Genomic DNA, 72,089 nt, shown 5'->3' on the forward strand with positions numbered 1-72,089 from the left:
GTACTACAATAGTGGGCTCAAATGGCAATTTTGTCTCATGCAAGAGCCTGGCTATATGCATGCTCCAAGGCTCCGCACCACGCCCCACCCCTACACAAAGACTGCCACGCGAGCATTCGCAACTGCCATGTTCACGTTGCGCTTGGCTCTTCGCCTCTTCGAGAAGGCGAACAATGATGTTACTACTAATTCTACAGTAGTATCGAATCCACGGTTGCATGTCCGTCCACCGCATGCGGGAGGGATAGCCACCGCGCGCATGGGCGAGGGAGAAGGCGTGTAGTAGTAAAATCAAGCTTCTCCCCGTTGTACGAGTTGACGCGACACATCATAGCACTGGCCCCACATGATTGCCTCTAAACTTGGCTGAAAGACCCACAGTGTACAATACTCCGAGCCTGTTTAGTTCATGACTAACTTTGCCACAACTAACCTTAGGCAAAGTGTGGCTAACAAAATGGCCATTTGGCCAAAAATTGAGCCTATGACTCGTGGGCCATATAACTAGAAAAGTGTGGCAAGCCACAAGTGTGGAAATAAACCAAACACATGCCTAAGGTGTTGTGACATGACTAAGGTTAGGCGTGGCAACCTTAGGCTGAGAACCAAACAGCCCCTCCATTTGCTGCAACCTCTAACATTTACCCCACCACAAATTAAAATATATATTCCTGTCTTGACCAGATGAGTGTGCAAACTAGAATCACCAGGATGACAGGTAGGGCGACAAGATTATTTTAATCAAAAAAACATGGAGCCGACCCCGACGATTTTAAGCTTACATGCACGGTACACGCTATCCTAGACTACTCTACCCATGAAACTGCCACACGAGCGTCCGGGCTGCGCTTGGCTCTTCGCCTCTTCGGGAAGTCGAACAATGATGGAGTACTACTGCAGTGGAGGAGTAGTACAGCATGCTTCTGGCCATCTGACACCGGTTGAACTGCTGCATGTCCACCGCGTGCGGGAGGGAGAGCGTGTAGTGAACGAAAGCTTCTCCTAGTCCTGCCAGCCACCACGCTCATGGGCGAGGGAGGGATGCAATTTCATTGACTTACTGCTCCTGCCTTTGTGTCTATGACAGGTGGGCCCAACAGTTCAGTGGGCCCAACAGGTCGGTGGCCCATCTGCCGTGCAGCCAAAGGCAGGTGCTTTTAAGGCGAGAGGGTGTTGTAGTAATCAAACTTCTCGGTCTTGTACGAGTTGACGTGACACATCAAATCACTGCATTCGATATATTTCAATAATTTGCGTTTACCGATGCATTAGTTACTCCCTCTGTTCCTAAATATAAGTCTTTTTAGACATTTCAAATGGACTACAACATACGGATGTATGTAGACATATTTTAGAGTGTAGATTCACTCATTTTGCTTCGTATGTAGTCACTTGTTGGAATCTCTAAAAAAGACTTATATTTGGAAATGGAGGGAGTGAAACGCATGCATGCATGCATGCCATGACTTTCCTTTTGATACTTGCATGTGTTGATTTGATGCACCTTGCCAAATTTTGACTATAAATTTAACTAACCAAATGTTCATGCATGTCACAAAAAAATTACGGGGATGTTTGGATTGTGTCTATGTTTGTCTTATGTTGCCACATTATTTTTGCCACACTTGCCTAACTTGAGTTGCTCAAATTGTTAGACCCACTTTGGCTTGCCTAAGGGAATCTTGCCACACTTTTTGTCTCTATGACATGTGGGGTTCACTGCTAATAAAAAAATTCTTGTCTTAGGTGTGGCTAGAACCAAACACCCACCTAACTTGGTCAAATTTGCCTAAGGTGAGGTGTGGCAAAGTGTGGCAATATGTGGCTGGAAACCAAACAGCCCCTACATCATTGAAAACTACGTTCAAATACGAATCAAATGATATAATTTTTGTTAACATGCACTAACATTTTGTCAGTTAAATCTTTGGTCAAAATTTAGCACCAATTACAAAGGGGCCCAATAAATATTGTACTCTCACATTTTGTTTTGAGGATACTCCCACATACTCCATCCGTTCCCAAATATAAGTCCTTTTAGAGATTCTAACAAGTGACTACATAGGGAGCAAAATGAACGAATCCATACTTTAAAATATGTCTACATACATCTGTATGTTGTAGTCCATTTTAAATGTCTAAAAAGACTTATATTTAGGAACGGAGGGAGTAGAAAATATAAATAATAATGCATGTTGGGGCACCCCACGTTTCCAATAATTTTAGTCGTGGGCTTGTTCATAATTTTTACGAGGGGGTGGTTGTTCATTTAATGGAGGGTCTTGTACCAGACTTGAACGATACAAAGCGCGATCTGGCACACTGTAACACCACTTGGAATAAGCGGGTAGCTATCTCAAAAAACAATCAACAACTAAAAAACGGCGACCTGGCACGTACACAATTTTAAACAATTGTTTTGATGGACTGAAAAAGGAAAACTACCCCACTACGTATATATAGGCCGGAGCTTCCGCGCTTGCTTTCTAGGGTTTCTCTATTCACACACTCTCATCCTCTCCAGATCTAAACAAGATAGCGGTGGAACACTGTCTTTCTCCCTTCAAAAAACATTGTATTTCTATCCTCACCACTAGTTACAGATCCGGCTGTATCCCCCTCCGCCGGTGAAGGGGAGGAGGGGCAGCATTTAGGCCGTCGTCGACAGCGAGGGAGGAGACCCACTGCCGGCCGCACCGTTATCTCTGGCCGAGCGCCGGCGCGGGAGGTCCTCCGATCCCTTCGTCATTGCCCTAGTGTGGGCGGATCCGGCCTCCCGCCGCCCACCTATCCACATCCCGACGACCTTCAGGTATATCTTCCTTCGAAACCGCCATAGCTCTACTTCCCTAGGTCGCTACGTCGCTGCATGTGCATCATTTTCTGCCTCTCAGCTCCTCTCGGCCGGATGGTCCAACGTCACCTATTTTTTTCTTCTATTGTTAGTGGTAAAGCTACTTCATGGAGTCGAATCTTGTACTTGTTTCAAACAAGAAATAAAGTGGGGGTGGGGGAATTTAGTATGTGCATCGGACTTGGTACAAACAGGAAGGATAGGGGGTGAAAGTAGTACAGACTGGTCATCCAACCGGTCTCTTGGTCGAAAAGGGAAATCTAGGGGAAACGTTGTACACAGGGGTATGACCAGGACTAGATTTGCTATCCACACATAAGATGGCTGCATGCATCATTATGATGCAGAGGCTGGGGGCACGCCTCCATTTCCAAAAAAACATAGGGGTAGGTGGCTAGAGTGAACAAAAATGGGACCAACCCAGATATGTTTCTTGGATGTTTGTTTCTCGGGGCAACAAACTCTAAATCACCGCTTTATGCCCCGGTTTAGGTACATGGTGCTGGACTGCTGGTGTACCCACTGTCCCATGTCCTTATACCAAATATTTAGTTGTTATTAATCTAATGCCCCTGGTAAAATGAATCCATGCCACTGTTATAAGGTTTGACAAGTTTAGTCAAATGTTTTTGCCTGTAATTGTTTGAGACTTTGATTGTTTCCTCTGTAGCTATTTGTGCAAACAAGGATATCCATTTCACCTGGTTGTTGTTGTGACCTTTTGGTGCACTGCACAAAACACTTCTTAAAAGAAGTGACTTTTGTGATGTTTAACTGGAATGTCAAAATGGAACAGTTGGTTCATTTCGATGGAACTGCACAAAGGGAGATCTGTGTTCCAATCCTCATCATCCATATTGGCACCATAACCTTCATTTAGATAAGAATGATATTTAATGCATGTGTTCATCTCTATTTTGCGACTGCCATGAGAAAATAAAGCTATTGTTTATTAGTACACTTGTACTCCCTCACTGACAAAACCAATTCTAAAATAGAAGGCCAATCATGTACTTGGTTTCACCAACTAGTGAGGAGAAAGAGAGACAGAGCATGAAGAGGAAGAAGAAGAATAAACAGTGCCAAGGTGATATTGCTGAAGCCGAGGCCTCAGTTTTCACCTTCCACTTCTGCGTATTGTCCAAGATGAATTTGATGCTACTGTTAGAGTAATATGCTAATGTCTTTCTATCCTTTCTCACTAAGCTAATGAAGTTTTCACCTTGTTCCTACTTGTGCAAACAGGGATCATGTTGTGCCAATCATACATTTTAGTGGAACTACACAAGACAATACAATGAACTGTATCCCAGCCAGTGCTTTAACTCTACTGGAAGTTCTTGATAATCTTCCGATATAATCTCAGCACTAGTAAACAAGAGTCATTTCAACCATACATTTGAAGGGCACAAAAATATATACTATTGAGTAATTCCAGTGAGTGCTTTATCATCTCTTCTGAGACTACATGAATAACCTTCTTTGCTCAGGTTGGTACCGGCCTATGGCCTTCATCCATATTAGTTTGATGTCATCTCTATTTGTATCGTGCTACTGTCATGAGAAACTCCTTTATCTTTGCATGTTAAAGTTTTGCAACCTATGATACATGGCAATGCTTTGAGTGTTGAGCTAATTGGCACTGATTAAATAAACAAATACCTCTCTTTAGGCAAGACTACTATGTTGCTAACTTTACCCATTAAGATAATGAGGGTGCTTCTATTTGTTAGTGTATGTTTCATCAACTAGCCCCACTATTATAGTAATCTCACTCTCTTAATATATGTGCCAACAAGGATGCTCGGTTTTAGTGGAACTGCACAAAAACTTTGGGTGCTTCATTGCCTCGACAGCTTCCTTCCTTTCCTGTCAGTCGCTAATCTCGGCTTGCATTCTTCCTTTGATGTCAGTCGCTTGGCTTTCTCGGCTTGTAGTCAAAGGAAATATTAATTGATATGCTACCTCACATAGGTTGGTACTGGTCTTTATCATGATTATTGTGCTTGTCATATGTATTGGTAATTTGGTATTGTGCTACTATTTGCCGATTTCATAAAGGATTAACTTGGAGCCTGAACTCGCAGGCAAATCATTACATTGGGTGATTTCAGTAGAACTGCACAAAAAGATCAGATGGACATGTACTTATGTTGCTGCTATGTACTCCAAAGTTCACTCAGACAAGCATCGATGTTGATAAGAAGAAGTGCCTGTATTCATTCGAGTATCAACTGGCATCAACCAGTTGTCAAACTCCAAGTATTAGGAGAGTGAACGCCAAAAATATTACTTGGCGCATAGCCCAGAAAAACGTAGTCCAGTCTTTGGTCCCAACTTGTGCCTTTTGGTTATCGGCACATATGATAGCGAACTATATGGTATGGAGTCTAAAGATTCCAGACAAGTTGGTTGATGCGTATATTCATCTGGCACTTAATCAGTCTGCATGCCAGGGATGCTCCATTTCAGTTGAACTACACAAAAAAATTTGGTGGTTCATTTTCTCAACCACCTCCTTTCTTGTCTGCAATGTAGAATTTTGGCAAGCTACAGGACCAAGATGAGCCAGTAAACTAGTTGGATGAAAGTACTGGCCAAGTTGCTCAAACCTCCCTCGGCACGAGGCCACTATTTGAGGATAAACCTACAAGCAAAGTTCAGATTGTCTGTGCTGCCTCTTATGTACTCAAAAGTTTACTCGTACAAGCATTAATTAGCAAGAAGTACCTCCGACTGAACACCATTTACCAGTTTGTACCCTAGGTAATTAAAGTTCGTCCATGGATGATATTTGCTGTGATCTCAATCATTTGGATGCATAAACATACTGAACATGTGTATATATGAATCTTTTTGTGAATTATCTATGAATATTGTCGTGTGATCTATCAATCATTTGGATGCATAGACATGCTGAACTTGTGTATATATGAATCTTTTGAGTTGTTTATTGTGAATGTTGGCTATGAATATGAACGTGTCCTGTGAACCTGAGTTTGATACGAATGTTTACCTTTTCTGTTGTACTTGTGTATGAACTTGTTAGTATGCCTATTGTGGGATTTGTGACGTGTGGGTGTCAATGGCACACCTTCTTCCTGAGAAGAATTGCACCTACTTTGTTAGGGTAGTAACGACGCATCAGCTCTTTTTAATCATTTTTCTCTATCTTCCCCCCTCCCTCGCTCAACCCCTGCCGTAATGTTTTTGGCCTCAAAACAAACATAGTATTGCATTGTTTTTGGGGCTTGATGAAAAATCGAGTGCTGGTTTCTGTAGGTTGGCCCGCCCAGCAAATGGGCTGTTGGTCCACAACAGACTGGGAGGCTAAAAATACAAGTTGTATGGTGCAGAAGCAAGTAAAAAATGCCATCGAGAGTCATCCACTAAAGGAAAAAAATCGCTCCTGATGTGCTTCTTCAGTCGCGCCGCTGACCCCCTCTTTAATCCAGTTCGCTCGGGGATCTAGCTGGTATCATTTTTTTCCAGAGGGCGAACAAGTATCAGCTAAGCCTAGGTTTTGTTTCTTAACATGCGTAGCCCACGACATACGGAGACAGTGGTTTGAACTTATTTTTTGAGGTCCATACCGGCCTATGGGCTTTTTCTTAAAGATCGGCAGCCCAATGTATTTTTCTTAGTAAAACGCAGATCTCTGTTCTATTTATCTATATATAAGAATAATAATGCTTTCTCCAATTTATGTTTTCCCTTCTAACCACATTATATATATTTATATTATTACTATTCCCGTATATTTTATATAGACTTACATACATTATAAAAACATCCCACGTGTTATTAACTTATAAAAGTAAATGTTTAACAGAAGTTGGGAAGGAAAATCATTTTTGTTTTTGACGCACAGGTAAGGAAAATCTTGGTGATTGCGTACAAAAGCTTGCGAAGATTTTAAGGAACAATGTAATAATAACGCGCTCATTTTTATTTTGAGCAATAACTCGCTAATTTGTTAATTTTATATATATATAATGTGTCGCTCTGGTTTATTTTTTGATATTAATTGCTCCTTCTAACCTAACATTATATATAGAACGGGCCCAGCTAATTCGTATATTTCAAGAAAGTGCCAATGGGTTGTGATTTCTTAGAAAATGTAAATGGGCCGCATTGACGCGAAATTATTTGTTCACCCAGCCCAGCAAATGGACAAAACATGGGTTAAATATATGCCACATTTTTGCAGGTTGACATGTGGGCCAACAGGTCGAAGCCTATGCAGGATGTTATCAACTTGGTCAACAAATGATTATGACATCCACAGCCATTGGATTTATATCCAACGGTCGGCATGCACTTTCAATCTCGCTGGGACCGTCTGGTCTGGCCTCCGGCAGCTAGTGGCTCTGCTTAGCACGCATCGCTGCGAAGCGCTACCCCACCGCTGGCTAGGCTATCCGTCCACCCCTCCACACCTCCTGTTATTCTCCACCGACTATAGCCCCACGCCGCACCAGAACCAGTAATAACCCTTCTCCTCGTCTCAATCTGCGACTCCACTGCCGCGTCTTCCCATCTCTGGGTCGTTCCCGCCCAGGGCCTCGCCGTCGTCCACCGCCACTCTGAACTCGGTGCGGCGTGGTCAACAAACAAGAGTCATCGGAAGAGGACTGTACATGGAGAGCCTAACGGCTAGAACCCACGAGGTCCATGGTTGCACGCAAGGAAAGTTCCTCCTTATTAAGTTGGAAAAAATCCTCCCCTGATAGCTGGGACCCATCGGCTGTATCTTCGCATGAAATGAATTGCCTCCTTGTTATGCGAAAAAATTATTCCTCCCGTTGACAGCTGGGACCCGTCAAATTTGGTGGCTGACTTGTGGGCCTACTAAGTGGACGTGTACGCAGGGCTTTGTCAACTTAATCAACAAATGATTCTAGCAGTTGGACCGTTGGATGTTAATCCAACAGCCGTGCTCCTTCTTCAACATCTATTCTTGCTCCTATCTCCCGTGTGCGGCACCGTGGTAGTGCTGTCGCGCACCCGAACAAGTCAAGTTTCCCACTCCTCTCCATCTGCGACTCCACTGCCGTGTCTTCCCCATCTCCGGGTCATTCCAGTCTGGGGCCTCGCCGTCATCCACCGTCCTTGGTGCGCTCAGCACGGTGTGGTCAACGTGGTCAACAACCGAGAGTCATCAGAAGATGACTGTACGTGAGAGGCTGACAGTGGGGACGCACCACGCCCATGGACGCATGCATGCAACTGCATCCTTTTTACCCTAAAAAATAATGTTTTCTCCCCCTGACTACTGGGACCCACCAGCTACATTTTCGCACGCAAGGAAGTGCCTAACAGTCGGGACCCACCTGGTCGAAGCGTACGTAGCGTTGTCATTCTGGTCGCGAACATGTATGTACATACAATCGGTCTGTCTGTTGGCTGCAGCGATGAACCATGGCCGTACAAGGAAGGGCACGTGTCATAGTAGAGGCGCGCACGTGTCGTGGTAGAGGCGCGCACGTGTCGTGGTAGAGGCGCGCACGTGTCGTAGTAGAGGCGCGCACGTGTCGTAGTAGAGGCGCGCACGTAGCATGTACACGTACGTACAGCGGCCAGGGTGCAAGGAAGTAAATACGCCACGTACGTACATACGGGCGGGGTCTTGAACACCTACTCGTGCATACGTATGGCCAAGGCTTCTGTACATGGCTGTGTCTAGGTCGGAACGGAGAAACTGCGTCGTCGTCGTGTTCATGGGGAGGCAATGGAATGTGTCATGTTCATTGGGAGGCAATGGAACGTGTGCTGTTCATCGGGAGCCAACCAGCTTGGACGGAACAGGCGATGGAAACGAGGCCTGGCGTACCGTAGAATGGAGGAAACGGCCTTGTGTTCGACCTGCCACGATGGAAACGTGATCCTGTTCATCGGGAGGGGTCTGGCGTACCGCAAAACAGAGGAAACGGACCTCCTACGGTCGAAACAGGGTCCTGTTGATCGGGAGGGGTGTGGCGTACCACAAAAGGGAGGAAACAGACTTCTGTTGGAGCGCTACGGTCGAAACAGGGGTACTGTTCATCGGGAAGGGTGTGGCGTACCGCAAAATGGGGCTCCACGGGATACTATTCATCTCCACCGCCGACTGCCTCCACGGGCTACTGTTCATCCACCGTCGACCTCCTCCAGCCTCCACCTGCGACTGTTCATCCACGGGCTCCTGTTCATCCAGCCTCCACCATGCGCTCCTCCACTGGCTACTGTTCAACCAGCCCTCTCCACGGGGGTCCTGTTCAACCACCCCTCCACGGGCTAATGTTCATCCAGCCCTCCACCGGCTATTGTTCAACCAGCTCTCCACCGACTACTGTTCAACCAGCCCTCCACGGGGTCCTGTTCATCCACCGGCTTGATCGATCGGGGTACTGTTCATCCAGCGGCAACGGCCTCTACTACCACGGGTTCTAGTTCATCCAACCCCCCACCGGGAACTGTTCATCCAAACCCCCTCAACAACACTCAATGTTCATCCAGGGAACGAGGCAGCAGTGTTCGATCAGCTTCAGTTAGAAGCAGTAGCGAAGGAATCACTCGGGTTCAGTTAACAGCAAGGGATCGATCGATCGCTCGGGTTCTGTAACGCGTAGCCTGCAGTGCAGTCGGTCGGGTTCAGTTAGAGCCCAACGCCTCGCTCGGGTTTAGTTAGAGCGCAACACCTCGCACACACGTGCGTACGTACGAGAGAAACGCACATCGCTCGACCACCGAGCACCCACCGTAACCGGGAACTCCCCCGATATTTTCCTCGCCCTTACTTCTACCACGGTTTTCTTTGTCATGGACGGCCAAAAGAATGTCATGCAGCTGTGTCTCCGGCCCGCCCAGGACGAAAAAACCCCATTTTCTATCATGGTTTTTTGTCATAGAAGTAGGAGCCCACCACATATATGATGATACCGGGTTTTGTCACAATTATCGTCATAGAAGTGTCATAAGTATGATAGAAAAAATTCGTTCGGCCCAAAATGTCACGGATGTGTCTTTTTTGTAGTGTAGTGTGTTGGAAATATGCCCTAGAGGCAATAATAAAATGATTATTGTTATATTTCCTTGTTCATGATAATTGTCTATTATTCATGCTATAATTGTGTTATCCGGAAATCATAATACATGTGTGAATACATAGACCATAACATGTCCCTAGTGAGCCTCTAGTTAACTAGCTCCTTGATCAATAGATACTCATGGGTTCCTGACTATGGACATTGGATGTCATTGATAACGGGATCACATCATTAGGAGAATGATGTGATGGACAAGACCCAATCCTAAGCATAGCACAAGTTCGTGTAGTTCGTTTGCTAGAGCTTTTCCAATGTCAAGTATCATTTCCTTAGACCATGAGATCGTGTAACTCTCGGATGTCGTAGGAGTGCTTTGGGTGTACCAAACGTCACAACGTAACTGGGTGACTATAAAGGTATACTACAGGTATCCCCGAAAGTATCTGTTGGGTTGACACGGATCGAGACTGGGATTTGTCACTCTGTATGACGGAGAGGTATCTCTGGGCCCACTCGGTAATGCATCATCATAATGAGCTCAATGTGACCAAGTGTTTGGTCACGAGATCATGCATTACGGTACGAGTAAAGTGACTTGCCGAGAACGAGATTGAACGAGGTATTGGGATAGCGACGATCGAATGCCGGGCAAGTAACGTACCGATTGACAAAGGGAATTGTATACGGGACTACTTGAATCCTCGACATCGTGGTTCATCCGATGAGATCATCGAGGAGCATGTGGGAGCCAACATGGGTATCCAGATCCCGATGTTGGTTATTGACCGAAGAGTCGTCTCGGTCATGTCTGCCTATCTCCCGAACCCGTAGGGTCTACACACTTAAGGTTCGGTGACGCTAGGGTTGTAGAGATATTAGTATGCAGTAACCCGAAAGTTGTTCGGAGTCCCGGATGAGATCCCGGACGTCACCAGGAGTTTCGGAATGGTCCGTAGGTGAAGATTTATATATAGGAAGTCCAGTTTCGGCCATCGGGAAGGTTTCGGGGGTAATCGGTATTATACCGGGACCACCAGAAGGGTCCCAGGGGTCCACCGGGTGGGGCCACCTATCCTGGAGGGCCCCATGGGCTGAAGTGGGAGGGGAACTAGCCCCTGGTGGGCTGGTGCGCCCCCCATGGGCCTCCCCCTGTGCCTAGGGTTGGAAACCCTAGGGGTGGGGGGTGCCCCACCTGACTTGGGGGGCAAGTCCCCCCCTTGGCCGCCGCCCCCCCTTGGAGATGGGATCTCCTAGGGCCAACGCCCCCCTAGGGGCCCTATATATAGTGGGGGGGGAGGGAGGGCCGCCGCACCCAAGTCCCTGGCTCATTGATCAATGGGAGGGAGGGCCCTCTCGTTGGAGCTTGGCGAAGCCCTGCCGAGATCACCGCTGCCTCCACCACCACGCCGTCGTCCTGCTGGATCTCCATCAACCTCTCCTTCTCTTGCTGGATCAAGAAGGAGATGACGTCTTCCCCAACCGTACATGTGTTGAACGCGGAGGTGTCGTCCGTTCGGCGCTTGGTCATCGGTGATTTGGAACACGACGAGTACGACTCCATCAACCCCGTTCTCTTGAACGCTTCCGCTCACGATCTACAAGGGTATGTAGATGCACTCCCCTCTCCCTCGTTGCTAGATGACTCCATAGATTGATCTTGGTGATGCGTAGAAAATTTTAAAATTCTTCTACGTTCCCCAACAGTGGCATCATGAGCTGGGTCTATGCGTAGTTTCTATGCACGAGTAGAACACAAGTTGTTGTGGGCGTCGATTTTGTCAATTTGCTTGCCGTTACTAGTCTTATCTTGATTCGGCAGCATCGTGGGATGAAGCATCCTGGACCGACCTTACACGTACGCTTACGTGAGACTGGTTCCACTGACTGACATGCACTAGTTGCATAAGGTGGCTAGCGGGTGTCTGTCTCTCCCACTTTAGTCGGATCGGATTCGATGAAAAGGGTCCTTATGAAGGGTAAATAGAAATTGGCATATCACGTTGTGGTTTTGGCGTAGGTAAGAAACGTTCTTGCTAGAAACCTATAGTAGCCACGTAAAATTTTTGCAACAACAATTAGAGGACGTCTAACTTGTTTTTGCAGCATGTGCCGTGTGATGTGATATGGCCAAAAGGATGTGATGAATGATATATGTGATGTATGAGATTGATCATGTTCTTGTAATAGGAATCACGACTTGCATGTCGATGAGTATGACAACCGGCAGGAGCCATAGGAGTTGTCTTAATTTATTTATGACCTGCGTGTCAACTTATACGTCATGTAATTACTTTACTTTATCGCTAACTGTTAGCCATAGTACTAGAAGTAATAGCTGACGAGACAACTTCATGAAGACACGATGATGGAGATCATGATGATGGAGATCATGATGATGGAGATCATGGTGTCATGCCGGTGACGACGATGGTCATGGCGCCCCGAAGATGGAGATCAAAAGGAGCAAAATGATATTGGCCATATCATGTCACTATTTGATTGCATGTGATGTTTATCATGTTTTACATCTTATTTGCTTAGAACGACAGTAGCATAAATAAGATGATCCCTCGCAATAATTTCAAGAAAGTGTTCCCCCTAATTGTGCACCGTTGCTAAGGTCCGTTGTTCCGAAGCACCACATGATGATCGGGTGTGATAGGTTCTAACGTTCGCATACAACTGGTGTAAGCCATATTTACACACGCAATATACTTAGGTTGACTTGACGAGCCTAGCATGTATAGACATGGCCTCGGAACACGGAAGACCGAAAGGTCGAACATGAGTCGTATGGAAGATACGATCAACATGGAGATGTTCACCAATGATGACTAGTTCGTCTCATGTGATGATCGGACACGGTCTAGTTGAGTCGGATCATGTATCACTTAAATGACTAGAGGGATGTCTAATCTGAGTGGGAGTTCATAAAAAAAAATTGATTAGATGAACTTAATTATCATGAACTTAGTCTAAAAACCTTTGCAAAATGTTTTGTAGATCAAATGGCCAACGCTCATGTCAACCTCAGCTTCAACGCGTTCCTAGAGAAAACCAAGATGAAAGATGATGGCAGCAACTATACGGACCGGGTCCGGAACCTAAGGATCATCCTCATAGCTGCCAGGAAAGCATATGTCCTAGAAGCACCGCTAGGTGAAGCACCCATCCCAGAGAACCAAGACGTTATGAACGCTTGGCAGTCACGTGCTGATGATTACTCCCTTGTTCAGTGCGGCATGCTTTACAGCTTAGAACCGGGGCTCCAAAAGCGTTTTGAGCAACACATAGCATATGAGATGTTCGAAGAGCTGAAAATGGTTTCCAAGCTCATGTCCGGGTCGAGAGATATGAAGTCTCCGACAAGTTCTACAGTTGTAAGATGGAGGAAAATAGTTCTGTCAGTGAGCACATACTCAAAATGTCTGGGTTGCACAACCGCTTGTCCCAGCTGGACATTAACCTCCCGGACGAGGCAGTCATTGACAGAATTCTTCAGTCGCTCCCACCTAGCTAAAAGAGCTTTGTGATGAACTACAATATGCAGGGGATGGTGAAAACTATTCCTGAAGTATTTTCAATGCGGAAATCAGCGGAGGTGGAAATCAAAAAGGAACATCAAGTGTTGATGGTCAATAAAACCACTAGTTTCAAGAAAGGCAAGGGTAAGAAGAACTTCAAGAAGGACGGCAAGGGAGTTGCCGCGGCCGGTAAATCAGTTGCCGGGAAGAAGCCAAAGAATGGACCCAAACCTGAGACTGAGTGCTTTTATTGCAAGGGAAAGGGACACTAGAAGCGGAACTGCCCCAAATACTTAGCGGACAAGAAGGCCGGCAACACTAAAGGTATATGTGATATACATGTAATTGATGTGTACCTTACCAGTACTCGTAGTAGCTCCTGGGTATTTGATACCGGTGCGGTTGCTCATATTTGTAACTCAAAACAAGAGCTGCGGAATAAGCGGAGACTGGCGAAGGACGAGGTGACGATGCGCGTCGGGAATGGTTCCAAGGTCGATGTGATCGCCGTCGGCACGCTACCTCTACATTTACCTACGGGATTAGTTTTAAACCTCAATAATTGTTATTTAGTGCCAGCTTTGAGCATGAACATTGTATCTGGATCTCGTTTAATATGAGATGGCTACTCATTTAAATCCGAGAATAATGGTTGTTCTATTTATATGAGATATGTGTTTTATGGTCATGCCCCGCTGGTCAATGGTTTATTCTTAATGAATCTCGAACGTGATGTTACACATATTCATAGTGTGAATACCAAAAGATGCAAGATTGATAATGATAGTCCCACATATCTGTGGCACTGCCGCCTTGGTCACATCGGTGTCAAACGCATGAAGAAGCTCCATACAAATGGACTTTTGGAGTCTCTTGATTTCGAATCATTTGACACGTGCGAACCATGCCTCATGGGTAAAATAACCAAGACTCTGTTCTCCGGAACAATGGAGCGAGCAACCAACTTGTTGGAAATTATACATACTGATGTGTGCGGTCCAATGAGCGTTGAGGCTCGCGGTGGCTATCGTTATGTTCTCACTCTTACTGATGACTTAAGTAGATATGGGTATGTCTATTTGATGAAACACAAGTCTGAGACCTTTGAAAAGTTCAAGGAATTTCAGAATGAGGTAGAGAATCAACGTGACCGAAAGATAAAATTCTTACGATCAGATCGTGGGGGAGAATATTTAAGTCACGAATTTGGTACGCACTTAAGGAAATGTGGAATCGTTTCACAACTCACGCCGCCTGGAACACCTCGGCGTAACGGTGTGTCCGAACGTCGTAATCGCACTCTATTGGATATGGTGCGATCTATGATGTCACTCACTGATTTACCGCTATCATTTTGGGGATACACTCTAGAGACAGCTACATTCACTTTAAATAGGGCACCGTCTAAATCCGTTGAGACGACACCGTATGAATTATGGTTTGGGAATAAACCTAAGCTATCGTTTCTAAAAGTTTGGGGATGTGATGCTTATGTCAAGAAACTTAACCTGAAAAGCTCGAACCCAAGTCGGAAAAATGCGTCTTCATAGGATACCCTAAGGAAACCATTGGGTATACCTTCTACCTCAGATCCGAAGGCAAGATCTTTGTTGCCAAGAACGGGTCCTTTCTGGAGAAAGAGTTTCTCTCGAGAGAAGTAAGTGGGAGGAAAGTAGAACTCGATGAAGTACTGCCTCTTGAACCGGAAAGTAGAGTAGCTCAGGAAGATGTTCCTGTGGTGCCTGCACTGACTAGAGAGGAAGTTAATGATAATGATCAAGGTACTTCGGATCAAGTTGCTACTGAACTTCGAAGGTCCACAAGGACACGTTCCACACCAGAATGGTATGGCAACCCTGTCCTGGAAATCATGTTGTTAGACAATGGTGAACCTTCAAACTATGAAGAAGCAATGGCGGGCCCAGATTCCAACAAATGGCTTGAAGCCATGCAATCCGAGACAGGATCCATGTATGAAAACAAAGTATGGACTTTGACAGACTTGCCCGATGATCGGCGAGCAATAGAGAATAAATGGATCTTTAAGAAGAAGACGGACGCGGATGGTAATGTTACCATCTATAAGGCTCGACTTGTCGCTAAGGGTTATCGACAAGTTCAAGGGGTTGACTACGATGAGACCTTCTCACCCGTAGCGAAGCTCAAGTCCACCCGAATCATGTTAGCAATTGCCGCATACTATGATTATGAGATATGGCAAATGGAAGTCAAAACGGCATTCCTTAACGACTTTCTTAAGGAAGAATTGTATATGATGCAGCCGGAAGGTTTTGTCGATCCTAAGAATGCTAACAAGGTATGCAAGCTCCAGCGCTCCATCTATGGGCTGGTGCAAGCATCTCAGAGTTGGAACATTCGCTTTAATGAAATGATCAAAGCGTTTGGGTTTATGCAGACTTATGGAGAAGCCTGCGTTTACAAGAAAGTGAGTCGGAGCTCTGTAGCATTTCTCATATTATATGTGGATGACATACTTTTGATGGGAAATGATATAGAACTTTTGGACAGTATTAAGGCCTACTTGAATAAGTGTTTTTCAATGAAGGACCTTGGAGAAGCTGCTTACATATTAGGCATCAAGATCTATAGAGATAGATCGAGACGCCTCATAGGTCTTTCACAAAGCACATACCTTGATAAGATATTGAAGAAGTTCAATATGGATCAGTCCAAGAAGGGGTTCTTGTCTGTGTTGCAAGGTGTGAAATTGAGCTCAGCTCAATGTCCGACCACGGCAGAAGATAGAGAAAAGATGAGTGTCGTCCCCTATGCCTCAGCCATAGGGTCTATCATGTATGCCATGCTGTGTACCAGACCTGATGTAAACCTTGCCGTGAGTTTGGTGGGAAGGTACCAAAGTAATCCCGGCATGGAACACTGGACAGCGGTCAAGAACATCCTGAAGTACCTGAAAAGGACTAAGGATTTGTTTCTCGTATATGGAGGTGACGAGGAGCTCGTCGCAAAGGTTATGTCAACGCTAGCTTCGACACAGATCTGGATGACTCTAAGTCACAAACCGGATACATGTATATTTTGAATGGTGGGGCAGTAAGCTGGTGCAGTTGCAAGCAAAGCGTCGTGGCGGGATCTACATGTGAAGCGGAGTACATGGCAGCCTCGGAGACAGCGCATGAAGCAATCTGGATGAAGGAGTTCATCACCGACCTAGGAGTCATACCCAATGCGTCGGGGCCGATCACTCTCTTCTGTGACAACACTGGAGCTATTGCCCTTGCCAAGGAGCCCAGGTTTCACAAGAAGACCAGGCACATCAAGCGTCGCTTCAACTCCATTCGTGAAAATGTTCAAGATGGAGACATAGATATTTGCAAAGTACATACGGATTTGAATGGCGTAGATCCGTTGACTAAACCTCTTCCGCGAGCAAAACATGATCAACACCAGAACTCTATGGGTGTTCGATTCATCACAATGTAACTAGATTATTGACTCTAGTGCAAGTGGGAGACTATTGGAAATATGCCCTAGAGGCAACAATAAAATGATTATTGTTATATTTCCTTGTTCATGATAATTTTCTATTATTCATGCTATAATTGTGTTATCCAGAAATCATGCAGCTATGTCTCCGGCCCGCCCAGGACGAAAAAACCCATTTTCTATCATGGTTTTTTGTCATAGAAGTAGGAGCCCACCACATATATGATGATACCGAGTTTTGTCACAATTATCGTCATAGAAGTGTCATAAGTATGACAGAAAAAATTCGTTCGGCCCAAAATGTCACGGATGTGTCTTTTTTTGTAGTGTAGTGTGTTGGAAATATGCCCTAGAGGCAATAATAAAATGATTATTGTTATATTTCCTTGTTCATGATAATTGTCTATTATTCATGCTATAATTGTGTTATCCGGAAATCATAATACATGTGTGAATACATAAACCATAACATGTCCCTAGTGAGCCTCTAGTTAACTAGCTCGTTGATCAATAGATAGTCATGGTTTCCTGACTATGGACATTGGATGTCATTGATAACGGGATCACATCATTAGGAGAATGATGTGATGGACAAGACCCAATCCTAAGCATAGCACAAGATCGTGTAGCTCGTTTGCTAGAGCTTTTCCAATGTCAAGTATCATTTCCTTAGACCATGAGATTGTGTAACTCCTGGATGCCGTAGGAGTGCTTTGGGTGTACCAAACGTCACAACGTAACTGGGTGACTATAAAGGTATACTACAGGTATCCCCGAAAGTATCTGTTGGGTTGACACGGATCGAGATTGGGATTTGTCACTCCGTATGACGGAGAGGTATCTCTGGGCCCACTCGGTAATGAATCATCATAATGAGCTCAATGTGACCAAGTGTTTAGTCACGGGATCATGCATTACGGTACAAGTAAAGTTACTTGCCGGGAACGAGATTGAACGAGGTATTGGGATACCGACGATCGAATCTCGGGCAAGTAACGTACTGATTGACAAAGGGAATTGTATACGAGATTACTTGAATCCTCGACATCGTGGTTCCTCTGATGAGATCATCGAGGAGCATGTGGGAGCCAACATGGGTATCCAGATCCCGCTGTTGGTTATTGACCGGAGAGTCTTCTCGGTCATGTCTGCATGTCTCCCGAACCCGTAGGGTCTACACACTTAAGGTTCGGTGACACTAGGGTTGTAGAGATATTAGTATGCGGTAACCCGAAAGTTGTTCGGAGTCCCGGATGAGATCCCGAGCGTCACGAGTAGTTCCGGAATGGTTCAGAGGTGAAGATTTATATATAGGAAGTCCAGTTTCGGCCATCGGGAAGGTTTCGGGGGTAATCGGTATTGTACCGGGACCACCGGAAGGGTCCCGGGGGTCCACCGGGTGGGGCCACCTATCTCGGAGGGCCCCATGGGCTGAAGTGGGAGGGGAACCAGCCCCTGGTGGGCTGGTTCGCCCCCCATGGGCCTCCCCCTGCGCCTAGGGTTGGAAACCCTAGGGGTGGGGGCGCCCCACCTGACTTGGGGGGCAAGTCCCCCCCTTGGCCGCCGCCCCCCCTTGGAGATGGGATCTCCTAGGGCCGGCGCCCCCCCTAGGGGCCCTATATATAGTGGGGGGAGGGAGAGCAGCCGCACCCAAGTCCCTGGCGCCTCCCTCACCCCTCGTAACACCTCTCCCTCTCGTAGGAGCTTGGCGAAGCCCTGCCGAGATCACCGCTGCTTCCACCACCACGCCGTTGTGCTGCTGGATCTCCATCAACCTCTCCTTCCCTTGCTGGATCAAGAAGGAGGAGACGTCTTCCCCAATAGTACGTGTGTTCAACGCGGAGGTGCCGTCCGTTCGGCGCTTAGTCATCGGTGATTTGGATCACGACGAGTACGACTCCATCAACCCCGTTCTCTTGAACGCTTCCGCTCACGAGCTACAAGGGTATGTAGATGCACTCCCCTCTCCCTCGTTGCTAGATGACTCCATAGATTGATCTTGGTGATGCGTAGAAAATTTTAAAATTCTGCTACGTTCCCCAACATAGTGACCTAGGGTCATTTTGGACAAATCAGGTCGGGTTGCCTCCTAGCTATAAATAGCCCACCCCCTACACCATAAATTGGTGGCTACTCAGAGTTAGTGCACGGCTTTTGTTGTTTGAGAGCAACCCACCTCCGAAGCTTTTGAAAGAGAGAGATCCTTGCGAGGACAAAGCCCAAAACACCCAGAGCCAAAGAGTGTTAGGCATCACTGAAGTCTTTCTGTCTGCGTGACCTGAAGACTTGTTGTTATGCCCTCGATGCGGCTATATCTCCTACATGTCGAAGCATGACTTAGAGGCATAACCGCATTGAAAGCAATGTCGCAAGTGAGGTAATCTTCGCAAACAACCCATGTAATATAAATAAAGGGGAAAAGATACATAGTTGGCTTACACTCGCCACGTCACACAAATACATAAATATCATTACATTCATCCAATACACTCATGGTCCGACTATGGTACCAAAATAAAGATCAACCCCCAAATGCGACAAAGTCCCCGATCGCCCCAACTGGGCACCACTACTGATCATCTGGGAAAGACACATAGTAACGACGAGAGTCTTCATCGAACTCCCACTTGAGCTCAAGCGCATCATCTGGAGCGGTATCATCGGTCCCTGCATCTGGTTTTGGAAGTAAGCTGTGAGTCACGGGGACTCAGCAATCTCACACCCTCGCGATCAAGACTATTTAAGCTTATTGGTAAGGCAAGGTATGATGTGGAGCTGCAGCAGGCGACTAGCATATATGGTGGCTAGCCTATTTGCAAAAGAGAGCGAGAAGAGAAGCCAAAAGCACGGTCGAACAACGATGATCAAGAAGTGATCCTAGAACAACCTACGTCAAGCATTACTCCAACACCGTGTTCACTTCGCGGACTCCGCCGAGAAGAGACCATCACGGTTACACACGTGGTTGGTGCATTTTAATTAAGTTAAGTTTCATGTTATCTACAACCGGACGTTAACAAATTCCATCTGCCCATAACCACGGGCACGGCTTTCGAAAGCTCAAATCCCTGCAGGGGAGTCCCAACTTATCACATCACAAGCTCTCACGGTCAACGAAGGATATTCCTTCTCCCTAGACATTCCGATCAGACTCAGCATCCTGGTTACAAGACATCCTCAACAATGGTAAAACAAGTCCAGCAACACCGCCCGAATGTGCCGACAAATCCCGATAGGAGCTGCACATATCTCGTTCTCAGGGCACACTCAGATGAGACATCCTACGAGTAAAACCAACCCTCAAGTTGCCCCGAGGTGGCCCCGCAGTCTACTCGGTCGGACCAACACTCAGAGGAGCACTGGCCCAGGGGGGTTTAAATAAAGATGACCCATCGGCTCCGGAAACCCAAGGGAAAAACAGGCTAGGTGGCAAATGGTAAAACCAGGGTTGGGCATTGCCAGAGGATTTTTATTCAAGGCGAACTGTCAAGGGGTTCCCATTATAACCCAACCGTGTAAGGAACGCAAAATCTGGGAACATAACACTGATATGACGGAAACTAGGGCGGCAAGAGTGGAACAAAACACCAGGCATAAGGCCGAGTCTTCCACCCTTTACCAAGTATATAGGTGCATTAAGATAAACAAGATAATATTGTGATATCCCAACAATAAACATGTTCCAACAAGGAACGATCTCCAATCTTCACCTGCAACTAGCAACGCTATAAGAGGGGCTGAGCAAAGCGGTAACATAGCCAAACAACGGTTGCTAGGACATGGTGGGTTAGAGGTTTGACATGGCAATATTGGAGGCATGAAAGCAAGTGGTAGGTATCGTAGCATAGGCATAGCAAAAGAGCGAGCATCTAGCAAGCAAAGATAGAAGTGATTTCGAGGGTATGGTCATCTTGCCTGCAAAGTACTCAGAGTTGCCTTGATCCTCGTAAGCAAACTCAACGGGCTCCTCGTTCACGAACTCGTCTCCCGGCTCTACCCAAACAAGAACAACAAGCAAAAGGAGGACAATCAACCACGTGCAATGCTCAAGCAATATGATGCAAACATGGTATGATATGCGGGATGCGGTATGTGATGCATATGCATGATTTGCAAAGGAATGAGTGAACCTGGCATTAACATGGAAATCCAATAGTGCCACTGGAAAGGTGAGTTGATTTCTGTTCAAATCGATATAAAGATCACCAGAATCGGATGCACGGTTTGGAAATGGCAAGCAAAACAAATATGGCACCGGTCTGCGATAAACAGCAAGTAGCCATCTAAATGCATCGAGATAAATATGTTACAGCACTCAAACATGACAAGAAAATACATGGAACGAATCCACTCATGAAGCTTGACAAAAGATGAACACTGAGCTACAGCTAAATCATCAATTAACAGGTTCAAACAAGCATGGAAAAAGTGCAAATGATAGCAGGTTTCAGACTTAGTGAAATTAACACAAGTCTGGAATTTATCATCAGGAAGCAATCTTTAGAGCATGAATACTACAAGCTACAGGAACTTAACATGGCAAATCAAGGCATGGAATGAAGCTACTCAAAGCACTTAACAAAAGTACCTTAGTGACCATGAGCCAAAAGGGATCATAAAATACAATTACAAGCATGTGAACATAGCAAAAACATAAACAGATTCAGACTTGGTGAAAAACTGGAGCATGCAAAACAGATTTGCAAGTAGGTATGTTTACGAGCTTGATGCACTCACTACAGAGCATTGCATGAAAATATAATCATACACCCATCAAGAAGACATGGCATAGAAGCTATACATGACAAGAACAACAACATAGCATGCATGGATCAATAGCAACATCCTCGGCAAAATCGCTAAACATGTCAACAATCTGCCAGGATAATTTTATAGAAAAAGTAGAGCTCGATTGACTCAAGCTAGGGTGCTCCATAATTGCAAACAAAGACATGGATGGATAGAACACTACAATTGTAACAAAACATTCTTACTGATCATCCTCAAAAGAGGCACAGATCACTAGGAAACAACATGAACATGTTGGCATAAAAGTAAAAACAGGACAAGGACTTAGTGAAATTCTAAGTCCCAGAAATCAACATTAACGATTACGCTACTTTACATGCTTGTGCTAGTCACCAAAAAATCACATAAATACATGGCATACACCCTTTTAAAGATGGCATGGCATATAACAAAACACATGTAGAGCTCAGGATCATAGCATGCACACATTAATCATGGCAAAAATGACAAACGGCTATTTGCTGAAACAGATCTGCAACTTTCCTCACATAGCCCTCTTCCAACAGAATTTCGGGCATCAAGATGAGCTCAAATGAAAATGATGCAATGAGATGAAATGATGTACTCGTCGAGACGAACATTTTGATATGCTACATGCACGAATCGGAGCTACGGATGCAGAGTTATGGCATGGCAAAGATTGCAAAATAACTAGGGTTTCGGGGATAAAAGTCAACCGTCTACTTCTCAGATCTGGATCCGGCGGGTCACTGTAGCAGCACGAAGTCGAAGGTCGCCGGAAAACGTGCCCGCGGCGGCCGGAATCTCGCCGAAATCCGCAGAGGAGGAGGGAGAGGAAGCCAGGGCGGCGCAGCGCTCGGCGAGAGGCGGCGGGCGGTGCTCCGGTGGCGAGGCGCTGCCGGGCAAGGCGGCGGGGTCGGCGCCGGCGACAAGCTGGCTGGCGGTGGAGGCGGCCGGCGTGCGGGGCGAAGACGGCGGCGCGGCGAGGTGAAGACGGGCGGCGCCGGGTCGAAGGCAGCTCGGGCGGCGCCTGTGGATGGGCTCGCGGGGGCCGGCCACGGGCCGAGCGGGCCCGCGCGGGATCGGCAGCGAAGTGGGTCTGCCTCTGGACAGGTGGCGGATCGCGAGTGGGTGGCGGCGGTGCGTCCGGCCGGATCGGACATGTCCGGCCACGCAGTGGAGCTGGGAGCTAGGTTAGGGGTGGAGGAGACTTGGGATTTTCGTGAGGGGAACTATTTATAGAGATAGGAGGACCTAGGAAGCTCCAAATGAGGTGCGGTTTGCGGACACGCAATCGTGATCGAGCGCTCTAGATGATGGAGGGGTTTATGGTGGGTTTTGGGCCAAATTGTAAGGGTGTTGGGCTGCAACACACACGAGGCCTTTTCGGTCCCTCGGTTAACCGTTGGAGTATCAAACGAAGTCCAAATGGCACAAAACTTGACAGGCGGTCTACCGGTAGTAAACCAAGGCCGCATGGCAAGTCTCGGTCCAATCCGGAAATGTTTAACACCCGCACACGAAAAGAGGTAGAAAGGACCACCGGAGGACATAGGAGCGCCGGAATGCAAAACGGACAACGGGGAAAATGCTCGGGTGCATGAGACGAACACGTATGCAAATGCAATGCACATGATGACATGATATGAGATGCATGACAAAGACAAAACACATGGAGGCAAAAACCCGACAACGAGGAAATAAAATAACTTAGGTCGGAAACGGCAAGAGTTGGGATACAGATAAGGTAAATTACATCCGGGGTGTTACAACACTCCACCACTACGAAAGGATCTCGTCCCGAGATCTAGGACTGGAAAAACTCCAGGTACTCATAACGGAGGTGATCCTCGCGTTCCCAGGTGGCTTCACGGTCGGAATGGTGTGACCACTTGACTTTGAGGAATTTGATTGACTTGTTGTGAGTCTTGCGCTCAGTTTCTTCAAGAATAGCAACTGGGTGGTCACGATAAGAAAGGTCTTCTTGGAGATCAATGTCTTCGAAGTTGATGGTGTGGCCAGGGGTCTTGAAGCACTTGCGGAGTTGAGAGACATGAAGCACGTCGTGCACATTTGCAAAGTTGGAGGGAAGATCAAGTTGATAGGCGAGATCGCCTCTCTTGCTGCGATCTTGAAAGGACCCACGTATCTAGGGGCAAGCTTCCCTTTGATACCGAAGCGACGAGTACCTTTCATTGGAGAGACGCGCAGGTAAACATGGTCTCCGATCTCGAAAGCCAAATCACGATGCTTACTATCATAGTAGCTCTTCTGGCGCGATTGCGCTGCTTTGAGGTTATCACGAATGACTTTGCACATCTCTTCTGCCTCTGTGATCAAGTCATTTCCAAGAAGTTGACGTTCACCAGTCTCTGCCCAGTTAAGAGGAGTACGGCACTTCCTGCCATAGAGAATTTCAAATGGGGCCTTGCCCGAACTCGCTTGGAAGCTGTTGTTGTAGGAAAACTCGGCATATGGAAGACAATCTTCCCACTTCATACCGAAGGAGATAATGCAAGCTCTGAGCATATCTTCAAGAATCTGATTGACACGCTCGACTTGGCCACTAGTTTGAGGATGAAAAGCTGTGCTGAAACGGATGTTGGTGCCCATGGCCTTCTGAAAAGAATCCCAAAACTTCAAGGTGAAGATGCTGCCACGATCTGAAGAAATCAACTGTGGAATGTCGTGCAGAGAGACAATCCGAGAGGTATAAAGCTCTGCCAATTGAGCTGCTGTGATGGATTCTTTGATAGGAAGAAAGTGAGCCACTTTAGTGAGTTTGTCGATGACAATGAATATAGCATCATTGCCACGCTTAGACTTTGGAAATCCCGTCACAAAGTCCATCTCAATGTGGTCAAACTTCCATTCTGGAATGGCAAGAGGTTGGAGGAGACCAGCTGGTCACTGGTGTTCTGCCTTCACTCTTCTGCAGACATCACATTCATTCACGAACTGAGCAATCTCACCTTCATTCGAGTCCACCAATACGACTGCTTGAGGTCATGGTACATCTTTGTACTTCCAGGGTGGATAGAGAGGAGTGAATTGTGAGCCTTGTTCATAATGACTTTACGAAGGTCACCTTTAGGCACAACAATGCGATCCTCGAAGAAGAGAGTATCCTTGTCATCAAGGCGATAGCACTTGTACTTGGGTTGACTCTTGGCAATACCAATCTTCACCTTTTTCACCATAGCATCCAGAAGTTGAGCCTCGCGAATCTGATCTTCCAAAGTAGGAGAGACTTGAAGGTTGGTGAGGAAACCTTGAGGAACAAGTTGCAGATTGAGTTTGCGGAAAGCTTCACAAAGCTCGGGTTGCTAAGGCTTGAGAATCAAACTGTTGCAGTAAGTCTTCCTGCTCAATGCGTCAGCAATTACATTGGCCTTGCCTGGAGTATATTCGATGCTCGGATTATACTCTTGAATCATTTCGACCCAACGAGTCTGCCTGAGGTTGAGATTAGGCTGAGTGAAGATGTACTTGAGACTCTTGTGGTCAGTGAAGATGTCCACTTTTCTTCCCAATAAGAGATGTCTCCAAGTCAAAAGAGCATGCACAACTGCCGCCAACTCGAGGTCATGAGTGGGGTAGTTCTTTTCATTGGACTTCAACTAGCGAGAGGTATAGGCCACAACTTTCTTCTCTTGCATCAACACTGCACCAAGACCTTGAAGGGAAGCATCACAGAAGACCTTGAACGGTTTGGATTCATCAGGATGAGTCAGAACTGGAGCAGTGACTAATTTCTCTTTCAGGGTGTTGAAAGCGATGTCACATTCAGGAGACCAAACGTACTTGACGTGCTTCTGGAGAAGGTTGGAAAGAGGCTTCACGATCTTTGAGAAGTTCTCAACGAACCTTCGACAATAGCTTGCGAGACCAAGGAAACTGCAGAGTTGCTTCACGTTCTGAGGTGGTTCCCAATTCACAATTGCAGACACCTTCTCAGGATTCACCGCTATGCCCTTGGCAGAGATGATATGCCCAAGATAGAGAACCTCATCGAGCCAAAACTCGCACTTTGAAAACTTGGCATAGAACTGATGTTCTCTGAGCTTATCGAGCACCAAACGCAAGTGCTTGGCATGATCTTCCTTTTTCTTGGAAAAGACCAAAATGTCATCGAGGTAGACCAAGACAAAGTCATTTGTGTAGGGGTTGAAGATGAAATTCATCATGCGAGAGAAAGTCGGAGGAGCGTTGACGAGGCCAAAAGACATGACAGTGTATTCATATGAACCATAGCTTGTTCTGAATGCTGTCTTGGGGATATCTTGCTCACAAATTCAAATCTGGTGATAGCCCATACGGAGATCAAGCTTGGAGAATACTTGAGCACCTTTGAGTTGTTCAAACAGCTCGTTGATGTTGGGAAGTGGGTACTTGTTCTTTACGGTCTTCTTGTTCCATGGACGGTAGTCAACACAAATTTGGTCCGTTCCATCCTTCTTCTTCACAAAAGAACTCCACAACCCCACAGAGAAGAACTAGGTCGGATGAGACCCATTCGCTCTTGAATATCGAGTTGCTTCTTCAGCTCCTTCAACTCTTCAGGTCCAAGCTTGTAAGGACGTTTGCAAACAGGTTCCGTGCCAGGATCAAGATCGATGACGAATTCAACTGGCCGGTGCAGAGGCATTCCTGGAAGCTCTTCTGGAAAGACGTCTTGATATTCGCAAACGACTGGAATTTGAGAGATGGCATCCAGTTCACCCTTCTCATTGAGAGAAAACAGTTGGATGGTATCGTCACGAGCGGCAAAGACAATTACACCCTCAGATGAATGAGTCAATTGAATCTGCCTGGTAGCACAATCAAGTTGAGCCCTGTGCTTAGAAAGCCAATCCATTCCAAGAATAAGATCGATATCCGAGTCGCCCAGAACATTAGGAGAAGACAAGAACTTATAGTCACCCAAAGTGATTGAAACATCTGGAACGCATACTCGAGAAGTCATTTGACGGGCCGGAGAGACAATAGCCAAAGGTTTCGGTAACACTTGAGTAACAAAATCATGCTTGGATGCAAAAGGTCTCGAGATGAAACAATGTGATGCACTAGTGTCAAAAATAACTCTTGCAGGAATATCGTTAACAGGAAGGTTACCCATGATGACATCTGACGAGTCCTCTGCCTGAGCTGCATTCACCATGTTGACCTTGGCGTACTTGGGGTTATGCTTGACCACTGCGGTACTTGCCGATCTCACGGGAGGGGGAGGAGGAAGACGCCTCTGATTGAAGCATTTGTTGGCATAGTGACCCTTCTGTTGGCACTTGTTGCACGTGACCTCTGAAAGCGGACGGTGATACGGAGCACTTGATCTTGGAGCTTGAGACGAAGTCTTGTTCTGAAAGCCAGGGTTAGGTGGGTGGGAAGATCCATTGCCACCTTTGCTCTTCTGCTGATAAGGCTGACGGAACGGAGGAGGAGGCAGCCAATACTTTTGTTGCTTAGCCACTTGAGTTGAGGAAGAAGGAGTAGCATCTCTGACTCGCTTCTTGGAAGCATCGCACTTCAGTTGGGCAGCCTCTTGCTTCATTGCCATGTTGTAGAACTCATCGTACTTCTTTGGCTCAAAAAGGACGAGAGCTAGCTGGAGTTCTTCTCTGAGACCACCCCTGAACTGGTATATCATGCTCTTCTTGTCAGGGACGTCTTGCTTAGCGAAACGGGCGAGCTTCTGGAACATGATGTTGTACTGGTAAACAGACATAGTGCCTTGCTTCAGGTTGCGGAATTCCTCACGCTTGCTCTCAACCACACTCTAAGGAATATGATGAGCTTTGAAGTCTTGACGGAATTCATCCCAGGTAATCACATGGCCTCCTCTGGAATATTTGTACTGCTGAAACCATTCTGCAGCTTGGTCTTTGAGTTGGAAGGAGGCAAACTTGACAAAGTCCTCAGGCCTGACGTTGCTGCACTCAAAATGCTTGCATATGTCCACGAGCCAATCATCAGCGTCTGTTGCCTCAACACAATTGCTGAAGGTCTTTGGCTGGTTAGCAAGGAACTGGTTGAGTGTAGCGAACTGATTTTGATTGTTGCCATGGCCCTGGTTGCGCTCTTGCAGAATTTGCATGATCAGCTGCGTGTTTGCATTGGTAGCGGCCATCACAGCTTTCCATGCCTCCGGAGGTGGAGGTGGCGGTGGCGGATCAGGATTCGGAGTCGTGCGCGTTGGAGGAGCCATCCTGAAGAGGGTGACATCCATTAGCATCTTGACAGACAAATATTTAAGCTGAATCAAACGGGTTGAAATTGCAACATATAGACTTCACATCCGAACAAAATGAACGAATGCATTCCAATTGAAATGGTCACATTTCCATAAATTGAGAAGCCACTTAGAAAGAGGTAGAAGAATAAACCAACAAGGTATGGACAAGAACGAATACTTGGTGAGGATTGCCCAATCCCAAACCAAATATTCGCGGAAGAAGAACTAGAGCTACAAGAATTCCCACCTATGAAACTCCCGAACCTTTCCGGTTATGCAATCGGGTGTTGGGGATACAGGGGAAGCATAATATCTCACCCAAATCTAGCAAATCCTACATCCAGCTGTATCCATCCTTCAACACATAACCAAGAAACCTTCGGAAATCATTAACCTCAACCTTCGAAAAGCATCCGTTATACAAGTTATGGCAATACTCCCGAACTCCCGCCCCAGTACTGGGTGGCGTCGAGGTTATCTCACCAACAACTGCATAAAAGAGATTTTCGATGTCGGTGAAACTCAGGTATTCCAGAATCTCATCGATAAAATTGTGACGACAACACCTCGAAGCTCAACTCCCCGGGACACTGCCACAACCCCTAAATGTCAGGAGGCACCAAGAACAATGTTCTCGTCACAAAACCATCGGAACGATTCCAAGATACCCACGTGATCCTAAAAAAATTTAGTGAAACTTGAGAAGAGAAGAGTCAAAACTCTACGTCAGGATGCCTCACTAGAGCGATGAAGGGACTGAGGAGTAAAAATAATTCCTAACTCTCCGATATATATAATTCCTAAATGACTCAAAACATTTTTCTAGACTCAACAACGCCAACTATTCGATCAAGCAGGGGGCTCCTAAGGTCGGGGAAGACTCTGATTACCAACTTGTTACGCCCTCGATGCGGCTATATCTCCTACGTGTCAAAGCACGACTTAGAGGCATAACCGCATTGAAAGCAATGTTGCAAGTGAGGTAATCTTCACAAACAACCCATGTAATATAAATAAAGGGGAAAAGATACATAGTTGGCTTACACTCGCCACATCACACAAATACATAAATAGCATTACATTCATCCAATACACTCATGGTCCGACTATGGTACCAAAATAAAGATCAACCCCCAAATGCGACAAAGTCCCCGATCGCCCCAACTGGGCACCACTACTGATCATCTGGGAAAGACACATAGTAACGACGACAGTCTTCATCGAACTCCCACTTGAGCTCAAGCGCATCGTCTGGAGCGGTATCATCGGTCCCTACATCTAGTTTTGGAAGTAAACTATGAGTCACAGGGACTCGGCAATCTCACACCCTCGCGATCAAGACTATTTAAGCTTATAGGTAAGGCAAGGTAAGATGTGGAGCTGCAGCAGGCGACTAGCATATATGGTGGCTAGCCTATTCGCAAAAGAGAGCGAGAAGAGAAGGCAAAAGCATGGTCGAACAACTATGATCAAGAAGTGATCCCAGAACAACCTACGTCAAGCATTACTACAACACCGTGTTCACTTCCCGGACTCCGCCGAGAAGAGACCATCACGGTTACACACGCGGTTGGTGCATTTTAATTAAGTTAAGTTTCAAGTTATCTACAACCGGACATTAACAAATTCCCATCTGCCCATAACCGCGGGCACGGCTTTCGAAAGTTCAAATCCCTACAGGGGAGTCCCAACTTAGCCCATCACAAGCTCTCACAGTCAACGACTTCTCCCAAGACATTCCGATCAGACTCGGCATCCCGGTTACAAGACATCCTCGACAATGGTAAAACAAGTCCAGCAACACTGCCCGAATGTGCCGACAAATCCCGATAGGAGCTGCACATATCTCGTTCTCAGGGCACACTTAGATGATACATCCTACGAGTAAAACCAACCCTCAAGTTGCCCCGAGGTGGCCCCGCAGTCTACTCGGTCGGACGAACACTCAGAGGAGCACTGGCCCAGGGGGGTTTAAATAAAGATGACCCTTGGGCTCCGGAAACCCAAGGGAAAAGAGGCTAGGTGGAAAATGGTAAAACCAAGGTTGGGCATTGCTGGAGGAGTTTTATTCAAGGCGAACTATCAAGGGGTTCCCATCATAACCCCACTGTGTCAGGAACGCAAAATCCGGGAACATAACACCGATATGACGGAAACTAGGGCGGCAAGAGTGGAACAAAACACCAGGCATAAGCCCGAGCCTTCCACCCTTTACCAAGTATATAGGTGCATTAAGATAAACAAGATAATATTGTGATATCCCAACAATAAACATGTTCCAACAAGGAACGATCTCCAATCTTCACCTGCAACTAGCAACGCTATAAGAGGGGCTGAGCAAAGCGGTAACATAGCCAAACAACGGTTTGCTAGGACATGGTGGGTTAGAGGTTTGACATGGCAATATTGGAGGCATGAAAGCAAGTGGTAGGTATCGTAGCATAGGCATAGCAAAAGAGCGAGCATCTAGCAAGCAAAAATAGAAGTGATTTCGAGGGTATGGTCATCTTGCCTGCAAAGTACTCAAAGTTGCCTTGATCCTCGTAAGCGAACTCAACGGGCTCCTCGTTCACGAACTCATCTCCCGGGTCTACCCAAACAAGAACAACAAGCAAAAGGAGCACAATCAACCACGTGCAATGCTCAAGCAATATGATGCAAACATGGTATGATATGCGGGATGCGGTATGTGATGCATATGCATTATTTGCAAAGGAATGATTGAACCTGGCCTTAACTTGGAAATTCAATAGTGCCACTGGAAAGGTGAGTTGATTTCGGTTGAAATCGATATAAAGATCACCGGAATCGGATGCATGGTTTGGAAATGGCAAGCAAAACAAATATGGCACCGGTTTGCGATAAACAGCAAGTAGCCATCTAAATGCATCGAGATAAATATGCTACAACACTCAAACATGATAACAAAATACATGGAAGGGATCCACTCATGAATCATGACAACATATGAACACTAAGTTATGGCTAAATCATCAATTAACAGGTCCAAACAAGCATGGCAAAAGTGCAAAAGATAGCAGGTTTCAGACTTAGTGAAATTAACACAAGTCTGGAATTTATCATCAGGAAGCAATCTTTAGAGTATGAAAACTACAAGCTACAGGAACTTAACATGGCGAATCAAGGCATGGCATGAAGCTACTCAAAGCAATTAACAAAAGTACCTTAGTGATCATGAGCCAAAAGGAATCAGAAAATACAATTGCAAGCATGTGAACATAGCAAAAACATAAACAGATTCAGACTTGTGAAAAACTGGAGCATGCAAGACAGATTAGCAAGTAGGCATGTTTATGAGCTCGATGCACTCACTACAGAGCAATGCATGACAAGCTAAGCATACACCCATCAAGAAGATATGGCATAGAAGCTATACGTGGGAATAACAACATAGCATGCACGGATCAATAGCAACATCCTCGGCAAAATCGCTAAACATGTCAACAATCTGCCAGGATCATTTTATAGCAAAAGTAGAGCTCGATTGACTCAAGCTAGTGTGCTCCATAATTCCAAACAAAGACATGGATGGATAGATCACCACAATGTTAACAAAACATCCTTACTAATCATCCTTAAAAGAGGCACGGATCACTAGCAAACCACATGAACATATGGCATAAAAGTAAAAACAGGACAAGGAATTAGTGAAATTCTAAGTCCCTGAAATCAACATTAACGATTAGGCTACTTTACATGCTTGTGCTAGTCACCACAAATATCACAAAAATACATGGCATACACCCTTGTAAAGATGGCATGGCATATAACAGAACACATGTAGAGCTCAGGATCATAGCATGCACACATTAATCATGGAAAAAATGACAAAAGGCTATTTGTTGAAACAGATCTGCAACTTTCCTCACATAGCCCTCTTCCAACAGCATTTCGGGCATCAAGATGAGCTCAAATGAAAATGATGCAATGAGATGAAATGATGTACTCGTCGAGACGAACATTTTGATATGCTACACGCACGAATCGGAGCTACGGATGCAGAGTTATGGTATGGCAAAGATTGCAAAATAACTAGGGTTTCAGCGATAAAAGTCAACCGTCTACTTCTCAGATCTGGATCCGGCGGGTCACTGTAGCAGCACGAAGTCGAAGGTCGCCGGAAAACGTGCCCGCGGCGGCCGGAATCTCACTGGAATCCGCGGAGGAGGAGGGAGAGGAAGCCGGGGCGGCGCAGCGCTCGGCGGGAGGCGGCGGGCGGCGCTCCGGTGGCGGGGCGCGGCCAGGCAAGGCGGCGGGGTCGGCGCCGGCGATGAGCTGGCGGGCGGCGGAGGCGGCCGGCATGCGGGGCGAAGACGGCGGCGCGGCGAGGTGAAGACGGGCGGCGCCGGGTCGAAGGCGGCTCGGGCGGCGCCTGCGGATGGGCTCGCGGGGGCCGGCCACGGGCCGAGCGGGCCCGCGCGGGATCAGCGGCGAAGTGGGGCTGCCTCTGGACAGGTGGCGGATCGTGAGTGGGTGACGGAAGTGCGTCCGGCCAGATCGGACGTGTCCGGCCGCGCAGAGGAGCTGGGAGCTAGGTTAGGGGTGGAGGAGACCCGGGATTTTCGTGAGGGGAACTATTTATAGAGATAGGAGGAGCTAGGAAGCTCCAAATGAGGTGCGGTTTGCGGCCACGTGATCGTGATCGAATGCTCTAGATGGTGGAGGGGTTTATGGTGGGTTTTGGGCCAAATTGGAAGGGTGTTGGGCTGCAACACACACGAGGCCTTTTCGGTCCCTCGGTTAACCGTTGGAGTATCAAACAAAGTCCAAATGGCACGAAACTTGATAGGCGGTCTACCGGTAGTAAACCAAGGCCGCATGGCAAGTCTCGGTTCAATCCGGAAATGTTTAACGCCCGCACACGAAAAGAGGTAGAAAGGACCACCGGAGGACATAGGAGCGCCAAAATGCAAAACGGACAACGGGGAAAATGGTTGGGTGCATGAGACGAACACGTATGAAAATGCAATGCACATGATGACATGATATGAGATGCATGCCAAAGACAAAACACACGGAGGCAAAAACCCGACAACAAGGAAATAAAATAACTTAGGCCGGAAACGGCAAGAGTTGGGATACAGATAAGGTAAATTACATCCGGGGTGTTACACTTGAGGACTGTGAATCCTCGAGCCGGTTAGGCATCACGTTCTGAGCGTCCAAGAGACATTGTGGATCGCCGATGAACGAAGTCTGTGAAGGTTTGGAAGACTACCTTGAAGACTTACCAGAGTGATCTGGCGAGCACTGTGTGTCCTTAGCTCAAGGGGAATAAGGTGAAGACACGGTCTTCTGAGTTGAATCTCAGCCTCCCTAACCAGACGTACAGTCACAGCAACTGGAACTGGTCTACCAAATCCTTATCTTCATCAAGCTATTGGTTCTATCCCTCACTTCCCTTTACTTTACAGTTTGTCTTCGTGAAGTCATTGCATGCATGTATGATCTGATTGACTTCACTAAGTGAAGACTCCTTACTGTTTGGCTTCATACTATCTTCCATCCTGATCCATTCTACCTAGCTGTTGATAGTCTTCGTGTTTTCACTTCATTGCTTACCTGACTATGGCTTGTCTAGTGTAGTCTACCTTCCGCTGCATATCAATAGGTTCATTTCTATCGTTTTTTTTCAAAGCCCCCGTTTTTTGAAAACTTCCATAAAAATCGCCTATTCAACCCCCCCCCCCCTCTAGTCGATAACTAGAACTTTCAATTGGTATTAGAGCAAGGTGCTCCCTTGTTCTGTGTGATTCGGTTTAACCACCTGGAGTTTTAGCTATGTCGACTACAGGGATAATCAAAGTCTTCGCTGCATGCCCTATCTTCGATGGCACTGATTACCCCTACTGGAAGAATAAGATGTGCATGCATCTTGAAGCCATTGACGTCGACCTCTGGTACGTCGTCAAGAACGGCGTTCCCAAGGTCGGTGAAGGTGTCACTGCTGGTGATGTCAAGAGGTTCATTCAACTGGACTCGACTACCAAGAACATCATCTGTGGTCATCTGACCAAAGGACAGTATGGTCATGTGAGTGCTCTTGAAACTGTGAAGCTAGTCTAGGACTGGCTCTCCAAGGTCAACGAAGGCATCTCAACCCAGAGAGACTCAAGGATCAGTGTTCTTTGCAACCTCTTCAACCGCTTCAAGAGAAATGACAATGAGAATGTCCAGCTCACATTTGATTGCCTCACTGATATCACAAATGAGCTTCGCGCACTCGGCGCCACTAAGATAACCAAGCACAAAATCGTCAGGACGCTTCTGAGATTGCTTGACAACTCATTCGACACCCTAGCCCCGATGATTCAAGAATGCCCTGACTTCAAGACTCTCGGTCCGTCTGATATACTTGAGAGGATCAACACACATGAGTTCCAGCAATCTGAGAAAAGAGATATCTATGGTCCCAACTATGGCCGAACTCGTGCTTTGAAGGCAAAAGCTATTTCCACATCTGAAGAAGAATCTGACTGCAGTTCTGAGGATCCTGAAGACATTGGAAAGGAGCTTGCTATGCTTGTGAAGAAGTTCTAGAGGTTCACCAAGAAGAAAGACTTCAAGATCCAACTCAAGAAACGATGAAGCTTCTTCACGTGACTACAAGAAGAGAACATGCCACAAGTGCAAGAAACCTAGTCACTACATCTCTGAGTGTCCTCAGTGGGATAATGAGACCAAGAAGAAGAAGAAGAAGAAGAAGAAGAAGAAGAAGAAGAAGAAGAAGAAGAAGAGCAAGGAATATGATTCTGATGACAAGAAGAAGAGGAAATCCTCAAAGTCTTCTTCCAAGTCTTCGTCAAAGTCTTCATCACACAGGAAGAACTCATCCAGCAAGACTTGTGCGTTTGTTCGCAAGGAGATGGATTCTGAGGAGGAGTCTGCATCTGAGGAGGCAGAGGTTGAGTCTGAAGAGGAATCTGATTCAGACGTGGCAAGCCTGGCTCTAGCTTCAGCGTATGTCGCCAAGTCCATCTTCAACACTGAAGACAATGGCCTTGTCACCAACACTGATGCTAATGATGAGGATGACTCTGCTCCCACCTACTGCTTCATGGCACGTGGTGCCAAGGTAAACTCACGTGATGCTTACTTTCAAACATCAAGTGAAGATGACTCTGAATGTGAATCTAAACCTAGCTACAAAACACTTGCTAAAATTGCAACAGAACAACAAAATGCTATGGAACATATTCAAAACTTGCTAGACAAAAGCGATGACCTGTTGGACGCATAAATGACTCGAACTCAGTCCTTAATTGAAGACATTAAAAATCTTCAAGTTAGCTACAAAGAACTTGAAAGTCATCATGAAATGATCTCAACTACTCATGAAAAGCTCTCCTACGACTATCTTCAAAGGAAGCAAGAGCTTGAGAACTTGAGATCAGCTCATGAAGATCTTCAAAAGGAGAATGAGTCACTCCGCGCTCAACAGATCAGTTCCGCTCAGGAAGACTTTGAGCCACCATGTTTAAAATGTCTTGAGCGTGATAACACTGCTTCTGTTGCTGGATGCTCTACTGTTTCTAATGTTGCTATGTCTTCACCTGCTGATATGGAAACTAACCCCTCTTCTGAGGATACCACTACTATTGCTGATGAGAATGCCAGGTTGAAGACATTGCTTGAAATAGGAATGTACAAAAGCCTCAAAGGGCATCAGAGACTGTGCAATGTCCTCAAGAAACAAATTCTGAACTGAACCCCTAGGAAAGAGGGTGTTGGGTTCGAGAGGAAAATGAATGTTGATGGTTCATACTAGAAGCCTGAGAAGTACCCCAAAACCACATGGGTTGCTGCAAAGGAACCTTCAGTGGATCCATCTACCTTATCTGGCTTCACTTGTGCTAACCCTATTATCATTGATGAATCCTTTGATGCAAACTATAAACTGTTTAAGAATCAGAATGGTGAAGTGTTTGCCAGGTATATTGGTACTAACTGCAGGAATGGACCACCTTTGAAGAAGATCTGGGTGCCCAAAAGTTTTCTTGAGGAACTTCCTGTGAATGTCATCATGACACCACCAGGGAAGAAAACAAACCCCAGACCAAAGGCGTCATATGGTCCAAAGGCTTCATACAAACAGAGGACTCACAAGAGTCACCCTAACGCTAATGTTTTGCAGGGAAACCATACTCAGACTTATGAATATGAGCGTGTTTCGTCAAACCGCTATGTTCATAAGACCAAGAACTATTCTGTGTATTCTTATGAGTATTATTCTCCTCCTGCAAGGCTATTTGCTAGGGCTCCAAAACCAAAGTTCTCAGATGTTGCACTTAGACTCATCGCTTCTAAGGCACCCCTGAAGATGTGGGTGGTTAAGAAAAATTAACTCTCTTTTGCAGGGAAAGGTCTCCAGCCAGAAATCAAAGGCGTATGATGCTTATGTTGGGGACCTAAAACATCTTGTGCGGCGCAAGATAAAATGCTCAAATGGTCTTACTATGTATTTTGTTCCTGGATTCCTTGACAATCATCCCATCTGCCCCAACTAGGATCTGAAATTTGATAATATGCTTGTTCGTCAAATGTTTATGCTTCACATTTCCCTTGGTGAAGCCTATCCCCCTAACTGCACTGTAGGGTACGATACCAAAGGCTTTTGAGTGGATTATGGATAGTGGATGCACTAACCACATGACTGGTGATCGAAGTCTTCTCATGGAATCAACCTTACGTCCATCTGACAAGAGTCACATCACATTTGTTGACACTGGTAAAAGCAACGTATTGGGTCTAGGTAGAGTTGCAATCTCAAAGGATCGGCACATGGATAAAGTGATGCTTGTTGATCCCTTGGTTTCAACTTAATGTCTGTCTCAATGCTTTGTGATCTGAATATGATAGTGATATTTGGAAAATATTGTTGCCTTGTGCTTATGGAATCTGACAAATCTCTAGTCTTTGAAGGGTACGGAAAAGATGATCTGTACATGGTAGATTTCTCAGCAGGACCACAGTTGGCCGTATGTCTTCTAGCAAAAGCTTCATAGTGCTGGCTCTGGCATCGGAGTCTATGGCATGCTGGCATGAGGAACTTGTACACTCTCACAAAGAAGAAGCATGTCGTAGGCATCGAGGGCGTCAAGTTCAAGAAAGATCATCTGTGTGGTGCCTGCGAAGCTGTAAAGATGACTAGGGCCAAGCATCCCTCGAAGACAATCATGACTACATCACGTCCCTTCGAGCTGCTTCACATGGACTTATTTGACCCTACTCACTACTCTACTCTTACTACCACTGCTTGCCTATATGGTTTCGTCATTGTTGATGATTACTCAAGATATACATGGGTGCATATAATCCTCTACAAGAATGAAGTGCAGGATGTCATTAGACGATTCGCCAATCGTGCCATGATGAACTATGGCATCAAGACCAAGCACATCGGAAGTGACAACGGCACAGAGTTCAAGAACACCGGCCTCGACACTTATCTTGATACATTGGGCGTCACTCATGAGTTCTCAGCTCCATACACACCTCAGTAGAATGGCATCGTGGAGCGCAAGAACAAAACCCTCATTGAGATGGCTCGGACGATGCTTGATGAGTACAAGACTCCAAGGAAGTTCTGGCCTGAAGCCATTGATACTGCATGCCACGTCATCAACCATGTTTCTCTTCACAAGCTTCTAAAGAAGACATCATATGAGCTACTAACTGGTAAGAAGCCAAACGTAAGCTACTTCAGAGTATTTGGTGCTAGGTGCTGGATCAAGGATCCACATCACACTTCCAAATTTGCACCAAAAGCACATGAAGGTTTTATGCTTGGTTACGGAAAGAATTCACACTCCTACAGAGTCTTCAACCTCTTTCACTATAAAGTGGTTGAAACTGTGGATGTGCGGTTCGATGAAACTAACGGCTCGCAAAGAGAGCACCTGCCAAATGTGCTAGATGAAGTCTCACCAAGTGAATCCATCAAGCTTATGGGTACTGGAGAAATCATACCTTCACAGGCTCAGGCTGAAGAAGAAATCATCATTTCTGCACCTAATCAGCACGAAGACAATGCGCAGCCTGAAATCAATGCCGACAATGAAGACAATGATCAGCAAGACCAAAGTCTTCATCCAGTTCATCCTCGTGTTGCAAATGAAGTGCAGATTGAGAAGATAATTGATAGCATCAATACACCTGGTCCGCTCACTCATTCAAGAGCAACAGAGCTAGCAAATTTCTGTGGGCACTTTGCATTTGTCTCTATATCTGAACCCAAGAAAGTTGTTGAAGCCTTCATGGAACCTGAGTGGATTCAAGCGATGCAAGAAGAGCTTCAACAGTTCGAGCTGAACAATGTGTGGGAATTAGTTAAGCATCTTGACCCTCACAAGCATAACATCATCGGCACCAAATGGATCTATCGCAAAAAACAACATGAGCATGGTCAAGTTGTAAGAAACAAGGCTTGTCTCGTTGCTCAAGGTTACACTCAAGTAGAAGGAATTGACTTCGATGAAACCTTTGCTCCGGTGGCTAGGCTTGAAGCCATTCGCATACTGCTAGCCTATGACAACCATCACAACATCCTCCTATACCAAATGGATGTGAAGTGTGCTTTTCTGAATGGCAAGATTGAAGAAGAAGTGTAGGTCGCACAGCCACCTGGTTTTGAAGACCCAAAACATCCTGACATGGTATACAAGCTCAACAAAGCATTGTATGGCCTCAAACAAGCCCCTCACGCTTGGTATGACACACTCACAGACTTCCTGAAGAGCAAAGGCTTCAAACCTGGTTCACTGGATCCTACACTTTTCACGAAGACATATGATGGAGAACTATTTGTGTGCCAAATCTATGTGGATGACATTATCTTCGGCTGCACCAACAAGAGATACAGTGATGAGTTTGGACACATGATGCAAGAGCAATATCAGATGTCCATGATGGGTGAGCTGATATTCTTCCTAGGTCTTCAAATCCGCTAGCAGAGCAACGAAATCTTCATATCACAAGAGAAATACCTCAAAGATTGCCTAAAGAAGTTTGGAATGCAAGACTGCAAAGGATACACGACGCCAATGCCAACCAAAAGTCATCTAGGCCCCGACGACAATGGTAAGAGTTCGATAAAAAGGTATACCGCTCCATGATTGGTTCTTTACTCTATTTATGTGCATCTAGGCCAGATATAATGCTTAGCGTTTGCATGTGTGCCCGATTCCAGGCGGCACCAAAGGAGTCCCATCACTTAGCTGTGAAGCGAATTCTTCGATATTTGGCTTACACCCCAACACTAGGATTATGGTATCCAAAGGTCTCAGGGTTTGATCTAGTTGGATTCTCAGATGCTGATTATGCTGGTGACAAGGTTGATCGCAAGTCTACATCAGGCACATGTCACTTTCTTGGATGATCTCTTGTGTGTTGGTCTTCAAAGAAGCAGAACTGTGTATCTCTCTCCACTGCTGAATTTGAATACATTGATGTTGGATCTTGCTGCGCTCAGCTTCTGTGGATGAAGAAAACTCTCAAGGACTATGGCATCCACCTGAAGCATGTGCCACTCTACTGCGACAATGAAAGCGCCATCAAGATTGCCAATAACCCATTTCAGCACTCGAAGAGAAAGCACATTCAGATCCGTCATCATTTTCTCAGAGATCATGTCATAAAGGAAGATATTGATATCATTCACGTCAACACTGAAGAGCAATTGGCAGATATCTTCACAAAGCCCTTGGGCGAGAAAAGGTTTTGCAAGTTGCGGTGTGAGATAAATATCTTAGAATCCTCAAATGTCATGTAATTGGACACACATCCTAACGCTTATGCATGTTGATGACTTAGATGTGCAACACACAAAGTAACATATATCTTCAATCAATCAAGACATACACTCTAAGTGTGAATACATTAACGCGGAATTTGACTTCGGAGCACCGCGATAATTGTGCGCCGTGTTTGGGTCTAATACTTCCTATACGGTGGGTAACGCCACCACCAAAGTTCTTTTGAAGTGTTTCATGTGGCATCATAATCGCATAGTCTTCGCATTTGGTTTGTCTTCAACATTGATTTGACTTCAAGGTTTATCTTCGCAATGTTGAGTTGGCCTAATATATATATATATATATATTTGTGTTCTGTCCTCTACAGCATTCACTTATAGTATGTCTTCATGCTTGAATTTTTTTATCTAAGTGAATGTGGTAGGACCCTAACCCCCTCTATGCTTCTATCTCAAACTCTATCTGTCCAAATCATATGCATTCTATTGAAAACTGTCGATTGTCTTCTCTAAGTCCTTTTCAGCAAAAGACATAGAGACAAACATTTAAATCTGTTTTAATTTCCATATCATTTTGCCTGAATACCGGAGAAGCCGGAACGACCACCCGACAATCCAGGCATGCGTGGGAACATGGATCAACTCCCAATGAGTTGCATGCCAGCCACGTGTCCTTCAGATGTGAACTGCCAGGGGCACCTGCATAATTACTATGGGTTGTCCCTATCCCTATAAATACACAACTCACCGCGGTCATTATCTCTTCTTCCACCTCTCCGCCTCGCACAAACCCTAGCACCTCTGCTAGCTCGCGTGGATGCCAGAGACGAAGCGCTTAGCTACCGCGACCTCTTTGACGTCGTCCTCACGCCGGCCGCGGACCTCGTCCTCTCCGCCGCCGCCATAGGTGTCTTCCGCCGCCAAGTTAGGGCGCAGGAGATTGAACTGCTCGGCCTCTCTCTTCACCTCGTCTAGCAGTTCATCAAGCGGTAATTACATCTTACCTTTTACTGCCTTTTAGATCCGTCAGATCCATCCACTTCAACCAAAAGTGGTTTCTTCACTTCCAAATATGGATCCATCCTTATATGCATCTCATATCATGCCAAGTATATTCACTTATGCTTCATAACTAGTTAGATTCCTCACTTGTACTTATTCATGGATTCATACAACTCTGGAACCGACTCTCTTCAAATAAGTGAATGTCTTCGCGCTATGAGGTCAATGTCTTCAAAACTGATTTATCTTCAAAATCTTCTGAGAATGCATATGACCTCTTCCCCTTCTGTCGCATCTCTAATGCTGTCACGGGTACATGTCCATGGGAGAATCCCTTGGTTCTCATAGTCTGCATTCATTTGCAGAGTTCTTACAGCTTCATATTCACTCACCTGAAGCCAGTTCCTGTCTGACCAGTAAGAGGAAGCCATTCATTGTCTTGAAGCCTTATAATCTGAATACAATGGCCACACAGAAATCAGCTAGAAAGGGCGGCAGGTGGCACAGTGGAGATACGGCCAAGGATTTGCCTCTAGATCTGTTTGAGCAATACAAGTCAGATCCTGAGGAGAGCTATGGCGAGCGCAAGACCCAAATCCAATGGATTCGAAGATATTGGGCATAGCAATGGTTCATGTACAGATTTGTGACTGCTGAATATGCTGAAAAGAATGCCATCAAGGGCCCCTAGGGAGATATTCTATACAGAAATCTGCAGCCCAAGTCCAAGTCTGAAGCCATTGCTCAAGGCTTCTACCCTTGCATGTTCCGAGACCACAGCCAGAGAATGCCGACCCATCATCACTGTTATGGTGTCGCGACGACAATCTCTTCAAGCGCAATTATCAATTTGCCAAGGAGTCTGCTGTCAAGAACAAGAAGGACCTGGGACTAGACTTCAACCCTGGTCCATCTGCTCCAAGGGCTGATGGCACACGTGATGCCAATCCAAATGTCATCGGCCCCTTCTACAACCTCGATGGCCTTCTCACTCACATAGCTGCATAGGGGGCTATGGTGGAGCACTCTGCTGATGACGCAGACTCGGAAGATGCGCCAGCACCACCAAAGCCGCAGAAGAAGAAGAAATCAAAGGCTTCAAAGCCCCTGCCTCACCAAAAGCTTCGTGTGTGAAGCCATTGGCCACTGCACCTCCTAAAGCCAGTGTGCAGTCGGAAGACTTGTCTCGTGTCTCCAAAAAGGTCGAGAAGACAAAGAAACCCAAGAAGCCGAAGAAGATTTCCGGGCATGAACTGACTGCAGCTGCCGTTCTCAGGAACGAAGAAGACACCATTGATCTGTCAAGTGACGAAGATCTTGGTGATGACGCCCTTGAGCAACTCATCAAGAGCAAACAAGAGGCTGAGATCTTCAACGATCTGCCCCTCTTTGACGTGGATATTCTGAACAACTTCATTGATGAGTGGTTCGACGACCAGACCATAAGCATCGATAATCTTCAGCTTCCTGTTGATATCAACGTCACCTTCCACGGAGCCATTGCTAATGAGTTGGTGGTGGATCAGAAGATAGTTGAGCTGAAGAACAAAATTAACTATGAAAAGGCTTACTTCAAGAAGAACATGGCCAAGCTCAGTGTGGCAGACGTTCAGATCTTCAAGAAGACGTTGCATGAGCTCAAAGAACAGTTTCACAAGAAGCGTGAAGAAGCTAAAGGTTCAAGAGAGCGCATGAAGTAATTTGCGCAGAAATGTGTTCAATCCCACAATGAGGCTGAGAAGCGCAAAGCTCTTGGTCGTCCTGACATCGACCCAAGAATGGCTGCCAAGCCAACAAAGAAGTCTGTTGCGGTCCGAACTGAAGCACCAAGGCACAAAGAACCTCATATTATCTTCCCTACCAGCATGACAGGCTCGAAGCCTAAGGTCCCCTCAGCAGCTTCAGAAGTGAAGAAGACCAGGGCAGCTGAAGCTGATGCTAGGAACCGCAAGCACAAGAACACCTCTGATGAAGCCCCATCCAAGAAGAAGCTGAAGACAAAGTCTTCAAAGAGAGTGTGTTGTTCCTCTGAGCCCCTTGTGGTTGAGCCCATTTCTGTTGCTCAACCAGCCTCCACCAACCAAGAGCGTCGCCTAGTGATTCACGAACCTGCTTTCATAGAGGCTCCTAGAGATGAAGTTCTAGCTGTTAACCCCACCATAGCTAAAGACATTGATCGTGAAGATGAGGATGATGAAGTCCTTCCTCAACTCGAGCATCAAGTGGTATCATTGCATGTTCTTACAAATAGCGAACTCATCAGCATTGGTCGTCCATTGACGCCAATTTCTCAGGATGATTCATGGGCAGAACACCCTCCAGAAGACACCCCCATTCATGAAGACACACCCAGAACTCCAACACCTCAAGTCACCACTCCGGTGCTTGACGATGATAACTACATGGTACAGACCTTTCCGTCACCACAGGCGTCGCCTGCTTTCCGCAGGCTTCGCAAAGGCCCCAGGCCACAGGTCACCATGTCGTGCATTCTAGAAGGGGAAGTGCAACAAAGCTCAGTAGCACGTCAAGTGTTTCCTGAGCCACCCTAACTGTGAATGTCTCCGAGTCTAAAGCTAAAGCTGCTGAAGACATTCCGGCTACATCAGCCGATGAAGAAAATGAAGAGCCAAGAGAAGGAGAAAGAGTTGCTACACCCCCTGCTACTGACCCAGTCATTCTCGAGGAGAGTGAGTCTGTGCCCGACCCTCCTGTTGCTGAACAGACGGAGGTTGAAACTACTGAGGCGGCCACAAACAATGATGATGACGCTAATGACACTGTCATGGCTGAAGACCATGTGGCGCCTGACGACCATGTGACTCCTGAAGATAATATGGCGCCTGAAGCCAATGTGGAAAATGAAGCTAATGTGGTGCCTGAAGCCCAAGTACAACCTGAAGCCATTGTGCATGCTGAAGCCACTGTCCCACCTCCAAGGCCTCACACAATTGAACAGGCCTTTGGCCATGAATAGTTGGTCACTGTGAAATCATGGTGCCTCCCACTGCTCTCGGACCTCAATATGACTATCATGTGGAGCAGAGGCCACAAGTTTAGAAGCCAAAGCCCAGACTACCAAGGTTCTAGGTGCTGCCACATCCCCAGGATCGTTCAACATGAACAGCTTCAGGGCACACAATACCTTCTTCGATAGCACCAAGAATCCATACTCGAAGCCAAAGATCTCATCTGATCGATTCTGGAGCTATCAGCAATGCATCTACTACTCCTGCGTTCTATACAATCAGGGGCGAATCTTTCAACACATGCGCCTTGATTGTGAAGCCATTGCAGGGCTTCCCTGTCTTGAAGAAGCCCTTGACTGCTTCAGGGAGGTTGGTCTCTTCCCCCATTCGTTACTGATAAGGAGCACTGGAATGAAGAGCTTCTGCTGCAGTTCTATGCCACTCTTCACATTCGTGGCTACAACAGGGATCCGAAGACATGGGTCCTTGAGTGGATGTCAAGAGATGTACATCATGAAGCCAAAGCTCAAGACATCATTGAGCTTACTTCCCTGCCCACCCCAGGCAAGTTCTATGAGCCTGGTTGTCAGCGTCATCATGATGAACTCCAGAGTGTCTTCCAAAGGCCTGAACCCAATATGAGCGAGATGCTCAGCGTGATGAAGCCACTGCCCCAAGATGCTGATTACCCCAAAGAATTCTTTGTCAATGACCTCGAGTACTTTCCACGCACAATCTATCATATTCTGAGGCGTACTCTATGGCCAATCAAGGAATATACTGCTGAAGCCAAACTTGAAGGAGCCATGAAGACTTTGGTGTTTTACATCATCAATGGCATCAGATTCAACACCCAGGATTTCTTCATCAGACAACTTGTTGCATCTGGGATTGATCTGTTTGGCCTGAAGTTTTATGCTCCATGGGTGATGCGCCTGATCAAGCTCCACTCTTCTGTTTACTATCAACCCTCAACACGCAACCATCTTGTCTTTCTGCCTGATGTTGATCTGTCCGTCGAAGCCATCTACCCAGAGCCTGCCAAGGAGCCGCTATATCTTCATAATGTTGATCATCAAAGCTTCACGCAGCCAATAGAAGGCATTCATGTCCCCAATGCTGCAACTCCTACTTATCCTCTGGCTAGCAATATACATGTGCCTCACCGTGCAAACACCGAAGCCACTAACAGTACAATTGCTCAAAGGCCTCGGAAGCGTACTCATGTTCTCAATGACCGAGAGCTTCTTGTGGCCTTACATTAGAAGCAGGATAAGCATCATGACTGGCTAAAGCGTCATATGCAGTGTATATTGGTGGACGTCAATCACATCAAAAACTTGGCCACCAAGAACTCATTCGTAGCCCATGAAGCCTGTTGGCGGTCTTGGAAGAGTCTCACACTACTCTGTCCTGAAGAAGATCTTCGCGAAGATGGCTTCGTTGAGGGCTTCAAATTTGATACCAGACCTCCACGCAATGCAAGTTGGCGCCGCACTCCATCAATAGAAGATTCTGAGTACTCGTATTCGGCTACAACTGTTGTTGCGAGAGTCGTCGATGAAGAAGACGACGCCACTTCACCAACCATGGCTTCAGTGCATCTCGACACTGCACCACCGAACTCCAATAGTCGACCCTGCACCTACATCTACTCCTGATGGGAACGAGTAAATACTCTATGTCTTCAAACCTTTTTGGTCATTACTGACAAAAGGGGGAGAAGCATATGGGTTGATAGTCTTCAAGCGGGTCCTTATGGGTGGTTGCACTATTTTTGCCAAGTGTTTACAACTCTCTCTTTTTTTGATACATTTGGTTCTTTGGGTTGTAACACTTAAACTTGATGGTCATCTGCTACTTTTTCTGCTACTTTTGTGATGCGATGATAAATTCCGCATGAAGTCATTCCGCAGACGTCCATTTTTCATTATGCATGTCATTATCTTCATTATATCTTTATATGCATGATGAATTGTCTTCATAAGTTGAAGAGGATCTCCATAAAGTAAAACCTACCATGTGCATTTGCATTCAAAAGCAAACTACTTATATGCACATCTTCAGGGGGAGCCTTTTTGCTAGTTATGAACACAATGTTGTAATTCCCAACTTTCACATACTTTTATCCATGTTGAAAACTTCAACCAGTTTGTCATCAATCACCAAAAAGGGGGAGATTGTAAGTGCATCTAGTGCCACCCCTAGTTGGTTTTGGAGTATTGACGACAAACTTGGTTGAGGGATTAATGTGTTTGTGAGAATTGCAGGATAACACAGGTAGTAGTCCCATACTGATTCGGTTTACCTACCAGAGATGACCCCTAAAAATGTGTGAAGACATTAAAGACAATGGTAGTCTATGAAGACATTCACATTGAAGACTATGACATGAGAAGACATCGTATGAAGACTGTGGAGTACGAAAACATAGTTGTTTCGTAGTTTCCTTTTCTTCTTTGTTGAGTCATAGGAACCACCATACTGTTAAGTGGGGTCCAAGTGAACGAAGTCAAAGTGACTGATGTGATGCTCAACCAAATCCTATGACTTCGAGTGAAAACAATGAGAGCAAATCTTATCCAGAGCTGGATAAGTCAGCTTAACTTGTAGCCCAAGTCAAGCTTCCGTGTGTGTTTGAAATCTGACTATTGGACACGTGTCAGTTCCTTAGTGACCCAGGGTCATTTTGGACAAATCAGGTCGGGTTGCCTCCTGGCTATTAATAGCCCACCCCCTACACCATAAATTGGTGGCTGCTCAGAGTTAGTGCACGGCTTTTGTCGTTTGAGAGCAACCCACCTCCGAAGCTTTTGAAAGAGAGAGATCCTTGCGAGGACAAAGCCCAAAACACCCAGAGCCAAAGAGTGTTAGGCATCACTGAAGTCTTTCTGTCTGCGTGACCTGAAGACTTGTTACACTTGAGGACTGTGAATCCTTCAGCCGGTTAGGCGTCGCGTTCTGAGCGTCCAAGAGACATTGTGGATCGCCAGTGAACGAAGTCTGTGAAGGTTTGGAAGTCTACCTTGAAGACTTACTAGAGTGATTGGGCAAGGAATGTGTGTCCTTAGCTCAAGGGGAATAAGGTGAAGACACGGTCTTCTGAGTTGAATCTCAGCCTCCCTAACCAGACGTATAGATGTCACAGCAATTGGAACTGGTCTACCAAATCCTTGTCTTCATCAAGCTACTGGTTCTATCCTTCACTTCCCTTTACTTTACAGTTTGTCTTCGTGAAGTCATTGCATGCATGTATGATCTGATTGACTTCACTAAGTGAAGACACCTTACTGTTTGGCTTCATACTATCTTCCATCCTGATCCATTCTACCTAGCTGTTGATAGTCTTCGTGTTTTCACTTTATTGCTTACCTGACTATGGCTTGTCTAGTTTAGTCTACCTTCCGCTGCATATCAATGGTTCATTTCTATCGTTTGTCTTCAAAGCCCCCGTGTTTTGAAGACTTTCATAAAAATCGCCTATTCACCCCCCCCCCCCTCTAGTCGATAACTAGCACTTTCAGACACAATGAAGAATGGAGGACATTCAGCGGGAGTGGCGGCGGTAGTTTTTGATGATTGTTATTTTATGGCGTGCGATTTTCTGCGTATTAGTTTTGAGCATTGTAATAGGGAAGCAAATAAAGTTGCTCACGAACTTGCTAGATTAGCTAAATTTTCTGTGACTAGAGATTGTTTTGAGTAACCTAGGAATGAGCTGGTAACATTTCTTATTAACGATGTAAGTGTTATTTCCAATGAATAAAGACAATGTTTATATTAAAAAAAACACCCCAATCAAAACCCCTCCCCATCGGGCACTTCCCTCCCGTGCGACCATTCTAATTGTCCTATATCACATTCATGTAATTCCAGAGCGGAAGTGGCCTTTATGCAGCATGTCGGTCACCAAAGGGCATGCCAGCCGAGAGTGGCACTCGCGACACGTCCGCTCGCTCTCTCTCCATGCCATGTTCAATGCTAGATCAGAGCGATGTGGTCGGACTGGGCGACGGGGCGAATTCCTACTGCATTGAAGCTGGTTGTCCATCTGTCCGCCTGCCCGGCATTGAACATGCATGTGTGCAAGCCGAGATACCCACCGCCCGCATCTGCATTCAAACCGCTGCTCCGCTTGACCAACGCTATCTTTATAAATATGGTCGTGCACAACCAAAACCACACGACCTTTGTTTATCCTTCCTCCTCTGCCCAAGACCACCAGCCCAATGACGATGACTGACAGTGCGTTGTGGAAGTGGCTCTCGTCAATGCAAAAGCACGAGATGGCAACCCTTGCATAGAGGCCGGACTCCCTCCGAGCTCGCCAGAGGAGAGCTCGAAGGACGAATGACCAGACAATGGAGGAGGCATAGGATGAGGAATTCGAGCCCGTGCCGGTTGCCAGCTTCACCATGGCGCAGGCGCACTATGAGGTCACCATGATGGAGGAGGAGTCGATGCAGCCTGTGTCGCCAGTCTCCCTATTCTGGATGCTGCAGCTACAACCTTCGGCTCCTCGACCAGCATTGGCTTGCGGAGGGACAAATCAAGAGCGAGCAGGCGAAAGACGATTTTGTCACGGCCATGGTCACAGAGAATTCAACCTTCATGGATGTGCAGCGAGCACTATACCAGTCCATGCACAGCGCCCACGACATATGTCGCGAATGATGGCGGCTTCGCGTCCTACCGGCAAAGATTGACACCTTGTTCGCCGAGATCAATGTGGATACTGATGGGGCCTTTTGCTTATTGAGATATGTCAAAAGTATCATGAATTTCTCCAGTTTAAATGAAAATCATCCGATTTACATAAAATTTATCTGGTTTATTCAAATTTTGTTTAAATTATGTTCGAATGCTTGATGAATAAGGTTGGATGGTCAGCTTCGGTATTCGTGTCCGCAAACACATCCGGACATGTCCGTGGACAGATTGTGACTCCAATTTGAGGGATGGCATTGGAGATGCCCTAGGTAAGTAAAAAAGGGCATGTTTGGTTTACAGCCTAAAGTTGTCACGCCTAAGATTAGTCATGCCACAACATCTTAGGCATGTGTTTGGTTCATTGTCACACTTTTGTAGCAATATGGTCCACATGTCATATGCTCAATTTTTTGTCAAATCTTGCCACACTTGTGGTGGCCATTTTGTTAGCCATATTTTTGTGACACCCACACTTTGCCTAAACTTAGTCATGGCAAAGTTAGTCATGAACCAAACAGGCCCACAATGTAGCAATAGATATGTGGCCTAAGAGCATCTCTACACAACCCCCAAAGAGCCCCCCAGGGCACCTTTTTTAGGACCGGCGCCAAAAAAATTGTCCAGTCGCGGTCCTAGGAGCCCAAGAATCCTGGTTTGGGCCAAAATTGGCGCCGGCGGACCCAGGCCGAACCCATCGCGCTGGGGACCAACCGGGGGCGCCGGGGGAAAGAAAAATGGCGCCAAAACTTCCCGTGCCAGATTCCCACCCCATGGGCCCGTCGAGTCAGCGACTAGGCATCGTCATCCTCATTGCCTATCCTCGGCTCCCGCGCGAATCAATGCCAAGGCTGCCGCAGGTCAGCCTTCCATTGATCACGGACGGCACAGTGATGGCGAGCTGTCGCACGTACCACCCTTTCCCGCCACGCGTCCACACTGCTGCCGCCCCCTCGCCGCTATAAAAGTTGGCCTTCGTCGCCGCTCATCGCACACTCGCCACAACCATCTCTCTCTCTCGCCTGCCTCCAGCGCTGACCACCTTCTCTCCTTCGCTATTCTTGCTCTCGCCCTCTCTTCTTCACTCCTCCACCCATTGCGGAGAGGTTCCCCGGCGACGGAGCGGCGGCCAATGGCTTCTGCCGCCGCTGGCTGCACAACTGGGAGGCGCGCCTTCTGCAGGAGGCCAACTACCCGATGTCGCCCGACATGCGCGTGCTCGGCACATGGCGGCTAAGCACGGGCGGCGTCCCCATGCCTCCGGTGCCCTCCGGTGCGGACCGCGTCGCCGACATCGCGGCAATCCGGGCGAACATGCCGGAGCAGGCGCGCCAACAGCCGTGGTACGCGGCTGACAACCAGCCGCTCTGGACCGCGTACTTCGAGCAGTGCCACGCCGAGCAGCTGGTGTCCACCAACAGCGCCCCGGCACCGGGGGCCGCTGTCTATGGTGGGGGTGTTGGGGCAGACCCTCTTCGCCGTGCTCGCGCACATCGAGGGCGGCGACGAGCCGCCGCTTGAGTACCTGGCGCCCTCCTTCTCTCGCCGCCGAGGAAGCTCCTGCATGTCGAGGCGCATGGACACGCCACCCTCGTCGTCCTCGGTCTCCCGCTCCTCCGGGTCGGCGCCACTCCTCCCCGTCAAGCCCGAGCCGCAAGAGATGCCACTCCGTCGGCGCACCCGCAGCGGCGCCCTCGTCATCAACGATGGCGGCCACACCCCCCCCCCCCCCCCCGCATGGTCAAGCCGAAAAAGGAGCCGGCGAAGCTCCTCCCCGTGAAGAAGGAGCACGAGGCCATGGCCGCCAACCTGGAGAGCAGCCTCCTATGGTCGCGCCAAGACTACGTGTGGGAGGAGATGGATTGCCAGCACCGCGCTCTGGAGGAGATCGCTGCGCGGCGCCGCGTGCCACGATGAGGGCGGCGTCGTCGTGCTCTCTGACAGCGACGACGAGGTCGCTGCGCCGAGCCAGCCGGTCCACAATAGCGACCCAGGGCAGGGCTGTAACAAGGACGGCGCCCCGAAGGACGGGCCGCTGAGCGACGACGATGACGATAAGGCGGCGGCGGCGACTACACGGCGTTCTACAAACTCCTCGGCATGAATTAGGAGTAGTTTTTTTATTTTTTATCTATGTAAAAATTTGCCCAATATTAATGAAATCGCCTATATTTCGTCCAAATTTACTTAACTTCGTCGAATTTTGGCTTTTAGAGAAAAATCGCCGATGTCGATGCTGTCTCGGGCTAGGAATCATCCCCCCCTCTCCAAATTATCACCGGCAGGCCCCCAAGTGACGCTATTTTTTTTGCCTAAAACGCCTTTGGGGGGCCGAACAGCTAGAGATGCTCTAAGCCGTTGTGCCCAAGATGTTCGAAGCCGCTCTACCAAAGGAATAATGTTGAATTCACAATCTTTTCTCTCTCCGTATCATCTTGTTGTCATTGAAGAAATTCAGTTGTCGTTTTCCTCACTTCACTTGCAGGCTCTGATCCATAAACAAGTTGGAGCCACTGGCAAGTAGCAACCGCTAGTAACCTCTGAGCAATGGATACTGGGACAGATTCCGAAAATACTCATGTGAGTGCGAGCTCACAGGATCCCGCTATCTGTGCCATTTATTCCCCTCGTGATTTGTGCTGCAATTGGTATAGTAATAGGTATATATCCACATATATTATTACTCCATATGTGCAATGGCCCACTGCACAGGAAACCCCGTCAGTCAGTGGGGCGGCGGATCAGACGGGGTTGGACGAGGGGAACCGTTTTGTCACGGTAGCTGGTCCAAAGGAGCCGATTTGCTCATTTATGGCAGCACCGGAGGCAGCTACCAATCTTCTCCAGCACACCTCCTCGCACTCATCCTTCTTCATGTAGCAGTCCACCCATTGCTCCCCCAGTCAGAGATTGAGAGCGAACTAAACCAGACGAGCGCCACAAATCCTTGCGGGTAGCATGTCTGCGTCCTCATCCTCAAGCGGGTTCGAGCAACTCCCGCCACTAATCAGCTGCCCTGAGTGCGGCGGTCGGGTCTTCACCTGGATTACTCGGGCGGGGCAGAATGCAGGCGTTCGTTTCTACAAGTGCGTCAACAAGGACGTGAGTACAATCCATTCGCCATTCCTTCATCTAAGTACTCGTCTGCAGTCAGATCGACTAATACATTGAGTTTTACTGTCCGATTTGAGTTGCAGGCTGGAATCTGCAACTACATGAGGACCAAGGAGGAGTACCTTGCAGAGTTAAGCTTCCATTTGGGGACGACACAGCAGCTAGGACACGGAAGCAGCCAGGCTGGATCTTCTTTGAACCACAGAGTCCGTGTTGTCCAGCAGCAGCGCACTGTTCCAGCAGTTGCCCAAGCCTTCAGGGTTAATCAAGCAAGCTCTTCTGCCGCCGCGCTCCGTGTTCTTGTGTTCTTGGATGCTGCCATACTGGTTGTTGGTGTCCTCATTTTCTTGGCGTTGCTGAAAGTAGTCTCCCTCCTTAGCAGGTAGAAGGTGGTCTTGTTGACAGAATAGAAGGAATAATTAGGTAGTCTGTCTTTTGTATCGCAGTGCTTGGTAATCAGAATCAAGTTGTGTGTCCTTTGTATCCCAGTGGTTGGTAATGAGAATCAGGAAGCGTGTCATTTGTATCCGAGTGGTTGGTAATGAGATTTGTCAGTGGGTTCTTCTGGAAGACTGTTGTTACGATATGTGTCATGCAATTAGTACTCAATTTATGTTCAGATATTTATTTTTGCCCCGACCGTATTTTTGGGCAGAAGTACTAATGTTAGATCTTTGTTCTATAGCCAATAAAGCGTAATTTTTTTGTGAGGAAATCGGTTACTTAATTAACTACATTAGAACGGGATGCCGCTGTCACCGGCATGACCGATGGACGCAATAAATTCTTGCACCTACCCACCGTTCCAGAAATTTACTGACCTTATCTCCAACCACCAGCCTGCACCCACCCAACAGCCCCATATCACCCCTCTGTTTCGCTTGCCCCGGTTTAAGCTCCTCTCCCAAGCGAAGTCGTCGGCGATTTGGCCCACGGCGAACCCATTCCGGCGGGAGATCTACAGGTAAGTGCAAATTTTTTTCAATCCCCTCACCCAACCTTCTACGCCCCTCCTCGTCCCACGCATATGACCCGAGCAATCCACCCATTATCTATTCAAATTTGCGCTAGATCAGCAAAGATGGATCTGTCGCACCATTCAATCCCAAAATTCGTGCTACTGTCAAACTGCTTGTGTGCTGTATCCGGATCTGATTCAACTTATCCTAATGACCAGTCCTAAGTTGTGTTGTAATAATTGTCTTCACCGTATTTATTAAGCAAGTTCAGTCATACGCCTGTTTAACCCAACAGTAGCTACTTGAGGCACCAGGCAATTTGATTATCTAGTACTAATGTTCAGTTCAGCATAGTTCGTCAGGCATGGGGAGCAACACATGTACAGATGATTTTACTCCATGTCTTGTAGCAAAAAACTCCATCATTCTTTTATCAGGGTACATTAGTTCAAGCTCACTCACAATCAAAGTGTTCTCAATTATAGGCACCATGTCTGACGCTGGTAGTTGTGATGGGACCGTAGCCTCTAGGGATGCAGATGATGACAACACCAATAGGCAGCCATTGCAAGCCAATGATGAACAGGCACCTCCTGCTCCAACTTCACGAATATCAGTCAGAAAAGCAGTAGAAGTGATCCAGACATTTGACGATTACAAGAGGTGGCTCATTACTGAAATTGGGTTTGGTGGAATGCTAAAGCTACCTTTGCTGCAGAAGCTCAACCTTAAGTTCAGTGCCTGGACTATTAGCAAGGTCTGCGTCGAGCGCCGAGCAATTGTTCTGTCAGAAACCAAGGTACTAAAGTTTTTTGCGGAAGACATCCACAAGGTTTTTTGCATTCCGTGTGGTCACCGAAGTGTTAAAGGGCGTGATGGCTTCATCAAGCCAGAAGCGGTAACATTCATAAAGAGGACGCTAGGGATGGACAGGACGGGAGTGCATAGCCTGCGTGCGGCTGAGGAATTCCTTCTTGTGACATTTCCGAGGCTTCCAGCAAGATGAAGAAGGATTGCTTCCAGATTGCATTCGTCATATTTGTTATGGGCCATGTTCTGGCACCTAGAACAAAACATGATTATGGCACCATAGACTACTGGGGTGCGCTGGCAAATACGAAGAACATATCACAATTCAACTGGTGTGAGTTTGTACTTGACTTTTTGCTAGAGGCAGTCCGGCGGCTTAAGAATGATATGATGGCCAACAATTTGAACAACAATCTTGTTGGTTGCCACTTGTTTTTACAGGTTTGTCTGCTATCTGTGCTGAGGCCACAACAGCCGGCTCATCATCATGGTTTATATGATCCTTTATAATGCTTTGTGTGATACATTTCTCATTCACATGGATGCCGTATTAACAACCTTTATATGCAGATATTCTTCCTCGACAATGTTGACCTTGGAATTTTCAATAAGAACCATAATGTCCTTCCTCGCATTAGTGACTTTGACCAAAGCAGCATGAAGAACATGATAACAATGGCGACTGACATTGGGAAGGGCCCCACATCCTACTCGAAATGCATGGTAATCTTACTGTTGTTAGGTGACAGTGATGATTGATTCTCCCTCATCATAACAAATGTTTTTCATATGTATCCATGGCAGATTCGTCAAGGTAATGATCTATGCTACGCTCGTTGCAACATTGCTGATTCCACTGAGAGAACATCCAACCAACCAGTTGATGGCGGCAATAGGGAGGAAGACGTTGGCAAGTTCAACAATGACAGGAACGATTCAGCTCATGTAGCATCTTCAGCTGCCGGGAACCTAATGGATGTTCAGACACCACTACGTATGCTTGGACCAATGGACTTTATAGAGCACATGTGGAGCCGATACCCCAGTCTGGTAGGTTTCGCTGCTACGGTTTCTTCTATTTTTTGTATTTTCTTTAACTTCCAACAATTGCAATTGGGGCTACTCTCGCCATCTTTACTGAATCTGATGCCGTATGTGGGTTAACTTGCTAGCTGCAGGTTAGGGATGAGTTGAGTTTTATATTGAAGGAGCAGAATGCCAAATGCCAGTGTGAAATCAACACCGCCCATGCAAATATGCAGGCAGACATGATCAAATTTGTGGACAAACTAATGGCATCAATCAGCAAGAGGTGCATCTGCTGTACTGCTAGAGGTTTTACTGACTGTCCGGCAAGAGTAGTAGATACATTTCCAGTTGACACACTGAGGACTCCGGTTGGCCAGAAAATACTAGGTGTCAGGCTCGATATGTCTGCTTGCAAAGGTCTCGAACCGTTAACATTGTAATTACCTGCTTTTTGTTTACTTGCATATTGCAATGAATTTGCCATGTGCCGATTTTTTATTATATATGTTAACTGTAACTCCAATTTCAGATGGCAACTCTGAACCGAGGTTCCATGGTGATGACCAGTCACCCCGTCAGCAGAACAAGAGGTCGCGACATGAGGAAGGAGCACTCGCAAAAATGACATCTCAGATTTTTCAGTTTGCAAGGCAGACACTGCAGGCTATCAGTGAATTGTTTATTGACCTTTTGAATGATGGAAGCACCATGGTGTTTGGACAAAAGGCAGAGGGACTTCCTGGAAGAAAATATGTCTTCAGATCTGGATTCCAGACAGACCCATGGATCAGGGGTGCTGTCCCGCTACCACCGCAGCCGTATGTGTCCCAACAATTGGAAGGGTTCTTTGCTACGGCACCGACAGAAGAATTATGCAGGTGCCTATCTCAATGCAGACTCTTCTGCTACATGTTTCTTAACTATAGACATCTATTCACCATGAGGCTGACACTCCATTGTATATATATCCAGGAATTTTTTTGTTCATGAGAATCCGAGGTTCTTATGAATAACGGGTTCAGCGTTGAAATGCCAGCTGGTTGAAGATGAGCTTATCGACCATGAGGTGATGTCAGTCATTATCAGAAGGTATTGTCAGTCTGACCAGGAAGCGGATAAACACTCACCATACTTAACTTGGAGGCACCCAATTGAACCAGAATTCTCGGTCAGTCTTACATAGCTATCGAAATTTTCTGCATGTTGTTCTTTAATATACAGTATGGTCATGCAATCACCGACTGATGGATTTGACTAAATGGAGACGCTTGTACTATCGGATCATGATTTCCTACATACAGTGTCAATACAGAAAGCATTGTGTGCCGACTCACTCAAATATGACATCACATCAGCTCAGCTGGTAAGTGAGTGAACTAGCATCGGCCATTTGATTTTTCTCTTATCATATGCCCACTAGTTGGTCACATGTTGCTTCATTTCTTATATGCGGTTCTTCACCCCCGTTCCACGGCCTGAAGGATGGATTGTAGTTTTCTGGGACATGGTAGCCCGCCTCATGTTTGTAATTGATCCAATGTACAGCAAGAGAAGCCAACCCTTGACCACTCAGCAGAGAGATGAGATTACAGCTTGGAAGCTACATGATGCCTTGTTTATTTGCTTAAATGAGTATTATGCTGGGCTGGCCTATGAGGAAAGATGGATGGAAATTCATGTTCCCCGCACTTGCTGATAGCATTTTTTCTCGGTAATGTGTTTTCTATCCGCAATTTGCTTCCATCATTATGTCAAATGTCATCTGCGGTTTCTTATGGAATTTGTTTTGTGATGATCAGTAATGAGACTGGAGCTTGCGTCGTCCATATAGCCTGCCATTTCGATGGGAAAAAGCTGAAGATGCCCCTCACCAAGGTTGGTTATCTATGTCAACTAGCCAAATTACCTTTTGAGTCATATTTCTGTGACTCCATTTGCAATTTTTTTGTCCTAACCACACCATATCCCGGTGCCATAAAACAGCACAACATATCGAAGGTGAAGCGGGAAACGCTGTATGAGTGCATGAAGTTGCAGGGCAATTTCTCGGCCCATGCACGCGATGCTCTGTGACGCCTTCTTGCACCATCGGACTCTATATTTGAGGAAGACTGAATCAGCAAACTCTAACGGTTGGCATGGAGCTATCCTTATGTTCTTCTGTGTATGTACACCCTAGACATCTGTCTACTTAATTCATCGTAGCCAGTGTATGCACCAAGGTCATGTTTTCTACCAGTCCTTACCGCTTTATTGTGATGCAGACAATTTACTAAAGTTTTTATGTGATACTTGAGTGGATATGTTGTGTGTGAAGAAATCCACAGCTACATTTACTTCGCATATCCACATCATGCGTGCCCTCCCAACCCACCCTGGTTCTAATATGTGCACTCAGATGAGGCGAGCATGCCACGCGCAGCTTCCCACATACATGGGACCGTTTGCCATTTCGACTGTTATTACCAACTTGGATCAATTGGCCACTTCAAACAAATTTTTACGGGTGCAAAGGACCCATTGGCCATCTAACCACCCTTACATGTATGCATGAAGCACTGGGCGACAATTCAAGTCACATATCCCAGGAGATGCCTTGTTCAATCTACTTATTTTTCTAGTTATCCCATTTTGCTAACGAAATCCCTATCCAAATTAACAAGTGGCATGTGATAGTAACACTTGTAAAATTCCCAATCTACAGTGAATCGAAAGCTTATTCTCTATTTTCCCTTTAATTGCAAAATTCCGCCCACCATCTCCCATGCCATTTTACGCCATGATATAGTCACGCTATGCTAGGCAGTATGCCATATGATTGCAACATCATAATTCATCAATTGCACAGGCTACTACATAATCATTTTACCCACATGCCAAACATCACAGACCTGCTAGCACACAATTGTAAGGTTCACACTTAATTTGTTGTAGTCCACTTATGCCTCACATAATAATCAGGTTCTACATGACTGTCTTCTTACATAAATCTCACAGACAAGTTTGTATTCAACTAGTACATGGCATGCAGACAGTGACCACAATCACTTACACACCTCTTGAACGGGGGAGCAAGCTAAATTGAGCCAATTCTCGGCGCCATGATGTCTTTACTCTTCTAGTACCGGCTAGTACACAAACGACCATCCTACATACGTGATCCACAATCACTCTGGTACGAACTTAGACATGGCAGCCAGCAAGTGGTCACAATCACTCACACACCTCTCACGAGGGGGGTGCAAGCTAAATTGCAACCATTCTTGGCGCCAACATGTCGTCAGGTTTCATCGGCCGGATAACCGTTGGAACCATTACCACGCCACATACATGTGGGATGGCAACTAACATTCGTGGTTGTCCTCATATTCAAACAAGATTCTGACCCGTCGCGCAAATACTAGTCCAAAATAAATACTCGCACCCTCTAGTTGTCTAGAACGGCAGGACTTCATCAAGCATGAAATCTGGGAGCTCTGCCATGTTCCCCCTCATGGAAATAACTTCATACGCAATTGACTGCCGCAAGCAATTAAGGCGCGCCTGCAAATAATGAACATGACAATTAGACAGGCTTGAATAGCTGTTCAGACAGTTGAACAAAAGTTTGAATATTGTCTCATGGTATAATTCTCACCGGGGTTAGCACATTCTGAAGATACAGGCCAGTGTAATTCCTGGTGTAGTTTACAATCTGCAGCCAGCTGTCCTCTCTGCATTTACCATCATCACATCAACTGAACCAGAATGTGAAATGCTGACAGTATATAAATATCTACATTCATAATGGTTGCATTTTCACCATACATCTCTTAGCTTTCGTGCATGTTCACATTGTAGTTGATTGTCCAGCCCTGAGCAGGGATGTACCAAACAGGGATATTCTCATGTATGCATCGCCGAAGTCCTGCTAGAATGAAGTGTGCATTGTCTTCATGCTTGTACTGCATCTCTGCTATTGGCACTGAAGTCTCACAGGGGTCCATGACCAACAATGTCCTCTCCTCGACGTCCACCACATATAGGGAGTAGCTATCCATCATTGGAACTGGTAGCATGAGCTGCATATTCAAAGTAGTAGATGAAGTTTTTTCACATCTCACATGCTAATTATGATCTAGGTTCATATACTGAGTACAAATCATCAGATATATATGCATTGCAAGTTGATACCTTCTTTGTCCACTGCAGGCGATATCCGAGTGCCTCATAACTCATCATTATATTCATGAATTCGAAGTCCAAATCATATGACCTGTACATGAGAGCAAGCTGCCGGAAGACGCAGCAAGTTATTCGAAGCACCGCAATCTATCAATTCGAGCAGGTTTGCATGATGTCATGTAAGTAATCACTCACCACAAATCGCAAGTCAAAGATATGTCGCCATCTGATCTCCCAGTCACCGTACATAAGATCATCCTTGTACATAAGCATTCTTGACACAGCCGTCCAACCGATTGTTGTTATGTTCCCACCAGGACCAAATTCGTTCACAAAGTCCTCACCTGACATCACTATCAGGTACGGCACCATGTGTTTGTACCATTTCTTGTAATTAAGAAAGCGCAAAGCCGCAATGCATGTCAGCCCATAAACCAAAATATTCATCTTCAACTGTATTTTATTTCAACTTTTGCTTTACCGGCTACGATTCCTAGAGCTGCTTCTGCACATTTTGTCCCAGAATTCTACAACATTCCTTGCAAGGGGCTCCTCATGCTTCAGACCAGCTTTTCCTGGGAATATGTCTCCCTTGTCAGACATTTCCATCTTCACTATGGTCCTCACCATGCCAACATGCAACCTTGGGTTTCTATTCATACGTCCTGACACCACTCCTACACCCCTCTGTAGAACAGCATTTTCTTGACCAGCCAATATACCTACAGGCACAATCCACATTCATGATGCTGCTGAGACTAACACATGTATATATGTTTTATACCCATATGTAAACTAACCTGGATTGAGTGTTGGTTCTATGTTTGCACCATGTGGACCAGTTCCAACAACATTCCCTACTGCCGAGCTTTCTCCTACGGCCCTGACTGCATGTGCAAATTCAACAAATGAGTTAGCCATGTAATGACATTGATCACCGAATCTTTATTCATGTTAGTAGGTTGCATCGACTCACTTGTGATGCCTGGAAATGCATATTCCGTGCTTCTATGAAGTACACCTATGCCTATGGCCACTTGCGCTGGTGGATCCGGTTCTGGAAATTCATGTACTACAGTTTGTCACATGCACGTGGCTGTTGTTAGGTTATGATGTAACAAATTTTAAGCTTACGCACCTTCATGCCCATCTTCTGCAGAATTAGCAACTGCTCCCGATCCTTCTCCGAGTTCCCTCACTGTTTGGAGCAATTACAAGGAGTGTATGAGACATGTCAGCACCGACTTAGGTTAGCGCCAATAATTAATTTTTTAACTCACTTGTTATCCCTGGGAAGACACATCCTGTGTTGCTATGGAGAACACCTCTTCCTGTTGCAACCAGTTCATTTTGTTTGGATCCTGCAAATTAATTTACTACACTTTTTCACGCATCTGCATACATTTCCTGGCGCAAATGTTTGTAAGTTTGATCTTACTGACCTTCATTTTGATCTCGACCACCACCACCTCCAGTAGTACCCTCTGATTCTGAAGCTTCCCCGACTGCCCTAGCTGTTTGGTACAAACACAAGAAGTGCATCAGGATAGGCACGATTGATTTTTTTTATCGTCAACACCGATTCTGTTACTCACTTGTGTTCCTGGCAAGTCATATCATGTGTTGTCATGAAGAACACGCCTTCCAGCAGCCACTGCTTCAGTATGGACCGCACTACAAATCCATCAAATCTAAATTGTCACTCCCCACTTAAATAATTTTGAACATTTTAAGTCAAGTTTTCAGCTTGACAAACCTTGATGATGTTCATCATTTCTTACTGCTGACATTAAATTATTGCCAGCAATTACGGAAGCATTCATAGTTCCACATTCATTCCGGTCTGATTCGTTATCATTATTACCTCCTTCATCTAGCCCTTCGTTTGATTCTGTTCGTCTGTTAGATATCTCCACCCTCCTCCTCTATTGCCGTATCTGCCTTCCTCGGTTTGCGGTCCTCTTCTGTCGCCTCCTGATGCCTTCCCCAGATATTCCTGCGCACGCAGACATCCCCAAATCTATATTTTAGCTAGTATGACTATTGACACCGGTTATGTATGTACATCGACAGTATCATCACCTGCTCCATTAGTCACACCTCCAGTTACCATTGCTGATGCCATGGCATTGTACCCATGTGGTGGTGATGATCCAACGTATGCCATCCCTACAGTTTTGTAAACACAGTCAGCCGACCAAAGTAATTCATGGATCTTTTTTGGGTAATGAACAACACTCACCTTCTACATTTGTCTGAAACTTCATGCAAGGGACGTCTGATATGATCTTATTTCCTATGAAGAATTAAACAACATCTTTATTATGTATCACCAAACATAATCAATTTTCAATGCTAAGCCCGCGTTGCCTTTAACTCACCTGTTGTGCCATTTGCTGGCATATCGTCTCCTTGTCCTTCCCGGTCAGCTCCTTCACAATCGGGGATATCTGCCATATTTTGTCTTCATGTAATCCACCCTTGGAGCCCGATCTGCAAGAACAAAGCTACATTCTTAACCTTTTGAAGGTTTTTTTATTTGACACACCATAGTTAGAATTCATACCCATTTGGTTTGTCCTTGCGTTGGCCGATGTGTCCGGACTGCTTATGGTGAGGTCAATCAACGGCACTGCAACACCTGATAGTTTACCTATGTGAGTGTTATTAATTTTTAAAAAATTACTGAACTTCACCATTTTTCCACACATACCTGATGCCATATCAATGACTTCATTATTAGGTACAGCAACGCTTGTCACCAAGTCGATGAATGGAACCTCCATTTCTGCATCAATTACATATATTATGTCTGCACCTTATAGTCTCTATGTTTTATAAATTTCAGTACTGGCAGGGCGGCTTAACTAACCATTCGCATCATACAAATTTTGTACGGATGATGCAAACAGCCCATCAGCTGTCATTTCCTTCGTTTGCGCAACATCGGCCTCTATGTGGCTGTCATGGTGTCTTTCCAGCATCTCATCATAAGCATCCATGCTTTCATTTTCTGGAGACCTGCAACTACTGACGGTGTTGCTACCACGGCATGTGTAGTTTCCTCCATCACAACATCCATCATATCACGAACACCCATTCTCATTAAAACAGCTTCAGCTGCTCGAACAATTAAATTTTTCATATATGTCAGCCACCCATGCTTACATCATTCCTCATGCAAAAATAAGTAAGTACATTCGTCAAGAACACACTGGGCTAACCTTCAATATCGGCTGATGCTTGCAGAAACCTCGTTATGAGTCCAGCATGTATGCTGTTGTCCCCCCTTTCATCTGGATGTATCACGTACTCAGCAGAATCAGGGACTCCACTACCGATCACTTCATCTGCAGGCGTGACTGGGGTCTCATGTTGTGTGTCGGCGGATACACCTGCCGGTTCGACAGTTGGATCTGAACAAAACCAACATTCATTTTAACTACCTAATCCAATCTAGAGCATTACAATTTAGGTAATTTTGAAGCTAAATTAAACCGTCTTACTCTCTGCTTCAGATCCTGCATAATCAATCAGTGGGATACTGGTATCTTGTGTCGGCGCTTCTGCCTCCCTTATAGCATTTAGCTGTAATGGGGCAATTCCAGGAGGCACTGCCAATTGTTTAAAATGTGGTTAGTTCCTCTCCTTGGTGAATAATTGGAATATTATAAATTACACATGAATTATCACAAAACACCAGTCATTTACCTGGTATGCTTATAACTGGGGGCCGCTGCACCCCTCCCTTCTTACCTCGTTTCTTTGCAAATATATAAACAAATGTTTACTTTAGTTAGATCATATTCTACCGACACGAGATGGCGTTCATATTTCTTTTATATGACTAAACTTACCTTGCCGCTCCAAAACCCTTGCAGCATTCTGTCCTATGCTTTCATACTGAGTCTTCACGTCTTCATCACTATCTGAAGACTCAAATTCACTCTCTTCCTCCAATATAGCTTTGCCCGGATCCTTTCCATGAATTTGCATCATGCGGCTCTGCCTTCGGGCTTCATATCCTCCTTCATTGATAACAAATGGTAGCTCACGCTCCCTTACGGCTCCTAATTGAGTGTCTGCAGAACAGTAATTCAGACTAAGTTCATCATCGAATTTAAGCAGTACATCCATATTGATGCTTGTTAGCTTGAGTATAATATATCACCTTCCGGAATGACTGCAACCTGATTGACTTCTCCTTCCATTTCAGATCCCGAACTATATTCATTGCAGTCTACAAAATCCCTACATTATGATGGATCTCATGCAAGTATCGACAGCAAGTGGAATTCACCAGCTTTATAATGTGAACATACCATTTTGTTGGCTTCTTGACCTGGACTATGTGAAGCTCATTTCATCCTCAGGTAGCGCTGTTGAAGCATTGGTCTGGTTCTGCGCATCTTCCTCTCTGCTAACAACAACCATGGCAGGCTGTTCTTGAAGATTATCATTGGGTTCCTCATCCGCCTCATCATATGTGTCATACACTGGAACTGGAAAGGTAAATGAAGGCAAAAATTAAATGCATTAGTACATCAGTCCTTTATTTACATTCCGTCACACATATGATGTAGTCTAGCAACCATGCATTTGTTTTGATACTTTTTCTAACCTGTTGGTTCGCTGCAGTCGCTCCCAACCTCTTCAACAACGTAACCATGATTCCATAGAGCAATTTGCAAATTGTCTGGTTGATTTGTTGCGGTCTCGTTATTACCAACTTCAGTCCCAGAGACCATGATTTCCTCCCGCCAACTCAACATGGCTTCTCCCTGTGCTCTGTCATCATTTTCAACAACTCTGTCAATCATGTTGCTGCCCAGGCGTTCATCGCCATCTTCAAGTTCAACCAATGCATCTTCATGTGCACCTGCAAACAACTGAAAGTTTGCCAATACACGATTTTAGTTCTTTTATCGTCAAATACACGATGCGGTCAAAATGTATCCAATTTTTTTATATCTTACTGCACTAGCCGTTGCATCCATTAAAGGGTGCCACATCCATATTCGTTGCACCATGTACCCTTCAGGCCTGGTCTGCAATACCATTTTACATTTTGCCAACAATGTCAGCAAGTCTGCGAAGTCTGGCAGATATTTTTGTAAGATTTAATGGCGCATGAGTGTACAAGTTTATTTACCGGGTAATATCCTAGGTTTTCTCTCTCTAGCTATATTAACTTTCTCACTATTGGACTGGAGTAGGCACAAATTCTTGGCAACAGATTTGACCGCAAGCTTGCAGGCCCATAGTCCACCCAATCCAGCTGAACATACTATAAAAAGAAACGGGATTGTGTTAGTCACTCTTTTCTTAAGTAATCATCTCAATGAATACAACTAGCGATGTAAATGCCAAATGACATAATTTTACTTGCCTGCAAGAAAAGCGAATGGCCACCTAGCATAAGCAGCTCTGATCCATTTGCCAAGTGTTCTTGGTATCTATCGGCAGAAATCATGATAAGGTCCATAGAGTATCGTGCAATGTTGTAATCGCCTATAGCCCATCGATCTTGTATAATGGGCAATATCTCTTCTGGTATTGCAGCACCTGATTGCCTTGGGCCCAACAAAGTGGACACAGCCAGCAGGGTGGATGCAACCATGAATGCTATAGTCTCTGCCTCATTCATGCAACAAGGGTTAAGTCTACTAATGACCTCCTCAAGGTCTGACACCTTCAAGCCTCCTCTACCTCCCAGTCCTAGCATCCCCCTGATTCTCTTAACCAGGCTAGATCTATACATAGGCGTTCCAAATTGCACGATCCTACCATGACCACGTACGCCCAAGATCCTCACGGCATCTTCATCTGTGATGGTTCTGACTTGACCATCTGGCATTCGTAATGTCCTAGTTCTAGTGTTAACCCTACCCATAAGGCCAGCTGTGAAAACCCTATCTACCGGCCCAGCATATCGGTTCGTCAGCAAGCCGGCGAGGCCAGTTGGCTCCATGGCATGGTAAAACAAGGTTCCTAACCCTAGGAAAGGCCCCGTCGCGAATGTGGATTTGTAAGCTTGATCCCTCCTGCTTGATTGCTAACAACCCTCTCGTTGCTTCCTCATCGCCTGCTCCTCTTCTTTGGATGCCCCCTAGAGCGGCTGCCTGACCTTGCTCGTTTCGGCGTCCCCGGCGGCCTAGCCATCGCCGCCGCCTGATCTGCACACATTATACAATCATGCAAATCATGTGAGTTCATGCATCCAGTAAGATAAGACTACTACACCAAAAATGCAACGCCGACCATATAGAACGGACCCTAGCTAAGCTAGTTGGTCCACGCGACAAAAAACTCAACCGGAGTAAGACGGAGACCTAGATTAGCCAGCAGAAAGGGATGGCGGATCACAACGAAGAAAACTACGGCGGCTACAGAGAATGCGCCAAGAGAAATACAAGCCAGAGCACATCCGTCGGCAGAGTAGGGCGAAGAAAGAGGAGGACCGGTCCACGCTTACCAGAAAGGGTTGGATGCTTCCTCTGGCCACCGAAGCTCGGATCAGATCTGGTCTTTTCCCCTTTCGACTCTGCTAACCTCCAAACCTAGAACAGAGCTACACTGTGCTCAATGGGGGAAATGAGCAGAGGAAGGCACGGGGGGTGGGGTTAAAGCAAGTCTCCGCCGCCTCCACTGTTCCATCTACCATCCCTCTTCGTATTTACTATTGTCGAATGGCTTTTTTTATTACGTAAATGGCTGGAAGGCTCTCACCAACACTCGTTTCGGAATTCACAGGCGGGAATTACCCTCGCCAAGCCATCCTGAGCCACGAAACAGCACCGTGCATTACGTTTGGTGCTCGAGAACAAGTTTTTACTCATGTGTTTTCTCCCAAAGCACCCTCCCAACTGAAAATATTTACGTGGACGTGCAGCTGCATGCAGAACTCATGCAGATATTGTACCGTGCTAACCATACTTTTTGCACATACCCGCCGGATCCAACTTTATTGTCTCCGTCATGTATATTTTAGGACCAGCACACACGCTGCAGGTACCACTTTTTATAGAAAGTTCCTAACTAGGGGGGTCCATCTCGAAATTTGCAAAATGACAACGACAGAGGATGTTTTCTAGTCCCCCCCACCCCTCATGCACACACCTGTTGACCTTTCTGACCGGCACAAAGCACGTAAGGACAAATGCATGCACATGCAACGACTGGTCTCCAATGAATTATTATATTTGTACGTGCACGTCCTTCGTGCTAAACCAATGCATGCACTGTGCTAATCAGTGTATGCATGTTTTTTTGGACCATCCCACCTGGTCGGCACCACTAAAAAATGCATGCCTCGCGTAGCAAGGCACACCTGCCATGCGTGGTCTTAAATTAAGACCGTACCTAATATCTCATTATCAAGTACCTAGTTTATTCGATGTCACACGGCCCACGCGCTACATCATGGTAATTCCATTAATCTCAAACAAACTGCATTACTAATATAATACACATGCGGCAGAGGCATCTCATTTCAGTACAGATGTATGTACTTGGGACACAATCAACTTAAGCAGGAGGGATCTACTTGATACATCGTACAAACCACTAATTATTCATTACACAAGTCATATTAAAGGCAAAGGTGTCTTTGCCAACTTTGACTGAACTTAACAGAGTAGTAAATCACTCATTGATTATTGATCGCTTGGCGATGTGCCGAGTGCTCTCCTCCACAACGTCATCATCAGGTAAGTACACCTCTAGGCTTTCCTCCACCTCGAGCCCCACTCGAGGAGCAGCAGGATCATGGTCCCCGAACCCCTCTGATGCACCAGGAGAACCTTGAATCCCCTGTACCATGATCTCCTCTGCTTCGTCTTGTTCCTTCACCAGTTCACCACTAACCTGAAGGGATTGCGAACAGATTAGCCATGCATATAAACCACATTATTTACTAGTATTACCTGGTTTACCATGCCCACCTGCAGAGACAATGTGGAAATCCCTGAACTTTCGCTTACCACAACCAGAGGTTTATCTCCCTGGTTAACTGATGCTTCCGATTCGGCCGCCGCCTGCATTTCACGGTCAATCACCTAACAATCAGTGTCAGCAGATTTCCAAGTTGGGTGTATAGTAAGCAAAGGCAACGCACCTGCATCGGGAGGCCACAACTCTTTGATAGTTCTTCACTAGCGGTCACTGAAGATCCATGTTGGGAAAGAACCGAGGCTCCCATCCTGCAAGTCCCAACCCTGAATGGCCTTACCTGCCCCATGAGCTAGTAGCACTGCCCATTTGTAGACAGTCACCGGCCTCATCCCGCCTGTGTGTTTTGAATTTGAAACGCAAGCCCGCTCAGTTGGCATCAATGCCCACTCCAGCAGTTTGCCAACCCCATTTACTCATGTAGATCATGCAGGGTGCAGCACAAAGGATGGCTTCATTACACGTGGAATGCACACCGATTTCCATGACACACACATTGACAGCAACTTTATATAATTTTCGTTTATGAACCTAGGCCGCCCTATTTTTGCACACAATCAAGTTCACAGACCAGCAAAGTTAATGAAAAACTCAAGCAGCATCTTAGTCTGAATAACCAACAGTCCTAATGACCGTCCTCGCTGCATTTTCAGGTAAATTTAGGTTTTGTAATACAGACAAACGAGTAGATATCAGTTACAAGTAAAAGAAAAGATGCTCATTTTCAGTTCGTACATATCAAAAACAGTCATGTCTAACATATAAATTATCACAGGCTGTAGGATGACCTACATTATCACAGCCTAAGTTCAGCCGCCTTATGACAGTTATTCCTGCGGTGCCCTTCAACCCCACAGTTCTTGCATCTCGCCGGCTTACGTGGTTGCTTTGGTACATCGCCTCGTTCAGGGCAGGTTGTCCTCTTATGTCCTTGTTGCCTGCATATGCCGCAAAATCTAGTTCTCTTGCTTAAACCCTCATATGGAGCCTTCTCCCTGCTGTTCGTTGGCCTCCCCACTTGCTTCCGCTTTGCTGGTGCTAGCAGGTTGTCCAGCCTAGTCACAGACTCGTTAGCTGAAATGCTCTCATCGTTTCCGATGATAACTTGTGTACCTTCTATTGCCTCGAATGCATCGATTTCTTGTTCAATCCTGCTGGGAACCATAGTATTACCCGCCAACCTATCTTCCAATCCTAGGCCATCTCTAACCTCGGTGAATGGCTTCATTTCAGCTGCACATTCTTTGAGTAGTGTAGTCAATCGCTCGTATGCTGCAACACTCGAGTCTCCCATCCGAACAAGCTCCATGGCTTGCATGTACATGTTGAAATGCCGGAAACTAAATGGGTTTTGCTGGGCATTATCTCTCTGGTACTGCATTAGGTGCGCTGGAAGTACATCTCTTGCGTCCCTTGTCCACCTTTTCACAATGTGTTTCTTTGGGATCTCTGTCACATGAATGAAGTCGAGCACCTGCATTAATGCAAATGCTAACATCATATAGATATCTGTGATATAAATAATGTGTCAGGCCTACAATCTCAATGTGATTTTTCTGTGCCCAGGACATGTGCATTACCTTCAGGATATGGCTGCACAACAGCCCCATGTGTGCAAATTGCCCGCACTCACAGTCAAATTCTTCTCCTGCTTCAACGACCGTCACTTTGTATGAGGTTCGGCACCATTTCCCCCTCTTTGTAGAATTTGTATGTATTGCCACGTACTCTTTGCCCTTTTCAATCTCTTCTACCTGATATGCACCACACTCATATAATATGTGACCAAATTGCTCAAACATTGCGCTCGTGTAAATCTTCCCGGCATGTCTCTCAGTTGCCAGATTTGCTCGCATAAGAGGCCTTCCCTGAGAAACAATGCATCAATAAGTAAGCAGTTAGTTCATCATACGAAAAAACCGAAATTTTAATCTGGAAAATTTCGATTTCATTCACCACTTACTATTGTTGTCCGCTTCTCCTCATAATTCTCCTCAGATTCTCTGTCAAAAATTAAACTCGTGTATTTCCTCACAAAGATATGCATTGGACACCCAGGGGGCACATAGTTCTTCAACATATGATTTGCGCTTTCACCCCGTTGAGTACTAGTCATCTTTGCACAGAATACGCCCTTGAAATACGGCTTCGCCCATTTGTGTTGTATCTCATAAAAATTAGTCATGTAGTCATGACTTTTCAAGTTGTATTTCTCTATTAGGTACTTCCATCCTTCCACGAACTCATCTATTGTTAGCATGTGGTTGACGACCTTATGGAACTCTGGTCGGAAATCACTCTTCTTTGAGTACAAAGGGCCTAGTGACTTCTTTGCCTTCTTTAGCACATGCCACTTGCACCATCGGTGTGCCGTGTCTGGCATCACATTTTGTATGGCAACCTCCATTGCCCTGTTCTGATCTGCAATTCACAAATACAATGGTCAATAGTGTTTCACCCCACCTGATTCAATGCATAAATGCAACATAAATTAAATTAGTTCTGCACCATCTTACCAGTCAGGATTGTTTGTGGTGCACTACCGCCCATTATCCTAACGAACTCTGAGAAGACCCACTCAAAGGTTTCAACTGTCTCATGCCTCACAAGCACACCAGCTAATATGATGCTCTGGAAATGGTTGTTGACACCAACAAATAACCCAAAGGGCATGTCATACAGGTTTGTTCTGTACTGTTGGGGATCGTAGCAGAAATTTAAAATTTTCTACGCATCACCAAGATCAATCTATGGAGTAATCTAGCAACGAGGGGAAGGAGAGTGCATCTACATACCCTTGTAGATCGCTAAGCGGAAGCGTTCAAGTGAACGGGGTTGATGGAGTCGTACTCGTCGTGATCCAAATCACCGATGATCCTAGCGCTGAACGGATGGCACCTCCGCGTTCAACACACATACGGAACGGAGATGTCTCCCACGCCTTGATCCAGCAAGGAGGAGGGAGAAGTTGAGGAAGAGAGTCCAACAGCAGCACGACGGCGTGGTGGTGATGGAGCTCGTGGTTCTCCAGCAGGGCTTCGCCAAGCACTATGGAGGAGGAGGAGGTGTAGGAGGAGGGAGGGCTGCGCCAGGTTCAAGGGTGTGGCCGCCCTCCCACCCCTCCACTATTTATAGGTGGGGAGAGAGGGGGGCCGGCCCCCCTAGATCCCATCTAGGGTTGGGGGCGGCGGACAAGGGGGGAGGAGTGCCTCCCAAGTCAAGTGGAGGCCCTCCCCCTTAGGGTTTCCCCTCTCCCATGCGCATGGGCCTTGGGAGGGCTGGTGCCCTTGGCCCATTAAGGTTAGGGCGCCCCCCTACAGCCCATGCTGCTGTATTGGACATGGTGGAACATTTTCCGGACCTCCGGACCCCTCCGGAACCTTCCGGAAGCTTCCCGGTACAATACTGAAAAAAAACTGAACTTTTCCCGGAACCCGAACAACAACTTTCCATATATAAATCTTTACCTCCGGCCCATTCCGGAACTCCTCGTGACGTCCGGGATCTCATCCGGGACTCCGAACAACATTCGGTAATCACATACAAGTCTTCCTAATAACCCTAGCGTCATTGAACCTTAAGTGTGTAGACCCTATGGGTTCGGGAACCATGCAGACATGACCGAGACAACTCTCCGGCCAATAACCAACAGCGGGATCTGGATACCCATGTTGGCTCCCACATGTTCCACGATGATCTCATCGGATGAACCACGATGTCGAGGATTCAATCAATCCCGTATTCAATTCCCTTTGTCCAGCGGTATTGTACTTGCCCGAGATTCGATCGTCGGTATCCCGATACCTTGTTCAATCTCGTTACCGGCAAGTCTCTTTACTCATTCCGTAACACATCATCCCGTGATCAACTCCTTGGTCACATTGTGCACATTATGATGATGTCCTACCGAGTGGGCCCAGAGATACCTCTCCGTTTACACGGAGTGACAAATCCCAGTCTTGATTCGTGCCAACCCAACAGACACTTTCGGAGATACCTGTAGTGAACCTTTATAGCAACCCAGTTACGTTGTGACGTTTGGTACACCCAAAGCACTCCTACAGTATCCGGGAGTTGCACAATCTCATGGTCTAAGGAAATGATACTTGACATTAGAAAAGCTTTAGCATACGAACTACACGATCTTTGTGCTAGGCTTAGGATTGGGTCTTGTCCATCACATCATTCTCCTAATGATGTGATCCCGTTATCAACGACATCCAATGTCCATGGTCAGGAAACCATAACCATCTATTGATCAACGAGCTAGTCAACTAGAGGCTTACTAGGGACATGGTGTTGTCTATGTATCCACACATGTATCTGAGTTTCCTATCAATACAATTCTAGCATGGATAATAAATGATTATCATGAACAATGAAATATAATATAATAATAACTAATTTATTATTGCCTCTAGGGCATATTTCCAACAGTCTCCCACTTGCACTAGAGTCAATAATCTAGTTCACATCGCCATGTGATTAACACTCACAGGTCACATCGACATGTGACCAACATCCAAGAGTCTACTAGACTCAATGATCTAGTTCACATCACTATGTGATAAACACTCAAAGAGTTCTAGGTTTGATCATGTTATGCTTGTGAGAGAGGTTGTAGTCAACGGGTCTTGCCATATTCAGATCCCTATGTATTTCGCAAAACTTTATGTCATATCATAGATGCTGCTACCACGTTCCACTTGGAGCTATTCCAAATTGTTGCTCCATTATACGTATCCGGTATCTCTACTCAGAGCTATCCGGATAGGTGTTAAGCTTGCATCGACATAACTCTTTACGTCGAACTCTTTATCACCTCCATAACCGAGAAACATTTCCTTATTCCTCTAAGGATAATTTTTGACCGCTATTTGGTGATCTACTCCTAGATCACCTTTGTACCCTCTTGCCAGACATGTGGCAAGGCACACAATAGGTGCGGTACTTCAGCATGGCATACCGTATAGAGCCTATGACAAGAGCATAGGGGACGACCTTCGTCCTTCCTCTTTCTTCTGCCGTGGTCAATCTTCGAGTCTTACTCAACTTCACACCTTACAACTCAGGTAAGAACCCCTTCTTTGACTGATCTATTTTGAACTCCTTCAAAAACATGTAAAGGTGTGCGTTCTTTGAAAGTATCATCAGGCGTCTTGATCTATCTCTATAGATCTTGATGCCCAATATGTAAGCAGCTTTATCCAGGTCTTCCTTTGAAAACCACTCTTCAAACAACCGTTTATACTTTCCAAAAATTCTACATTATTTCGGATCAACAATATGTCATCCACATATACTTATCAGAAATGTTGTAGTGCTCCCACTCACTTTCTTGTAAATACAAGTTTCTAGCAAACATTGTATAAACCTAAAAGCTTTGATCACTCCATCAAAACATATATTCCGATTCCGAGATGCTTGCTCTAGTCCATAGAAGGATTGCTGGAGCCAGCATACCTTTTAGCATCCTTAGGATTGTCAAAACCTTTTATTGTATCACATACAACTTTTCTTACGAAAACTGGTAAGAAAACTTGTTTTGACATCCATCTGTAAGATTTCATAATCGAAAAATACAGCTAATGCTAACATGATTCCGACGGACTTAAGAATCGCTACGGGTGAGAAATTCTCATCGTAGTCAACTCCTTGAACTTGTGAAAAGACTCTTTCCCACAAGTCGAGCTTCATAGACGGTAACATTACCGCCCACGTCCGTCTTCTTCTTAAAGA

The sequence above is a fragment of the Triticum urartu genome, chromosome 4 (assembly GCF_003073215.2).
Source record: "Triticum urartu cultivar G1812 chromosome 4, Tu2.1, whole genome shotgun sequence".
Lineage (NCBI taxonomy): Eukaryota > Viridiplantae > Streptophyta > Magnoliopsida > Poales > Poaceae > Triticum > Triticum urartu.